General features: G+C 51.7%; 2 protein-coding genes and 1 long non-coding RNA gene across 6 annotated transcripts; 2 read left to right on the plus strand and 1 right to left on the minus strand.

Annotated features, from left to right (window-relative positions):
- Positions 1-2,002: 2,002 nt before the first annotated feature.
- On the minus strand, positions 2,003-18,245 carry LOC140899247 (uncharacterized). Of its 3 annotated transcripts, XR_012155254.1 has the most exons (4): positions 16,971-18,245; positions 9,728-9,940; positions 5,906-6,114; positions 2,003-2,380 (listed from the first exon to the last, which is right to left on the minus strand). It is a non-coding gene; the product is annotated as an uncharacterized lncRNA (long non-coding RNA). The 3 variants fall into 3 exon arrangements; XR_012155252.1 differs by lacking the exon at positions 5,906-6,114; XR_012155253.1 differs by lacking the exons at positions 5,906-6,114; positions 16,971-18,245 and adding an exon at positions 11,448-12,387.
- Positions 11,847-30,756, plus strand: C8G (complement C8 gamma chain). 2 transcript variants are annotated; one of them, XM_073314416.1, is made up of 7 exons: positions 11,847-12,208; positions 14,957-15,096; positions 20,244-20,314; positions 21,445-21,546; positions 22,579-22,680; positions 25,371-25,409; positions 28,596-30,756. In XM_073314416.1, the coding sequence occupies exons 1-7, from the start codon at positions 12,071-12,073 to the stop codon at positions 28,604-28,606; spliced, it is 603 nt and encodes a 200-aa protein (XP_073170517.1). In that variant the 5' UTR covers positions 11,847-12,070; the 3' UTR covers positions 28,607-30,756. The 2 variants fall into 2 exon arrangements, with proteins under 2 accessions (XP_073170517.1, XP_073170516.1); XM_073314415.1 differs by having other exon boundaries at positions 11,850-12,208; positions 27,957-30,756.
- Positions 30,757-42,787: 12,031 nt separating this feature from the next.
- PTGDS (prostaglandin D2 synthase) lies at positions 42,788-52,244 on the plus strand. Its single transcript, XM_073314476.1, has 7 exons — positions 42,788-42,979; positions 43,544-43,683; positions 45,424-45,500; positions 46,603-46,716; positions 47,170-47,271; positions 50,276-50,301; positions 52,065-52,244. Exons 1-6 carry the CDS (start codon positions 42,881-42,883, stop codon positions 50,299-50,301), a joined length of 558 nt encoding a protein of 185 aa, XP_073170577.1. The 5' UTR covers positions 42,788-42,880; the 3' UTR covers positions 52,065-52,244.
- Positions 52,245-69,937: the final 17,693 nt, after the last annotated feature.

Below are 69,937 nucleotides of genomic sequence, written 5' to 3' on the forward strand. Positions count from 1 at the left end.
CAAGGACCAAAATATCCATCTCAGGTGACCTAATTACTATGGTGCTTTGACACCAAGAGACCCAAACCAATACTGGCATACACCACATGCAGAAGCATCCTTGTGCGTAGGCGCCGACTCCATGGGTGCTCCGGGGCTGGGGCACCACGGGGAAAAACTGGAAAAATTGCTCTGCACCCATCGGCAGCCAGGCTCCCTGCCCCGCCTCACTCCCAGCCCAGCTCACCTCCGCCTCCGCCTCCTTCCGTGTGCGCTGTCCCCGCTTCCCCTCCCAGCGCTTGCCACCGTGAAACAGCTGTTTCACAGCGTAACAAGCTGTGGGAGGGAGTGGGGAGGAGCAGGAATGCAGCACGCTCAGAGGAGGAGGCGGGGAAGAGGAGGGGCTGGGGTGGGGATTTTGGGAAGGAGTCCAATAGGGGCAGGGAGGGGGTGGAGTTGGGGCAGGGCAGGGACTTTGGGGAAGGGGTTGGAATGGGGCGGGGTGGGAGGGGGTGGGGCAGAGGTGGAGTCGGGGCTGGGCCGGGGGTGGGGTGCGAGTACCCACCAGTGCCAGGAGAAATTGGTGCCTATGTCCTTGTGTCCATAGGTGCCAATTCCGTGGGTGCTCCCCGCCCCCAGCTCATCTCCACCTCCTCCTCTGAGTGCACTGCATCCCTGCTTCTCCCCCTAGCTCGCAGCACTTCCTGCCACATATCAGCTGTTTTGCGGCAGCAAGCGCTGGGAGGGAGGTGGGAGGAGGGGGAATGCAGCGTGCTCGGGGAAGAGGTGGGGCCGGGGTAGGGATTTGGGGAAGAGGTCCAATAGGGGCAGGGAGGGGACGGAATTAGGGTGAGGACTTTGGGGAAGGGGTTGGAATAGGGGCAGGGCAGGGGCAGGAGCGGGCAGGGCAGGGGTGGAGTCGGGGTGGGGCCAGAGATGGGTGGGGGTTTGAGCATGCACCAGCCCCAGGAAAAGTTGCCGCCTATGGTTGTGTCCACTTCTTCCAGTCTTGGGCTTCTTCAGCACCTCTCCTGGCAATGGTCTTTGCTACTTTGCCATTGGAAAATCCTCCAGCAAGGAGTGTGCTGGGCCTGCTCCTACGCTCTCAGTGTGTTTTGAACCAGAGATTCAGAGAGCAATTTGACAAGTGACTGCTTGTTGGATGCCACGTTTAGAAACTGTTTCCATGGTGTCTCAGGGCGTCCACCAGTCACCTGTGGAGAGTGACTTTTCTTTCTCACACTTCAGTGATATGGCTTGCGATGCCTGACTACCCACAGACTAGTCTCAAAATACTACTCTAGCTATTGAATGGAAGGTATTTTTTCCATCAATGGTCTCTATGTTGACGTCTATATTATCATCTTCCTGGATGAGATTTCCACCAGCATGACATGGTACGATTCCATTTAGAATGGAGCCTTTCTGCTTCAGTTTTTGCAGCACGAGTGATGAACTGCCTTTGCTGATCATAACTGATGCAGAATCCAGGAAGGTGCCTTATGTAAATTGTGAGACCCTAACTCATGGTGTAGCTGTGCAGCAAGACTTATGTGCAGTGGGGTGATGATTTTGGAACTGTTAAATACTGTGAACTCTGCAACTAAGTTCCCTCTAAGCTGCACGGCCACACAGCCATGCAGCTGCCTATTAAGGCCCGCGCAGGGTCTCAGGGCAGCGGCTGGGAGAGATGCCCCTCCCCGCCAGCCCCACTATGGACCTGCCACGGCCAGGGGAGAGGGGCCCCTCCCTCGGCCCAGCCCAGCCCCTCCGGAGCTGCCACAGCCGGGGAGAGGCACCTCTCTACTGGCCCTGAGCTGCTGCGGCGAGAGAGGGCTGGGGGGAGTCCTCTTTTTTCCCACTGCAGCCCTGGGGCAGCCTGCACCCCAAACCCCTCATCCCCAGCCCCATCCCAGAGTCCACCCCCACCCGCCGCATCCTGACCCTCAGCCCCACCCCCACCAGATGAATTTTGTTATGTGCACCAATATGAAGGTGCTGTTTCACACATCACCTCCATATTGGTGCACATAACAAAATTCATTCCACACATGGACGTAAAAAATTAGAGGGAACACTGCTCTGCAGTTAAGAGGCACCTTCTTTGAATATCTTCTGAAGGATGATGCTTATTGCTGGCTGAATTATACCCTTCTTTATCTGTCAACCAAATGACAAATTCTGACTAACTGGCGCACAAAAGTAGCTGATCTCTGTAAACTACAGTCACCTGGCTTTCGATAATATTCTGAGGCTTTCATTTTGGCTATTTCAGTCTGAAGGATTGAAGAGGCATTATACAAAACCACTTGTTCATTTGAAAGCTGTTCATCAGGCTGACTTTCCAGAAGAAAATCCACAAAATATTTGGTTTCAGAGTAGCAGCCATGTTAGTCTGTATCTGTAAAAAGAAAAGGAGGACTTGTGACACCTTAAATACTAACAAATTTATTACAGCATAAGCTTTCGTGAGCTACTTTCCTGCTTCAGATGACTAGCAGTTTGGATAGCATCATGTAACGTTATTATGCTGCATAGAACAACTGTAGATTTGCTTTGTCTGTGCTGTGCATGGAATGAAATTGCAGAACCATAGTGTTTTTCTAATCTTCACTGTAATTTGCGACTGGAATGGCTTGCAGTTTCTACATTGGAGAGAATATGCCTTTATATCTTTGTAGTAGCTTGGACAGGAGAAGAGCCTTCTTGTTGTACATAAGATCATAGAATCATAGAATATCAGGGTTGGAAGGGACCCCAGAAGGTCATCTAGTCCAACCCCCTGCTCGAAGCAGGACCAATTCCCAGTTAAATCATCCCAGCCAGGGCTTTGTCAAGCCTGACCTTAAAAACCTCTAAGGAAGGAGATTCTACCACCTCCCTAGGTAACGCATTCCAGTGTTTCACCACCCTCTTAGGGAAAAAGTTTTTCCTAATATCCAACCTAAACCTCCCCGACTGCAACTTGAGACCATTACTCCTCGTTCTGTCATCTGCTACCATTGAGAACAGTCTAGAGCCATCCTCTTTGGAACCCCCTTTCAGGTAGTTGAAAGCAGCTATCAAATCCCCCCTCATTCTTCTCTTCTGCAGGCTAAACAATCCCAGCTCCCTCAGCCTCTCCTCATAACTCATGTGTTCCAGTCGCCTAATCATTTTTGTTGCCCTTCGCTGGACTCTCTCCAATTTATCCACATCCTTCTTGAAGTGTGGGGCCCAAAACTGGACACAGTACTCCAGATGAAGCCTCACCAATGTCGAATAGAGGGGAATGATCACGTCCCTCGATCTGCTCGCTATGCCCCTACTTATACATCCCAAAATGCCATTGGCCTTCTTGGCAACAAGGGCACACTGCTGACTCATATCCAGCTTCTCGTCCACTGTCACCCCTAGGTCCTTTTCCGCAGAACTGCTGCCTAGCCATTCGGTCCCTAGTCTGTAGCGGTGCATTGGGTTCTTCCGTCCTAAGTGCAGGACCCTGCACTTATCCTTATTGAACCTCATCAGATTTCTTTTGGCCCAATCCTCCAATTTGTCTAGGTCCTTCTGTATCCTATCCCTCCCCTCCAGCGTATCTACCACTCCTCCCAGTTTAGTATCATCCGCAAATTTGCTGAGAGTGCAATCCACACCATCCTCCAGATCATTTATGAAGATATTGAACAAAACCGGCCCCAGGACCGACCCTTGGGGCACTCCACTTGATACCGGCTGCCAACTAGACATGGAGCCATTGATCACTACCCGTTGAGCCCGACAATCTAGCCAGCTTTCTACCCACCTTATAGTGCATTCATCCAGCCCATACTTCCTTAACTTGCTGACAAGAATACTGTGGGAGACCGTGTCAAAAGCTTTGCTAAAGTCAAGAAACAATACATCCACTGCTTTCCCTTCATCCACAGAACCAGTAATCTCATCATAAAAGGCGATTAGATTAGTCAGGCATGACCTTCCCTTGGTGAATCCATGCTGGCTGTTCCTGATCACTTTCCTCTCATGCAAGTGCTTCAGGATTGATTCTTTGAGGACCTGCTCCATGATTTTTCCAGGGACTGAGGTGAGGCTGACTGGCCTGTAGTTCCCAGGATCCTCCTTCTTCCCTTTTTTAAAGATTGGCACTACATTAGCCTTTTTCCAGTCGTCCGGGACTTCCCCGGTTCGCCACGAGTTTTCAAAGATAATGGCCAATGGCTCTGCAATCACAGCCGCCAATTCCTTCAGCACTCTTGGATGCAACTCGTCCGGCCCCATGGACTTGTGCACGTCCAGCTTTTCTAAATAGTCCCTAACCACCTCTATCTCCACAGAGGGCTGGCCATCTCTTCCCCATTTTGTGATGCCCAGCGCAGCAGTCTGGGAGCGATCATTGTCTGTCTCTTCAATCAGGTGATAAAATGCGGTGTCATAAGGTGACTAGGCAGCAGTTCTGCAAAAAAGGACCTAGGGGTTACAGTGGACGAGAAGCTGGATATGAGTCAACAGTATCCAAGAAGGCCAATGGCATTTTGGGATGTATAAGTAGGGGCATTGCCAGCAGATCAAGGGATGTGATCGTTCCCCTCTGTTCGACATTGGTGAGGCCTCATCTGGAGTACTGTGTCCAGTTTTGGGCCCCACACTACAAGAAGGATGTGGAAAAATTGGAGAGAGTCCAGCGGAGGGCAACAAAAATTATTAGGGGACTGGAACACATGATTTACAAGGAGAGGCTGAGGGAACTGGGATTGTTTAGTCTACAGAAGAGAAGAATGAGGGGGGATTTGATAGCTGCTTTCAACTACCTGAAAAAGGGGTTCCAAAGAGGATGGATCTAGACTGTTCTCAGTGGTAGCAGATGACAGAATGAGGAATAATGGTCTCAAGTTGCAGTGGGGGAGGTTTAGGTTGGATATTAGGAAAAACTTTTTCACTAGGAGGGTGGTGAAGCACTGGAATGCGTTACCTAGGGAGGTGGTGGAATCTCCTTCCTTAGAAGTTTTTAAGGTCAGGCTTGTCAAAGCCCTGGCTGGGATGATTTAATTGGGGATTGGTCCTGCTTTGAGCAGGGGGTTGGACTGGATGACCTCCTGAGGTCCCTTCCAACCCTGATATTCTATGATTCTATGACTGTATTGTTGCTGTGCAACTAGCTGGTTTTACTTTAAGATTAGTTTCACTCAAGTAGGAAGAAAGGCAGGTGAGTGATAAAGTGCATCCTTAGCAATCGAGTTTTCCACAGATGTTCAGCGCAACGTGTCATCATCTCTGCTTTGATGTGCTGCCTCCCTGAGATTGGTTGCTTCCTCAAAGGTTTCTATGTCATGAATTACACGTACACAAAATGACCCTTTTTGTTCTGTGAGCACTTTGACTGAAGCCCATGATGAAGCTGTGTGTTGTCATCTGTAACACTGATACTGACCTGTGCATAGTGTCACTGAATTAAAAAGCTAGTTTCTAGAATAGTTCAACAGCTAGTACTGCAGGCATAAGCAATTACAAATTAAAACCTTCTACAAGGCAGAATAGATGCTACATTGTACGTACAAAGGCTTACAAATGGAGAAACGTTTGATTAGGATTTCCTGTACATTTATATCTACCCATTATGCAGCACAAAGTATGGGCATGCAATCTACGGCTGCTGGTGCCCAGCCTGCAATGGGAGATTGATCTGGTCAGTAAATTTCTACTGGAAAAGTCAAAACTGATTATAATCACTTGTGAGATACTTTGACAATTCAGAATATGTAATGTGAAAACATTGCACGGTAGTATAGTGCAAAATGTTGATAGTTGCTGTTTTTGCCACCTTCTAAACAGATTTATCATTTCTGAAAAAAAACCACACCCTTGCCCATGCAAAACAATACAAATCTTTTAATTTATTGTTGTTTGATAGCTTTGACCAAAACCCACCACATTAAGCTGCTGAAATTACCCTAAACAGTAAAAGCTGTAGTCCAAGTCCTGTTGCAGTGTTTCTGGAACTGGGCAAAACGAAGACACTGTCTCGTGTGGCTGTTGTTTCACTTCGCCTACAGGCTTATGCCAGACTTGGCAATGCCACATCGCGCTTCATCTCAACATCCATAAAACAAGCTTTCTGATGATGGCTGATGTGGTTGTGGGTAGCGTGGGTACATTAAACTAAAAAAAAAAATTACCCTTTTTGGAGAATTGCCACACTTTTATAAGGTTAAAAAACCAGACCGTAAACACTTTTTGTGCCAGAGATGATCAGTCAAAGCCCAAGCTCTCTGTATGGACAAGACTTTTGAGAAGCGGGGCTTTGCAGAGGCCAAAGAAAACAGAGCCTAAACAATGGCTTGGGAGCTTGTTTCTCATCAAGCAGGTCTGGCACTAGTGTTCTGCTCTACCCTGCCCTGGGAGATCTGGGGTCAATCTGCAGCCCACCCCAGCTCTCACTCCCTGGACCCACAAGAGCGGGAGATGTCATGTGGCCACTTCCTTCTTGTTAATTTGTAGAACTCACTCCAACAGGATATGCTCAGAGGTGCTGGAACTAGGGGTGTGGGGGTTGCTGCAGCACCCCTCTGGCTCGAAGTGGTTTCCATCATATCATAGACTCATAGAAGTGAAAGGGACCTCAAGAGGTCATATAGTCCCATCCCCTGCACTCATGGCAGGACTAAGTATTACCTAGACCATCCCTGACAGGTGTTTGTCCAACATGCTCTTAAAAATCCCCAACGATGGAGATTCCACAACCTCCCTAGGCAATTTATTTCAGTGCTTAACCACCCTGATAGTTAGGAAGTTTTTCCTAACGTCCAACCTAAACCGTCCTTGCTGCAATTTAATCCAGGGTTTACAGTTTGGTTCAGTGGCTCTCAGCGCTCCTCCCGCCCCCTTAAACATTGTCCCAGCACCTCTGGATATGCTTGAGCAAATAGCTGAATATGTTTTAAAAATCAAGTTTGGCCTGAACTGGAGCCCAGGGAGTTATGCTGAATTTATACAGGTGTATTGAAGAGCAGAATTTGAACTGTAATGTTAACAAAATATAATCTATCAACTTCATGAAAAAACTCGTACAGATGCAGACAGACATCATCTTCCTTTCCAAATGCAAACCGATGGACATCGTACCAAAAGGGCTGAAGGTAAAAAATCCATTACAATCTACATACCACACAGACTATGCTGACAGCTTGTGCCACACACTCTCAAAGAAACTGCGGAACCACCTGATCAACATCCTCTACAGCAAACAGGGAAAGATTAAGAATGAGCTCTCAAAACTGGATACTCTCATAAAAAAAACAACCTTCCACACAAACTTCCTTGTGGCTGGACTTTACAAAAACTAGACAAGCCATTTACAACACACACTTTGCTTCTCTACAAAAGAAAAAGGACACTAAACTATCTAAACTACTACATGCCACAAGGGGCCACAACAGTGGTTCCCTTAACCCACCCAGCAATATTGTTAATCTATCCAACTATACTCTTAGCCCAGCAGAAGAATCTGTCCTATCTCGGGGCCTCTCCTTCTGCCCCTCCACCCCCACGAGTATGATACAGTTCTGTGGTGACCTAGAATCCTATTTTCGACATCTCCGACTCAAGGAATATTTCCAACACACCTCTGAACTACATACTAACCCACAGAGACCTTCCTATCTAGAGTACAAAAAGAAGGATTCTAGGTGGACTCCTCCTGAAGGTCAAAACAGCAGACTGGTCTTCTACATAGAGTGCTTTCGCCGATGTGCACGGGCTGAAATTGTGGAAAAGCAGCATCACTTGCCCCATAACCTCAGCCGTGCAGAACACAATGCCATCCACAGCCTCAGAAACAACTCTGACATCATAATCAAAAAGGCTGCCAAAGGAGGTGCTGTCATCATCATGAATAGGTCGGAATATGAACAAGAGGCTGGTAGGCAGCTCTCCAACACCACTTTCTACAAGCCATTACCCTCTGATCCCACTGAGGGTTACCAAAAGAAACTACACCATTTCCTCAAGAAACTCCCTGAAAAAGCACAAGAACAATAGACATACCCCTGGAACCCTGACCTGGGGTATTCTATCTGCTACCCAAGATCCATAAACCTGGAAATCCTGGATGCCCCATCATCTCAGGCATTGGCACCCTGACAGCAGGATTGTCTGGCTATGTAGACTCCCTCCTCAGGCCCTACGCTACCAGCACTCCTAGCTATCTTCGAGACTCCACTGACTTCCTGAGGAAACTACAATCCATCAGTGATCTACCTGAAAACACCATCCTGGCCACGATGGATGTAGAAGCCCTCTACACCAACATTCCACACAAAGATGGACTACAAGCCGTCAGGAACACTATCCCCGATAATGTCACAGCAAACCTGGTGGCTGAACTTTGTGACTTTGTCCTCACCCATAACTATTTCACATTTGGGGACAATGTATACCTTCAAATCAGCAGCACTGCTATGGGTACCCCCATGGCCCCACAGTGTGCCAACATTTTTATGTCGGACTTAGAACAACGCTTCCTCAGCTCTCGTCCCCTAATGCCCCTACTCTACTTGCGCTACGTTGATGACATCTTCATCATCTGGACCCATGGAAAAGAAGCCCTTGAGGAATTCCACCATGATTTCAACAATTTCCATCCCACCATCAACCTCAGCCTGGACCAGTCCACACAAGCGATCCACTTCCTGGACACTATGGTGCTAATAAGCGATGGTCACATAAACACCACCCTATATCGGAAACCTACTGACCACTATTCCTACCTACATACCTCCAGCTTTCATCCAGACCACACCACACGATCCATCGTCTACATCCAAGCTCTACGATACAACCACATTTTCTCCAACCCCTCAGACAGAGACAAACACCTACAAGATCTCTATCAAGCATTCTTACAACTACAATACCCACCTGCTGAAGTGAAGAAACAGATTGACAGAGCCAGAAGAGTACCCAGAAGACACCTACTACAGGACAGGCCTAACAAAGAAAATAACAGAACACCACTAGCTGTCACCTTCAGCCCCCAACTAAAACCTCCCCAACGCATCATCAAGGATCTACAACCTATCCTGAAGGACGAGCCATTGCTCTCACAGATCCTGGGAGACAGGCCAGTCCTTGCTTACAGACAGCCACACAACCTGAAGCAAATACTCACCAGCAACCACACACCACACAACAAAAACACTGACCCAGGAACCTATCCTTGCAACAAAGCCCGTTGCCAACTGTGTCCACATATCTATTCAGGGGACACCATCACAGGGCCTAATCACATCAGCCACATTATCAGAGGCTCGTTCACCTGCACATCTACCAATGTGACATATGCCATCATGTGCCAGCAATGCCCCTCTGCCATGTATATTGGTCAAACTGGACAGTCTCTACGTAAAAGAATAAATGGACACAAATCAGATGTCAAGAATTATAACATTCATAAACCAGTTGGAGAACACTTCAATCTCTCTGGTCATGCGATTACAGACATGAAAGTTGCGATATTACAACAAAAAAACTTCAAATCCAGACTCCAGTGAGAAACTGTTGAATTGGAATTCATTTGCAAATTGGAGACAATTAACTTAGGCTTGAATAGAGACTGGGAGTGGATGGGTCATTACACAAAGTAAAACTATTTCCCCATATTTATCTCCCCGTTCCTCAGACGTTCTTGTCAACTGCTGGAAATGACCCACCTTGATTATCACTACAAAAGGTTCCCCCCACCCCCCGCTCTCCTGCTGGTAATAGCTCACCTTACCTGATCACTCTGGTTAGTGTGTATGGTTACACCCATTGTTTCATGTTCTGTGTGTATATAAATCTCCCCACTGTATTTTCCACTGAATGCATCCGATGAAGTGAGCTGTAGCTCACGAAAGCTTGTGCCCAGATAAATTTGTTAGTCTCCAAGGTGCCACAACTCCTCCTTTTCTTTTTGCGGATACAGACTTACACGGCTGCTTCTCTGAACCTGTCAAAATATAACAGTGATAGCAGGGGTGGGAGTTATATCTCCACATGGTGCCTTGGCACCAGCAATATTCAGAGCCCAGGGGCCCAGCTCCACCCATATTTGGGGCCAGGTGTCCCCCCCCGCACCTGCTGCCCCTGACCCCCCAGGCCCTGGAGCAGCGCATCCCTGCCTCTGCCCTGCAGTTCCATGCTGCCTCCCTGCAGCAACTGCTGCCGCAGGGTCCTAGTGCCCCGCACTCCGTTGCCAGGGCAGACTGACTCTGAGCCGGCCCTTCCACCTCAGACCCTTCCCTTTTCCGGCGGGACCCTCCACCAGCAAAGGGGGCCCCCCCGCCCGCAGTCACCGCTCCTGCCTCACGCTGGGCAAGGGGCAGCCCCATCCCTCACCCCCAGTGAGGCTACAGGCAGGGGCAACAGCAGGGGAGAAGGCGCACGCAGCTCCCCCCGGCACCCACCACGGGGGAGGCAAGGGAGATTCCTGGGCCTGAGAGGGGCCCTAGGACCACATGCACTGACAGTGGTGGGGGGGAATGTGCTGCTCAGGGGGCGGGAAAGGGGGGCTCCTCCTCCAGAGCTCGCTGCTGCCTTCAGGGAAAGGGCTGGGGAGAGTCGTCCTCTCTGGCCCCTGTCCTAGAGCAGCCTGCCTGAACACCAAACTCATCCCCAGCCGTGCCCCACCCCAGAGCCCACACCCCAGCCAGAGCTTTCACCCCCCCACCGCACCCTCAACCCTCTACCCTAGCCCTAAGCCCCTCCCACACCCCAAACACCTTATCCCCAGTCCCAGACAGAGCCCTCATCCCCCTGCACCCCAACCCTCTGCCCCAGCCCTGAGCCCCCTCCAACATCACAAACCCCTCATCTCCAGCCCCAGACAGAGCCCTCATCCCCCTGCACTCCAACCCTCTGCCCCAGCCCTGAGCCTTTCTAACCCCCAAACCCCCAGCCACAGACAGAGCCCTCACCCCCACACTCCTACTCTCACCCTGAGCCCCTCCCACACCCCAAACTCCTCATTCCTAGCTCCAGAGCCCTCACCCCTATACCCCTACTCTTGTCCAGAGCCCATCCCATACCCCAAACCTCTCATCTGCAGCCACACCCCACAGCTTTCACCTCTGCACTCCCTCCCATCCCCAAACTCCCTCCCAGAACCTGCACCCCCTCCCTCCACACCCACTCCCTCCCAGAGCCTGCACCCCAATCCCCTGCTCCAGCCTAGGGCCTGCACCCCAGACCTCCTCCTCCACCCAAACTCCCTCCCAGAGCCTTGGGCAGGTGGGGGGAGGAGTTTGGGTGGGGGCGGGTTCTGGGCACCACCAAAATTTCTACAAACCTGCCACCCCTGAGTGATAAGTCTCCGGGTTAGCAGTCCTCCTGCTTCCTGGCATAAAGCTGACCAGACATCAGGAAGTAATATAGGAAAATACCAGGAAGGTGGAGCAAAAATAGCTTTACTGAAGTCAAGGCTAGAAGGATCCCAGTCAGCAAAGAAGCCCCATTACCTCCAGTGCTTACAGTTAAGCATGTGCTTAAGTGCTGACTAGGGTTGGATTGAAGCATGTGCTGAAGTGCTTTGCTGAGTGCGGGCCTTAGGCTTGCTGGAAGTCAGCCCGGTTTCTGGCTTTGCTAGGTAAGCCCCTTTCCTCAGGTGGTCTCTCTGTCACTTGTCATTTGTAGGAGGTCAATGCCAGCTCCTCCTGGCCTTCTCGCAGTGCGCAGCAGCACGGCTCTCCCTGCTCGGCTCTCCCTCTGCACGTGAGGTAACTCAGTTCTGGCTCTACCAGAGTATTGCACAGGGAGGTGTATTATGGGATGTTACCTTTGGCTTGCTGGGCTGGGGAGAGCCCTGAGACACGTGACCAAGGGTTGGGAGAGCTGCCTGGATGTTCAGGGACTCCTGGACTGCACGGCTGTTCCCCTGTGCGGGGCATAGTTTGCGGGGGCAGGGGAGCTTTAGTAACACAGTCCCCCGCTATGTAAACAGCCTAGAGATTTGCTTCTGGTCACTTCCAGTAAGAGAAGCAGAGTGGCTTAATAACCAACCAGCTCAGCCCTCTCCTCCCTCAGGGCCCCACCAACCACAGCCGGATTCACCAAGGGGCTTAGATGGTCCTGGGGAGAGAACATGGTGTCTGCCGCACCCATCCTGCTCCTCGTGCTCCTTCTTGCTTCACTTGCTCCTGGGAAGAGACAAAGGAGGCCCCCAGCCCTGGAGAGTCACTTTGAGAAGATCAAGATACAGGAGAACTTTGACCTCCAGCAGGTGAGGGAGGGACTAGGGAGCGCTGGGCATCCCAGGCACTGGCACAGCTCCCCGGAGGGTCCTCTGTCCTAGAGATGCTCACCTGCTCCATAACTTGCCAGGCAGGTGTTTCGGTTTGCCCCTTCTGCTTTGGTGCCCTGCCCCAAGAGACGGGCTTGGGTGATGGCTGCTACCTTGGCCAATATTCAATCAGGATTGAACCGGGGACCTCCAGAGTGAAAAGCACAAGCTGCTCCAGTGCATGGTAAAGATTCTGGGCTGCTTAGGGGGGCTGCAATCTCCTCTGCGGCTGTGATGCACCGAGGGTACCTCAGCAGGGTGTCAGCGAAGGGTCCCAAGGCTCCTCGAGCTGAACGTGCTCAGCGGTCTGCAGTCTCACTCCAGTTCCCCCCCCCCCCCAGCCTCAGCAGAGACGCTAAGTACTCAGGGGGCCATGAGGTGTGTGTGCGTACTGCAGAGGTCTGAGATTGGTTAGGAGGGGAGCTCACTCTGCTGCTGCTTGTGGTACGCCCATCCGCAGAGAACCCCAGCCAGGGGCCCAGTCTCCAGCACTCCTGATCCAGCCTGGTGTTTCTTAGGCGGGCAGCTGGGTGCAGTGCCCCTGAGGACAAACTGAGAAGGGACATGCGGAAAGACAGCGCTTTCCCCTGCCCCAGCTTCTGGCTCTCAACAGCTACCCTGCTGCAGTCCCTGGGGAGCTCCTGTGTGATTGCTAAGGTGCCTAGAAAGCTACAGCTGGGAGATGCTATAGAAACATGGGGCCAGATCCAACCTCTCTCCACAAAGCCACAGGGAAAGGGCTTTGAGCTGGAGAGCTGTGGGTGGAAGAAGGGAATCCAAGTCCCCACAAGCTGCCCTGTGGCCACTGTGATGCCCTTACGCCAGGGACTGGCCCACCAGCCCAAGCAGTAGGCTTCCCAGGCACTGGCCATACTATGTGCCTACTCCTGGGGGCATTCTGGGTCAAAAAATTAAAAATTCTGCACACACACACACACACACGCACACACCAACTCCCCAGGAGTAGAGAGTTAAAGAAAACCCTATGACTACCCAGTTCCTGTTTCTCTGCCCCCTTGTCCACCCCCCAGAGCCCAGCCATGCCCCCCCAGCCAATACACCCAACCCCCTATCCCCCAGAGCCCAGCTGCAGGGCCCCCACGAGCCAGATACCCATGCCTCTCCACCACAAAGTCCAGCCACAGCCCCCCCTTGCTCAGATACCTGCATCCCCTCCCCACCAGAGCCCAGCCACGGACCCCCCTTTGCCCAGACACCCCCACCACCACCCAGAGGGCCACATTGATAACTGGGGCCCCAGCGCCATACTGATCAGGCCTATCTTATCAAGCACACTGGCCTCAAACATAGGTTCCCCAACTTTTTTCTGCTATGCTCCCTTCTCCATGGGAGTCATAGAACAGCCTCCTCAAATCTGGGCAGAAAGGGGTGCAGACAGCTCACACCCAGGGCAGCATCAGGACTTGGCTGGCTCCATCCCTGGAGGAGCCCATGGCAGCACGGTGCAGAGCGGCCTGGGGCTCCTCACCTGCCCTCCCCCCTGCCAAGAGCCTCTCGCTCCCACAGGCTGCGGAGGGTTAAAACACTTGGGGCTGGGGCTGGCTGGGTGTCCGGGCCAGGCCAGGGCAGCAGCAGGGAGAGTGCAGGGAATCCTGTTGCTGGGGCAGGGCTGGGCTGTGCCCCTGCCCCAACTACTGGGGACTTCCAGGCCTGCACGTTCTCCCCACTGCTGCCCTGCCCTACTTGGCTGGCCACGGCCCTGAGCCCCCCGATAACCTTATCACCCCCGGGGGGGGCATGCTCCACAGGGCTAGTGGGCAGGGCACTAGCCTCTGAGACAGCAGACCCAGGTGCTAGTTCCTACTGTGCCCTGTGAGCTTAGGCAGCTCTTGTCCCCGTTTCCCTGAGTGTGAGCTCTTTGAGGCAGGGACTGCCTCTCCCTGGGCGTGTACAGTCCCGTGCACAATGGGGCCTCGTCTCAGGGAGGGTATCAGGTGCTACTGTTATGTATGTGTCATAACATCAGATCTGTGCATTTAATTTCTATTTCGAGAAATAGGATAAATGTAGCTCAAATCTCACAAAGTGTAACTTTTTTGCTCAGAATCTGGTCAGTTCTGTAAGTTAGACAATCAAACAAAAACTGCAGCATTTCAAAGAAGAGACGTAGAAATGATGGTTCAGTGTCCAGCGGCATGTCTATGTGTTTTGATGCCGGAAGTGTCATTTCATGAGCACGCTGGAGGTGCGGGGTCAAAAAACAAAATTTGGGGGGCTGCGAAGTAGCCAGGAACAAAACTATAAATATTGTTTGTAAATGTCACCCAAAAGAATGCTGCATTTTTGCCTAACTGTAACCTGCACCCAATCCATTGCTCCTTGTGTAATTCATTTGGCCGCTGGGGAAGCAGGCACTTGTTAAGCCCATGGGGACAGCACCTGCGTCAAAACGACGGTGCCCTAAAACCGCTCCTTGTGTATGTCTGTGGAGCTGAGCGGGGAGCCTGTATGTCAGGGTCTTGCCCCTGGTGGATAGTCACCAATAAGCTCTTTTGCCACCATCAGCCATGAGAGAGAGGGATTCCACCAGCTCAGATGCTGCAGCTTCTGCCTTTGGCTCCTCAGGGTCCTTGCTTCAAGACCCAACAGCAGCCAGAGTTTTGCCCTTGCTGCGGGAGGGATGGGGCGAAGATGACTGCCTTGTGCCAACCCCCCGTCCTCTTGTAGTTTTCAGGGAAGTGGTTGCTGGTTGGTGTGGCCTCCAAATGTGACTACCTAAGAGAATATAATCACCAGCTGGAAGCAACAACCATGGCGGTGGCTGCCTCTGAAGGGAAGTCGCTGGCTGTCAGTACCTTCCGGAAACTGTAAGTGGCCCAGCGAGGAACGCGTGTTGGGCCGGCAGGCTGAGCTGGATCAGACGCCCTGACCTCCCGTGCTGTGTGCTCTGAGCTCGGCTTGTAGGACCTGCTTGACGACCCCTGGGGCTCAGCTGCAGCCCTTCCTCACCCCAGGCCACCAGGCCTGACGCCCCGTGTGAGAGCCGCGACAGCTCCGTGGTGCTGATGCCGGTCAGTGTGAGATGCCCGGCTACCCCAGGGCCCCCTCTCCAGAGCACTGCAGCTTGTTCTGCTTCTTTAAGCCACTCCCTTAGCACCCCCTAGTGTTCTCAAGTAGGTACTGCAGGTATGCTCACCTGTTCCATTCAATTACTACAAGGCAGGTGGCTACCTCCTTACCTCGCACAAGTGCCAAGGGAAAACTGTGAACTGTGCTTGAAAATACAGCTTGTAATTAAAGCTCTTAATTCCAGTCAGCTTTTCTGAGTCTCCTGTGGGTGGCAGCGGCTCTGCAGCGAAGAAACCTCTATTGTGAAGTCAGCAGTCTGGGGGCCTCATGGCAGAGCCTGCAAACAACTTCTGCCTGGCTCTACCCAGAAGATATTCCAGCCCAGTGTGTAGGGTTTGGCCTGCCCTTGCAGTTCCTCAGCAGGGAGCTCCTCATTCAAGGAAAAGAGGAACAAACTGGAAGGGAGGGCGGTGAGGTTTGGAAGTGTGGCCCTGATTCAGCACAGCAATTAAGCACATACTTGGCTTTAAGCAAAAGGACTCAGCCCCGTTTTACAAAGCACATGCTTGACTTCAGTGGGCTCAAGCACACGTGGCTAAGAACTGGGCTGGTTCGGGGCCCACAGCAACAAAGACCTCCATTAAGGCTGAAGGCAAGACGTGGGGTCACAGCTGAGCTGGTAATGCAGAGAGGGCGTTGCAGCACTGGGCCAACGTGTTATCTGCTGCTGACCCTGCTAAAGCAAGATTTCCCCCCCACTCCACCAGACTGCTTTGGCGTGATTAGAAATGGAGAGGAGAATCTCAGTCACTTCCCAGCCCCTTTGCCTGCAGAGAGAACCTGGAATATGAGGAGAGAGAAAAAACTATCCCTGGTAAGGGAGGAGACGCTGCAGCTTGGGGGCCTAACGATGCTACCCATGTGCACACACACACACATTCACATGAACACACATGTGTGCACAGGCACACACATTGAAAACTCAGGCCCAAAGGAGTCACTGCACTACCCTTCCCCCAAAGCCTCAGCCTACTCCTGTGTGTAGTGTGGTGATGCTGCAGGCAGGCATCTGTCCCCTTGAGGCATACTCCTGAAGTACAGTCCCACTGTGATGGGATCCCTGGGTGCAGCCTGGGACCGTGGGATCGCTGTGCTCCCTGAACTCTCTCCAACCTGGGCTGTCTCTCACACTCCTTGCTGGTGACCAGCAGCAAACCCCTCCAGGTGCTGTTATCACTCAGCACCACTGCATGTGGAGACTCCACACCCAGCTAGATTGCATGAATGCTCCCAGAGCCACTCATGAATCACACAGAGAAAGGCACCAGCCAAATCCCCCAGCTCCCAGCACTGTATCCCAGGAATATACCATCTTGCACTGCTCAAGATGAATAGTGCAAATTTGTTAATTGGTTCCCCACTTCATCAATGGAAAGTGGACATACACCAGCCTTTGCAAAACAGCAGATTTGCCACACACTTCATACAGACTCACTGGTAAAGATAAACAGTTAAACAAATGTATTGACTATAAAAGATAGATTTTAAGTGATACTAAGTGATAGGCAAAAAGTCAGAGTTAGTTACCAAAAGAAATAAAATATAACCAAGCAGCCTAACCTCTCAACCCTATTAGACTGGGCAGCAACTAGTTTAAGAAGTTTTTTCTCACCCCACTGGATATTGCAGTCCTTAATATATAGATTTGTCCCTTAAATCTGGGCCAGTCTCCTCTGTTGCAGTCTTCAGTCTTTCTCGCAGTGCCTTTGTTGCTTGCAGCGTAGGTGGGGGCAGGAGAAAGGCCAAGCCTGGGCCCCGTGTGTTCAGTTTTATACCCTCAGTCCATGTGCTTTTAGAACACAAGCCCAGGCATGTCTGGGGGGCATTGCTGAGTCTCCGGGCAAGGTTGAGCAATATCCCTGGTGTGGCCTCATGCAGGTGAGTCATTGAATTGTAGCTCCCTTGCTGGACAATGGCTGCTGATGGGTTGTTTGACACCCTGCCCAGGCGTTGGTTACTTTCCTTGCTGTTGCCTCTGGAGAGCTAATATCTGCCTGATTCCCCAACTTACAGCATGTTTTAGTGACCACCATACAACACAATCTCATAACTTCATATGCGTTAATGATACACATCTATGGATAGAGAAATGACTCTCAGCAGATCATAACCTTTCCCCTGATACCTTACAAGGCATGCTTTAGATGTAAGATCACGATTATATACAGATGAGGAATAAGGAGGAGGGTTACAGGGTGCTCCCCCAAGGTACAGAATGTCATACCCACCCACAGGCCTTGCAGGCTGACTCTCTTCAGTGCTTTGGCTGGGGGTGCGGAGGGGGATTGCTCATTATTTCCTGGCCACATTCCCTTTCGTAGTGTCCCCAAATGTGCCTTTCTCTGACCTTTCCCTTTTCTTTGCGTGAGCGCACAGGGCACTGCCTCCGGGCACTTTCTGGCTCACCTTCGGTTCAGAGCTGGCAAGTGAGCCAGGGGTCAGGCAGCTACCTGGCTTTGCATTTGGTCACTTCTTTCCCTGGGATGTTTGATGTAATGTGATAAAAACAATTGCTAAAATCCTGGGCCCACTGAGGTCAATGAAAAAACCATTGACTTAAATGGGCCCAGAACTTCACCCAAAAGCCTATGCTCCCTAGTGACCCTGACCTCAGAGGGAGTTTAGCTTGGAACTCACTACCATGTAGCTGTGGATATTAATTTAGAGCCAGCTAGTGTATGACTTGCTGGGCCCTGAAACAGGTCTCTGTGGATGAGGGGAAAGCAGTGGACGTGTTATTCCTTGACTTTAGCAAAGCTTTTGATATGGTCTCCCACAGTATTCTTGCCAGCAAGTTAAAGAAGTATGGGCTGGATGAGTGGACTATAAGGTGGATAGAAAGCTGGCTAGATTGTCGGGCTCAACGGGTAGTGATCAATGGCTCCATGTCTAGTTGGCAGCCAGTATCAAGCGAAGTGCCCCAAGGGTCGGTCCTGGGGCCAGTTTTGTTCAATATCTTCCTTAATGATCTGGAGGATGGTGTGGATTGCACCCTCAGCAAGTTTGCAGATGACACTAAACTGGGAGGAGTAGTAGATATGCTGGATGGTAGGGATAGGATACAGAGGGACCTGGAGAAATTAGAGGATTGGACCAAAAGAATTCTGATGAGGTTCAACAAGGACAAGGGCAGAGTCCTGCGCTTAGGACGGAAGAATCCAATGCACCGCTACAGACTAGGGACCGAATGGCTAGGCAGCAATTCTGCAGAAAAGGACCTAGGGGTTACAGAGGATGGGAAGCTGGATCTGAGTCAACAGTGTGCCCTTGTATCCAAGAAGGCTAGTGGCATTTTGGGCTATATAAATAAGAGCATTGCCAGCAGATCGAGGGATGTGATCATTCCCCTCTATTTGGCATTGGTGAGGCCTCATCTGGAGTACTGTGTCCAGTTTTGGGCCCCACACTACAAGAAGGATGTGGAAAAATTGGAAAGTGTCCAGCGGAGGGCAACAAACATGATTAGGGGACTGGAACACATGACTTGCGAGGAGAGGCTGAGGGAACTGGGATTGTTTAGTCTACAGAAGAGAAGAAATGAGGGGGGATTTGATAGCTGCTTTCAGCTACCTGAAAGGGGGTTCGAAAGAGGATGGATCTAGACTGTTCTCAGTGGTAGCAGATGACAGAACGAGGAGTAATGATCTCAAGTTGCAGTGGGGGAGGTTTAGGTTGGATATTAGGAAAAACTTTTTCACTAGGAGGGTGGTGAAGCACTGGAATGGGTTCCCTAGGGAGGTGGTGGAATCTCCTTCCTTAGAGGTTTTTAAGGTCAGGCTTGACAAAGCCCTGGCTGGGATGATTTAATTGGGGATTGGTCCTGCTTTGAGCAGGGGGTTGGACTAGATGACCTCCTGAGGTCCCTTCCAACCCTGAGATTCTATGATTCTATGACTCTCTTCGCCTAAACTGTCACCAGACACCTAGCCCAGCCCCCTTCCTCACCCCTTAAGGAGTGTCAGAATAATGGCTGCTTCAGCAACCCACATTTCTTGGCACTTTCAGTTCCATTGTTTAAATGAAGGCTGCCCACAGCGTGTGGGTAATGCTGACAGGTAGGTAATACCACCTCACTGCCATCTAGCACTTGTCATCCATGGAGCTCAAAGTACTTTCCAAAGAAGGTCAGTATCATTATCCCCATTGTACAAGTGGGGGAAACTGAGGCACAGAGTGGGGAAATGAGTTGCCCAGAGTCACGCAACAGGCCAGCAGCAGACCCCAGGTCTCCTGAGTCCCAGCCCAGTGCTCTACGCACTTAGAAAGGAGGAACGTAACAATGTTTCATATTAATACTTCATTGCACGGCTGCCTCCATAGCCCATGAGGCCTTTCGCAAGGTGGGGGAGGCTTATCAGCCTCTGTTTACAGATCAGGCACATCCTCACTTTGGGTGAGTTTTAGGTGTCTGATATTAGATACCTGGGTGTCTAAAGCTGGGCACCCAGGGTGGAGGGAACTAACTTCGAGGTCAGTGTGGCCAGATTTCAGAACTCAGGGCCAGAGTTTTCAAGAGCTCAGCCCCCAGCAGTTCCCACTGTGACACAGACACATTTTCCAAAGAGCTCAGCACCCAGATGAAACTCTGGCCCATGTAACTTACCCAAGCTCCCGCAGCGCTGAGTCAATATTAGAACACAAACTGTGCCCCCTGCATTGACCTCTCCCTGTAACTCATTCTGAGCATGTAAAAATAACACCAGCAAATGAGTAATACGTAAACCAGGGCAATAAAGAAAACAGCAGCAAGGTGCAGCCACGAAAGTGGAATGCATCACATCTGAAACCTTTGCTCTTTGATGGGTCCTTGCCAAGCGGTGGCTTTTCTCTGGCTGGGTCGGAGGAATCTAACACACATGCTGTCTTTCTCCCTTGACATGCGCAGAGATGGAGCATGCTGGGAGATTAAGCAGCAATACTGCTCCACCAAGGCCAAGGGGCGATTCCTCCTGAAAGGTGAGTGAGGAGCTGGGGCTGGAGGAGGTTAGTGTGGGGTGTGTTTGGCGTGTTCCTAGGCAGGACTTTGAAACAACAAAGCTAGCGACAAGGCACGAGCTGGTTGAGCTCCCAGATCTGCCCGTTATTAGCATGGCAGGAAATATGGAGGCTGGTGAGCATGGGGCAATTCTGCTTCGCCAAGCTGTTGTTTGACCTTCTATTGATGTTTGCTCCCGTAGGGACTCCAGCTGATGATCAGGGCATAGCTTGTGGGTGGAGAGGCCCGTGTTAATTCTCTGGCCCCCATCAGCATAGTATGTGAACATCTCACAATCTGTAATGGAAGAGACAAGGTGGTAGCTCATATTAGAACCTAAGAATGGCCATACTGGGTCAGACCAGTGGTCCATCTAACCCAGTGTCCTGTCTTTCGACAATGGCCAATGCCAGGTGCTTCAGAAGGAATGAACAGAACAATCATTGAGTCGTCCTGTCGTCCACTCCCAGCTTCTGGCAGTCAGAGGCTTAGGGACAGCCACAACATGGAGTTGTGTCCCTGACCATCTTGGCTAATAGCCACTGATGGCCATATCCTCCATCCACTGATGGGCTTATCCGGACAAGCTTTCGAGCTCCACAGAGCTCTTCTTGTGAAGCTCGCAAGCTTGTCCCTTCCACCACCAGATGCTGGTTCAATAAATCACCTCCCCAACCTTGTCTCTCTCATACACTGGGACCAACACAGCTACAACAACTCTGCAACAGTCCTTCATGTATTTCTCCTCACACACCCCTGGGGGGCAGGGCTGGGCTATTACCCCATTGTACAGATGGGGAACTGAGGCACAGACAGGCTGAGGACCAGGGTTTTAAAGTACTTAGGCCTCTAACTTGTATTGTGCAAGGGCACCCACAAAGCACAGGGTGGAGCGGCGACTCAACGCCACGTGTCCTGAGTCCTAGGCACATGCCATAACCACTGAACCACCCTTTCTTTCTCTGGCCAGCCTTCGTTGTCTAGCTAGTGTCACTGCAGTTAGTACAGAGTCTAGCACAATGGTGCCCTGGTCCCTGATCCCTGCCCGGGGTCTCTACACACTATCATGAGACCAGTCCATAATTTGCTATCCCATGGCTTTGGCTCCTAGGCCGTGGCAGCAATGTGGATGTGGTGGTGGGGGAGACAGACTACAACAGCTACGCCATCCTGTACTACCAGAAGCTCCGGAAGATCTCCATCAAGCTCTATGGTGGGTGTGCAGACTCATGGCCTTGCCATTAGCTTCCCTGGGGAATTGCCTCCCCATGGAGGGGCACTGAGGCACAGTGGGGCAGACAGACTGGGGGGAATGTTTGGACCCAGCGGGCACTAGTGGCCCTCATTGGGTAGGGCCCAGACAAGCTGCCCCAAGTTTTGTTTGCTTACAGGTTAGATTGGGGTGACTTTGCTCAGCGCCCCAGCTTGTGTCATAGGGCATTTCCTCCAGGCTGCTCCCTCCTATTTCAGGGCTATAGCCATGGGGTCCAGAACCAGCACTGTTTGTGCTCCGGCTGCTCCCCACACATAGGGGTGGCACCGTGCCAGAGGGGTAGGGCTCTGCTGTGGGACAATGTGAGGGCAGTGGGGCTTTGGGACTGATTCTATTTCACGTGGCAGCAACGCTTCCTGGAGGCTGCAAATGTCTTGGTTTGAGGCTGGGCTCAATTGTGCGGTAGGAATCACACTTGCTCATGTGAGGGCTGAATTTGGTCTGGTGGCTCCAGACACTGGATGGAAGATCACCAGCCTAGGGCTAGAGCTGGGCTTGAAATGCTTTTCCTGCCCCACAAACATGTTTGAAATGTTGAAAAATGGCCCCATCCAGAACAGAGATAAAAAATCGAAATCTCAAAAATGTTCACAAACTAAACATCAGAAAAAAATGTCAACTGCATCATTCAAAATGTTTCATTTAAATTTTGACTATTTAAAATGTGGGTTTCTTTAGTATAAGTAGTTTACACCTCTAAATGTAGAGTTGCTTTGAAACAGAGAAACTGGAATGTTTTCTTTAGAAAATATCAAAATGAAACATTTCAACAATTTCAAAAAAAAATTTCTGAGTGGAAATGTTTGTCAAAACTGCCCCTTTCACTGGGAAAGTTTCGCTTTCAACAAATTGGCATTTCCGACAAGAAATGTTCCATAGAATGGTTCCTGACCCACTCTCCACAGTCACTGCTGTCCTGGGGCCGAACACAGTGCCTGCCATTGGATTCTCTTTATTTCACCCCTCCCAAAGGACGCAGCGTCCGGGTCAGTGACGCCATCATGGGTAAATTCGAGCAGCGCATCACAGAGATGAACTTGAACGAGGACTTCACCTACTACTTCCCCACTTACGGTGAGTTCTGGTCATCCTGCTCAGTGCAATGGGGGGGTTTCATCTTCCTCTGCAGCCTGGGGCACAGGCAATGTTCCCTCTAATGTTTATATTCATGTGTGGAAAGAATTTTGTTATGTGCACTCATATGGAGGTGATGTGTGGCGGGAGTGGGGCCGAGGGGTTCGGAGTGTGGGAGGGGGCTCAGGGATGGGGCAGAGGATTGCGATGCGGGCGGGGGTGAGGGCTTTGGCTGGGGGTGCAGGCTCTGGGGTGGGGCCAGGGATGAGGGGGTTGCGTTGCGAGATGCCCTGGGACTGTGATGGGGAGAGAGGACTCCCCCCAGCCCTTTCTCGCCACAGCAGCCCGGGGCTGGGGTAGAGTGTCTTTCCCCGCCGCGGCAGATCGAGGGAAGTGATTATTCCCCTCTATTCGGCACTGGTGAGGCCACACCTGGAGTATTGCATCCAGTTTAGGTCCCCCACTACAGAAGGGATGTGGACAAATTGGAAAGAGTCCAGCGGAGGGCAATGAAAATGGTTAGGGGGCTGGTGCACATGACTTACAAGGAGAGGCTGAGGGAACTGGGGTTATTTAGTCTGCAGAAGAGAAGAATGAGGGGGGATTTGATAGCAGCCTTCAACTACCTGAAGGGGGGTTCCAAAGAGGATGGAGCTCGGCTGTTCTCAATGGTGGCAGATGACAAACAAGGAGTCTGAAGTTGCAGTGGGGGAGGTCTAGGTTGGTTATTAGGAAACACTATTTCACTAGGATGGTGGTGAAGCAGTGGAATGGGTTCCCTAGGGAGGTGGTGGAATCTCTATCCTTAGAGGTTTTTACAGTCCGGCTTGACCAAGCCCCTGGCTGGGATGATTTAGTTGGGGTTGGTCCTGCTTTGAGCAGGGGATTGGACTAGATGACCTATCTTCCAACCCTAATCTTCTATGATTTTATGATTGGTGCCTCTCCCTGGCTGAGGCAGCTCTGGGGCTGGACGAGAGTCACCTCTCCCCACTATGCACCTGAACGGCCCTTGATAGCCTGCTGCGCGGCCGCTCAGCTTAGAGGGAACTTAGGGCACGGGTCATCGGCACAAACTTCCCCTCTACCTGGAGGGTGCTCGACCCCGCTTCCACCCAGGCCCCACCCCCACTCCACCCCTTCCTGCCCCTGCTACGACCCCGCTCCACCCCACTACACTCCTTCCCCCAAGGCCCCGCCCCACCTCTTCCCACCCCTGCTCCCCCGCCCTGCCTCTTCCCCACCTCGTTCTTCCCCCTCCCCCGAGCGCCCCCCATCCTTGCTCCTCCCCCTCACTCCTGAAGCCAACCTGCACTGCACACTGTGAAACAGCTCTTCACGGTGGGCAGGAGGTGTTAGGAGGGAGGAGGAGGAGTGATCATCAGGGCCGCCAGCAGGGGAGAGGTGCTGGGGGGGCGGGTGGGAGAGGGGGAGCTTGGCAGCCAGTGGATGCTGAGCACCCGCTAATTTTTCTCCGTGGGTACTCCAGGGCTGGAGCACCCACGGAGTTTGCGCCTATGGCATGAGTGATTTGCTGCTTCAAACTAGAGGTTCTGGGCCTATTACAGGAGTGGGTGGGTGAGGTTCTGTGGCCTGTGATTAGCGGTGGGTCAGACTAGATGATCACAAGGATGATCCCTTCTGGCCTTAGTCTGTTAGTCTATGAAGATGGGCTTGAGGACCCCCTGGTGCTGCAGTCTGCCCGAATGGCTGTCCCCCTGGCCTAACTCCCAGCCGGGGAATAGCTCCCAGTGCATTTGATCCAGGGACAATGGTGTTTGCTCCAATGCTCTTGCAGGGTGTTCTTGGCTAAGGGCACAGCTCCGCCACCATCCCGTCCCACCCCTTTGTCTTGTCTTGCCAAAGCAGCTTAGCTTAGCTTGGCCACCTGCAGCTTGGGAGTCATCAAAGCCCAGAAACACCCTGTAAAGCATTATTTCTGTAGCACCCAAAGGCCCCGGTGAGGGTCATGCTGGACCTGGCCAAACAGAAGGTTGCCAGAGCTCCGAGTCTAAAGCAGGGCAGGCTCTGTGGGGCACTGTGTAGACTCAGATGGGGTGGGGAGCACTGGGGAACTTGTCATCGCTGGTGGGTATCTTTCCAGACAGAAGCAGAAGGAGGTTGTGGCAGGGCAGCTGGTCAGGGAGCTGGGACGCAGATTTTAGGAGGTGCTGGTAAAGCAGAGCCCCCAAGGTCCCATGGCCCTGAGCTACTGTGCCCTTTTAGGATGTGCTCGAGGCCTGCATGGGGCGGCACGATGATTTCTTAGCAGCAGCAGGTGAGCGGGCCCAGAGGCTGCTGCGAGCGGTTGTGAGAGGTGTGGGCTAAGGAGCCCTGGCCCGCTAGTGCAGGGGTGGGCAGGAAACAGCAGGATTTGCTCCAGCCTGGGGATTCCCGGGGAGAGGAGCTGCTGAGTGTGCCTAAGTTGTAAGGGATGTGTGCCCATGAGCCAAGGGACAACTCATTGGCACTTTGCCTTGGGGTCTATATCAGCTGACACCAGGTCTCTTGACATGAAAGCCCAATGCCCCTCACATCCATGGGCCAGGTGTCAATGGGTGTAGCTGGTATCCATTCACTTCAATGCAGCGATGCCAGTTCACATCAGCGCAAGGCGTGGGGCAGTGGACCCGCCCTGTGCTTTGGGGACAGGTGGGGTGCTGGACACTGACATGTGGCCTTTGTTGCAGGGTTCTGTGAGTCCACAGATCAATTTCATCTGCTTGATGGTGAGTTACAACCCCCCAAGGCCCGGCCGGCAGGACAAGTGCCCCCCATGTCCCCCATCAGCCTGCAAGGCCTAGTGGGTGGCATGGGATTGTGCAGCCCCAGCTCAGCAGGGAGAGGGGCCAGGGGGAGGGCAGAGGGAAGGAAGTGGAAAAGTCTCCTTCCCGTCATCTAATGCCAGCCTCAGGCAGCTCTCCCATAGACCACAAACTGGTGTCTGAGTGGACTCCCTGGGGATGGGGTCAGATGGGGGGGCTGACTGGGATGGAGGATGGGGTCAGATGGGGGGCCAGTCTCCTCTGTTGGAGTCTTCAGTCTTCAGAGTGTCCTTGTTGCTTGCAGCATAAGGTGGCAGGGCCGTCCCTACCCATACGCAAACTACACAGCTGCACAGGGCACCAGGAAATTTGGGGGACCAAATTGCCCCAAATTTCCTGGTGCCCTACACAGCTGCGTGCTGCTCCAGTGGCCAGCCTGATCCCCTGGCCGGCTGAGCCTGCCAGGAAAGCTGCCCCCACTCCTGCCGCCCCCCGCCCCGCCTCTTCCCACCCCTGCTCCTCCCCAGCCCGCGGGGGACTGCAGCAGGAGTTGGGTGCGCCCTGCAAACACTGGGTAGCAGGAAGTGGAGTGACCCGGCCCCAACCCGCTCCGCCAGCTCGTGCTGGGGGGCGGTTCCCCCGTGCCCCCAAGCCTGCTCCTGCCCCCCACAGACCTTGGGTGCAGCCCCCCGCCCCGCACGGAGGCCTGGGGATAACCCCCTGCAGAGGCATGGGGCCAGCCCCCTTCCCCCCTGCAGGGGGGCTGTGTAAGGCACCACAATATCTAGGGACGGCCCTGTAAATTGGGGGCAGGAGAAAGACCCAGAAGTGGGCCCCTGTGTTCTGTTTTACATCCTTAGTCCATGTGCTTGGAGAACACAAGTCCAGGCATGTCTGGGGGCGTTGCTGAGTCCCAAGGTGAAGCAACACACACACACACACACACACACACACGTCTTCCCTTGTCATTGACCCTGGAGAGCTAGTATCTGGGCGCTTCCCAAACCACAGCGTGTTTTAGTGACAACCATACAACACAGTTCATATAATTTCATATGCATTGATGATACACGGATTTAGATAGAACAACGGCATTCAGCAGATACCTGATACCTTACACGGCATGCTTTATATGCAAGATCAAAATTATGTATAAATGAGGACTATGGGGGTTACAGGACTCTCCCCCAAGCAGGGCCGGCCTTTGGCATAAGCAGCATATACGGCTGCAGAGGGCATCCGAAAATCTGGGGCCCCATTCCCCTCGCTGGCCGCGGCTGGAATCCTCCCTTCTCCGGCCCCTGTCCTGCGCTGGGCCGGCGGGCTTCTCCCCTGCTCCCTCCCTCGCTCCTCAGCAGCCCGGCCCCGGCCCCGGCCCACCACCGCCCGGAGGAGTCGGCCCTGGACCCTGCCTGCCTGCACCGCTGGGTCTCCAGCCCAGGGCCAGGACAGGAGGGGCGAAACTTCCATGTTAGTCAAGGGAGACTTAAAGTGACAGTGCGCTCACTGTCTCTCACACCTCCCTAACACACACACACTCTGTCTCTCTCACACAGACTGGCTCTCACACCCACATACAAGAGTCACAGTCCCCCAGTACAGATTGTCACACACACACAGTCTCACACTCCCCAACACACTCTCTCTCTCTCTCTCTCTCTCACACACACACACACACACATTATTGTTGTTGTTATTACTGCTTGGTACTTCCTGCCAAAATGCTGTGGTGAGCCAGGTGGCAAGGGGCTGCAGGAGGGCCGTGGGCTCTGGCAAGGTGCAGCCCCCATGTGACAGCGCGAAGCCGGCCTTGAGCCTCTGCCGCAGCATCTGCTGCCTATGAAGCTCCGTGTGTGTCAGCAATGGCGGAGGTGGGGGGTTGGGAGTCCGTGGGCAGGGGTGGTGGCTGTGCCCCCTCGACACACTGGGGTCAGCAGCGCTGGCTGGGGACGGCCTTCAGTGGAGCATAGGGGCACCAGTTTAATAATACTGCATAAGGCCCCATAAATCCTAAGGGCGGCCCTGCCCCCAAGGTATAGAATGTCACGAGGGGCTCCCTGGGGCATGGGGGACAGGGTCAGATGCGTGGGGCTCCTTGGGGTGTGAGGGATGGGATCAGATGGGAGGGCTCCTTGGGGCATGGGTGACAGGGTCAGAAGGGGTGGGGCTCCTTGGGGTGTGGGGAATGGGGTCAGATGGGGAGGCTCTCTGGGGCTTGGGGGACAGGGTCAGAAGAGGTGGGGCTCCTTGGGGTATGGGGGACAGGATCACATGGGACGGGGGCTCCCTGGCAGGGGGGAAATGGGGTCCATTCCAGGGCAGCGGGCTCATACCCCTCTCATTAATGTTTTGGGATAAGGAGGCATTTCTCCAGTCCCCATCATTGGCTCTGAAGGACGTCCCTTATCTCTTCAGAGGAAAGCGGACTGAAGGGCAGTGGAAGGTGCCTGCGGCCCTTGGCAGTGCCCAGGTGGTGCCCCTCCCCTCAGCCCCTCTCTATTTGCTTTCCAGAAACGAAGATTTAGGTGAAGAGGGAAATGCCAGAGACTGCGGGAGCCAACCAGCCATGTCTGCAGGCATACTGAGCGCAGGGGCTTGGCCACGGGAGCTGCCAGTGAATTCTGTGGCCCAGTTATTCAGCCAGGGCTGGGGAGCTCCAGGTGGATGCTGGGCCAAGGAAGTGATGAAGGGGGTGGGATTGGGGTCTCCTCTGTAGTCCTAACCCTAGTGTTTGTTCACTCCCAGCCCTTGCTCCCCCTCACTCCCCAGGCTCATGTCTCTTCCACATGATACTACCACACAAAGGCGGATTTGGGTTTTGTGGGGCCCTGCGCCAGAGCAGTGGGGCCCGCTCCCCATCCCTTCCTCCTGCAGTCCTCCCCAACCCCTTCCGTGCTCCTGCCAAGGAGTGGGGTTGGGGTGCGGCCAGCAAGAGTACCAGGCAGGCAGAGCGGTTCGGGGCACAGGGGCACCCATTTTTCTGGGGACCCCAAATTGGCCAGGGCCCCTGGGCACAGGCCCCGTTGGCCCAGTGGCTAATCCATCATTGCCCCCATGCCCTTCTGCGGGATCCCCTGCCAAGTTGCCCCTCACTGCTACTGCCTCCCTCCTCTTACCTGATTCGGTGCTCGCTCTTGTTGCTGTCCCCAGATGGGCTGTGAGCCCCCATGAGGAAGCCCTGCTCTCTTGACACTGACGCAGTACGGCCCTGCAACCCTTCAGCTTCCACCTCCTGTGCGCTGCCCCTGTCAATTTCTCAGGGCCTGGCTGTGCCCGTTGTGCTGGGCTCAGTGCAGACTGGCATGGAGCAGATGCCCAGCTCACGCTCTTTCTCTGGAATCCACAATAAACGCTGGCCAGGCTGGGAAGGCCCCTGTGCTCCTTGCAGATGGGGAAAGGACACAAGTGTGCCAGGAGGGTTGGGCAGGTGGGATTCTCCACTGCAGGGGCCCCATACAGTTCTAGCTCCTGTGGTGAGAGTTATTCCTGCTGCCCCAGCAGGACATTCCTTGCAGGAGCGTTGTGCCATTCAGTGCCATTCACCCTGTGGGGCAGGAGGCATGAGCAAGTCTGCAGCCCTTCAACAATCCGCTTTGCTGGCGATGTTTCCATTGCCCCTTACCCCATTGGCTCTGTGGGTCCCAGCCCCAGCCCTGTCCCCTTATCACTGCTTCAGTCCCTGAACATGGCTGATCTGCGGCACCCTGCGCTTTCCCAGCAACGTCTTGAACAGCTGATCTGGGGAGGAGCCGGGACTCGGGGACACACGTCCATTCAGTCAGAGTCCCCCACGGGGTTAAATGCTAAGGGGCTGAAGCTGAAAGGAGAAACCCCCTGGCATCAGGGCCCCACTCAACCAACCAGCTGGGCCTCTGTGCGCTGCACAGACCCCTCTACCACTCTGACCCCTGCTGCCACTTAGATCAGAGCATCCGCAGCAACCCCAGGCATGTGACCGGTGCCCTGTACCCACGGCTGCAGTGCTGGCCATGTGCAGCCCCCTCCCCTGCAGGCAGCCCCCTCCACCATGGTGCCAACCAGGTGCAGCCCCTTGCACTGTGGGTGCTGGCCACATGCAGCCCCCTCCCCTGTGTGCAGATCCCACCGTGGTGCTGGCCACATGCAGCCCCCTCCCCTGTGTGCAGATCCCACCGTGGTGCTGGCCACGTGCAGCCCCCTCCCCCTGTGTGCAGATCCCACCGTGGTGCTGGCCACGTGCAGCCCCCTCCCCTGTGTGCAGATCCCACCGTGGTGCTGGCCACGTGCAGCCCCCTCCCCTGAAGTGTCACAGTCCCCTGCGCCATGGCTCCAGACATGTGCAGCCCTTCCGCCACTGTACTGGATCCACAGAGGTGCCAGTCCCTCGGGGCATCTCCTGCAGACACGCAGCGAATTGTTCCGTGCCATCTCCACAGCCGCACCAGCTGCTTTGGGCAGTACCAGCCATGCGCCACATCCTCCGCAGAGACACCAGCCGCCTGCAGGGCAAGCCGAGAAGACCCAGCATTGCACGTGGAGGCACCAGCCCCATTCAGCATGACGGGGCCACTCACATCCTGCCCCCCTGCACCCAACTTGGCGCCATCCCTGTGTCCCTTGTCGCCAGCCCGAAGTTACAGCTCACCCAGTGCTGGATTCCAGTCCCAGATGCTCACCCACGTACTTGCCACTGTGCCCTTCCGGCCCAGGCCTTTCTCCTCCTCCCCAAAGAGACAGTGGGATCCCTTGACCGGGCTAGTTTGACCCGAAGTCCCAGAATTCCAGTGAAGGTATCCCACAGTCCACTACGAGAAGAATCCCAGAGTAATAGCGCCCATCAGTGGGACAACGCACCCTGCGACACCTGCCCAGAACGCTGTGCGCTGATGCAGGGAGAGATGGGTCAAGGCTGGCTGCACGGACCCACTCCTTTTGGATTAGTTATTCTGCAAAAGTCCATATGATCATCTACAAAACACTCCCCACGTGGACAAGCCACAGCTCAGTGAGCCCAGGGGCATGCACTGAACAGAACTCAAATCTCCCACCCATTGGTCCCGTTTACTGTGTGGCAGGACCTAGCTATGACACGACAGCACTGCAACCTGGTTACACATGCTCCAGTCCTGCAGGGCAGGTGCAAGCAAACCATCTTGGAACTGTGTTCCCCAGTTGTGCTGTTGTTATCTACTGAGTGATACTAGCTCCCCTATGTGCCAGGGGCTTCCCAAACACCTCGGGCTGGCCACGCGCCGAGGAGGGGGATGGGGGAGAGTGAGAGGACAGACCAGTATGCGCAAAAAGAAAAGAAAAGGAGGACTTGTGGCACCTTAGAGACTAACAAATGTATTTGTTAAAATTTGTTAAAATAAATATGTTAGTCTCTAAGGTGCCACGAGTCCTCCTTTTCTTTTTGCGAATACAGACTAACACGGCTGCTACTCTGACACCAGTATGCGTCACTCCCCACAGAGCTGGCTCTGTAAGAGGGATTGAAAGGTGGACAGGGATAGAGACCTTGGGGTTGAGGAATATACCTGCTTAGCAAGGCTGAGCCAAGTTTGATGTGTGCCGTGTCGGGAGCTCATCCCGTGCAGCCTGGGCTGGGATGTTTCCAGGCCATGCAGAGTGGTGACTGGCAGGAATGTTCAGGAGGGAGAGAAGCCCCTGCATGAGCCCCGTGCTTTTGCTGAGTGGACACCGGGATTGACAGGACCCTGCTGGGAGGGTGGGCTTGTAGTTTGCAGAGAGGCCCAGGGGAGCAGTACTGTTTTCGCCCACGCCCAACCACTGGGGTTTTGCAATCTTTTGTCTGAAATTCCTAACACATGTTGTTTATCGGGGGAGCTTACGTAAGGCAACCCCACTGACCCTTCCACTGTGTTCTCTGCTCATTGTTCCTGCTTCCCATGTGTCAGGCAGTCACATTCAGCTGGCAGCTGGCAGCTGGCAGTAACTCCTGGGCATCTCACTGCTCCAGCCCTGGTAGAGCAAAATGCCTGGGACCCGTGTCCTGCTGGGCACCACTGTCCCGCAGCAGCAGAAGGATCACTGCCAGCAGAGGCACCTATGTCTTGTCGACACCCTTTGGAGAGTCAAGATGCTAGCCCTGGTGTCCTGGCCCACACCCCACAAATCTTCCCCCTGCAGTTTCAGACAATTACAGCTTGCTTTGTTTTCTGTCCACATGTGCATCATGTTGCTGTGCCCTCCTCCCCAGAGGTGGCTGTCATTCAGTGATTCTAATATGGGTACTTTGGACTCCTTCGTGATGAAAGGTGCTGTAGACATGAATGTCAATCTCATCATTGAATCCCCCCTCACATGAAGCCAGGCCCTTGTTCACAGGTGACCTACCTAGTTCACTCACCTAGGGTATGTCTACACTACGAAATTAGGTCGAATTTATAGAAATCGGTTTTGTAGATAGCGTTTTTATACAGTCGATTGTGTGTGTCCCCACACAAATGCTCTAAGTGCATGTAGTCAGTGGAATGTGTCCACAGTACCGCGGCAACCGTCGACTTCCGGAGCATTGCACTGTGGGTAGCTTTCCCGCAGTCTCCGCTGCCCATTTGAATTCTGGGTAGAAATCCCAGTGCCTGATGGGGCTAAAACATTGTCGCGGGTGGTTCTGGGTACATATCGTCAGGCCCCCGTTCCCTCCCTCCCTCCCTCCGGGAAAGCAAGGGCAGACAATCGTTTTGCACCTTTTTTCTTGAGTTACCTGTGCAGACGCCATACCACGGCAAGCATGGAACCTGCTCAGATCACTTTGGCAATTAGGAGCACATTAAACACCACATGCCTTATCCAGCAGTATATGCAGCACCAGAACCTGGCAAAGCGATACCAGGCGAGGAGGCGACGTCAGTGCGGTGACGTGAGTGATGAGGACATGGACACAGACTTCTCTCCAAGCACGGGCCCTGGCAATGTGGACATCATGGTGCTAATGGGGCAGGTTCATGCGGTGGAATGCTGATTCTGGGCCTGGGAAACAAGCACAGACTGGTGGGACCGCATAGTGTTGCAGGTCTGGGATGATTCCCAGTGGTTGCGAAACTTTCGCGTGTATAAGGGCACTTTCATGGAACTTTGTGACTTGCTTTCCCCTGCCCTGAGGCACAAGAATACCAAGATGAGAGCAGCCCTCACAGTTGAGAAACAAGTGGCAATAGCCCTGTGGAAGCTTGCAACGCCATACAGCTACCGGTCAGTCGGGAATCAAATTGGAGTGGGCAAATCTACTGTGGGGGCTGCTGTGATGCAAGTAGCCAACGCAATCAAAGATCTGCTGATATCAAGGGTAGTGACCCTGGGAAATGTGCAGGTCATAGTGGATGGCTTTGCTGCAATGGGATTCCCTAACTGTGGTGCGGCCGTAGACGGAACCCATATCCCTATCTTGGCACCGGAGCACCAAGCCGCCGAGTACATAAACCGCAAGGGGGACTTTTCGATAGTGCTGCAAGCTCTGGTGGGTCACAAGGGACGTTTCACCAACATCAACGTGGGATGGCCGGGAAAGGTACATGACGCTCGCATCTTCAGGAACTCTGGTCTGTTTCAAAAGCTGCAAGAAGGGACTTTATTCCCAGACCAGAAAATAACTGTTGGGGATGTTGAAATGCCTAGAGTTATCCTTGGGGACCCAGCTACCCCTTAATGCCATGGCTCATGAAGCCATACACAGGCAGCCTGGACAGTAGTCAGGAGCTGTTCAGCTACAGGCTGAGCAAGTGCAGAATGGTGGTAGAATGTGCATTTGGACATTTAAAGGCGTGCTGGCGCAGTTTACTGACTCACTTAGACCTCAGCGAAACCAATATTCCCACTGTTATTACTGCTTGCTGTGTGCTCCACAATATCTGTGAGAGTAAGGGGAAGATGTTAATGGCGGGGTGGGAGGTTGAGGCAAATCGCCTGGCTGCTGGTTACACACAGCCAGACACCAGGGCAGTTAGAAGAGCACAGGAGGGTGCGGTGCGCATCAGAGAAACTTTGAAAACCAGTTTCATAACTGGCCAGGCTACGGTGTGAAAGTTCTGTTTGTTTCTCCCTGATGAAATCCCCCGCCCCTTGGTTCACTCTATTTCCCTGTAAGCTAACCACCCTCCCCTCCTCCCTTCGTTCACCACTTGCAGAGGCAATAAAGACAGGTTTCAGAGTAACAGCCGTGTTAGTCTGCATTCACAAAAAGAAAAGGAGGACTTGTGGCACCTTAGAGACTAACCAATTTATTTGAGCATAAGCTTTCGTGAGCTACAGCTCACTTCATCGCATGCATACTGTGGAAAGTGTAGAAGATCTTTTTATATACATGCTTTGTGTGTATATAAAAAGATCTTCTACACTTTCCACAGTATGCATCCCATGAAGTGAGCTGTAGCTCACGAAAGCTTATGCTCAAATAAATTGGTTAGTCTCTAAGGTGCCACAAGTACTCCTTTTCTTTTAGAGGCAATAAAGTCATTGTTGCTTCACATTCATGCATTCTTTATTCATTCATCACACAAATAGGGGGATAACTACCAAGGTAGCCCAGGAGGGGTGGTGGAGGAGGGAAGGACCAGGCTACACAGCACTTTAAAAGTTTAAAACTTTAAAACCTATTGAATGCCAGCCTTCTGTTGCTTGGGCAATCCTCTGGGGTGGAGTGGCTGGGTGGCCGGAGGCCCCCCCACTGCGTTCTTGGGCGTCTGGGTGAGGAGGCTATGGAACTTGGGGAGGAGGGCGGTTGGTTACACAGGGGCTGTAGCGGCAGTCTGTGCTCCTGCTGCCTTTCCTGCAGCTCAACCATACACTGGAGCATATTGGTTTGATCCTCCAGCAGCCTCAGCATTGAATCCTGCCTCCTCTCATGACGCTGCCACCACCTTTCAGCTTCAGCCCTCTCTTCAGCCCGCAACTTACTCTCTTCAGCCCGCCACCTCTCCTCCCAGTCATATTGTGCTTTCCTGCATTGTCTGCATTGTCTGACATTGTCTGCCTCCACACATTCGTCTGTGCTTTGTCAGTGTGGGAGGATAGCATGAGCTCAGAGAACATTTCATCACGAGTGCGTTTTTTTCGCCTTCTAATCTTCACTAGCCTCTGGGAAGCAGAAGATCCTGTGATCCTTGAAACACAGGCAGCTGGTGGAGAAAAAAAAAAGAGACAGTGGTATTTAAAAAGACACATTTTCTAGAACAATGGCTACACTCTTTCATGGTAAACCTTGCTGTTAACATTACATACACAGCACATGTGCTTTCATTCCAAGGTCGCGTTTTGCCTCCCCCCTCCCCGTGGCTAGACCCTCCCCCCTCCCCGTGGCTAACAGCGGGGAACATTTCTGTTCAGCCATAGGCAAACAGCCCAGCAGGAACGGGCACCTCTGAATGTCCCCTTAAGAAAAGCACCCTATTTCAACCAGGTGACCATGAATGATATCACTCTCCTGAGGATAACACAGAGAGATAAAGAACAGATGTTGTTTGAACGCCAGCAAACATACACTGCAATGCTTTGTTCTACAATGATTCCCGAGTATGTGCTACTGGCCTGGTGTGGTAAAGTGTCCTACCATGGTGGACGGAATAAGGCTGCCCTCCCCAGAAACCTTTTGCAAAGGCTTTAGGAGTACATCCAGGAGAGCCGCAAATGCCAGGGCAAATTAATCATTACACATGCTTGCTTTTAAACCATGTATAGTATTTTAAAAGGTACACTCACCAGAGGTCCCTTCTCCGTCTGCCAGGTCCAGGAGGCAGCCTTGGTTGGGTTCGGGGGGTACTGGCTCCAGGTCCAGGGTGAGAAACAGTTCCTGGCTGTCGGGAAAACCGGTTTCTCCACTTGCTTGCTGTGAGCTATCTACAACTTCATCATCATCTTCCTCGTCCCCAAAACCTGCTTCTGTGTTGCCTCCATCTCCACTGAAGGAGTCAAACAACACGGCTGGGGTAGTGGTGGCTGAACCCCCTAAAATGGCATGCAGCTCATCATAGAAGCGGCATGTTTGGGGCTCTGACCCAGAGCGGCCGTTTGCCTCTCTGGTTTTCTGGTAGGCTTGCCTCAGCTCCTTAAGTTTCACGTGGCATTGCTTCGGGTCCCTGTTATGGCCTCTGTCCTTCATGCCCTGGGAGATTTTGACAAATGTTTTGGCATTTCGAAAACTGGAACAGAGTTCTGATAGCACGGATTCCTCTCCCCATACAGCGATCAGATCCCGTACCTCCCGTTCGGTCCATGCTGGAGCTCTTTTGCGATTCTGGGACTCCATCATGGTCACCTCTGCTGATGAGCTCTGGCCAGCGTGGGAAGCTGCAGGTGACCATGCAAACAGGAAATTGAAATTCAAAAGTTTGCGGGTCTTTTCCTGTCTACCTGGCCAGTGCATCTGAGTTGAGAGTGCTGTCCAGAGCGGTCACAATGGAGCACTCTGGGATAGCTCCTGGAGGCCAATACCGTCTAATTGCGTCCATAGTACCCCAAATTCAACCCGGCAAGGCCGATTTAAGCGCTAATCCCCTTGTCGGGGGTGGAGTACAGAAATCAATTTTAAGAGCCCTTTAAGTCGAAAAAAAAGGGCTTCATCGTGTGGACGGGTGCAGGGTTAAATCGATTTAACGCTGCTAAATTCGACCTGAACTGCTAGTGTGGACCAGGGCCTAGACTCTGGATAGTCAACATCTGATGCCAAACCAACAAGCCTTCAACAATTGGATTCAAAACCACTGAGAGCTCTGAGGGGCTCAGCCTACTGGGGACCCACACGCTGTAAGTGACAGCCATCTGGGGAGCTCAGCCTAGAACCCCAGTACTTCTGCCCCTCACCCACAGACCCCTGCTGCTTAAGCTAATAGAAATCCTCTTTTATTAGCAGTGCTAATTTCAGGTCCCTTAGCCTATCTGTCTCAGCCCAGCCAGTGAAAAGCAACAGCACATCTGATTCATGTGCACATGAAGCCAATACATGGTGCTGCAGTGGAACAGAGATTTCAGTCCGATTGCTGCTTTCACACTTTCTGAAATCAATGACATTTCATGGGGGTAAATGACACCAGACGCTAGCCTGCAAGCGCAAGGTCAGGAGTAGGTGTGTCAGTTTCCAGACACCATCTGTGCTTAGAGTCAACACAGCTGGGATCCTGTCCTGGGTCTGCCCCAGATCTCTTGGGTGACCTGGGGCAAGTCCTATCCCCACTCTGTACCGCCAGTCCCCACCAATGAGCTGGGGATAACAATCCCACCCTTTGTCTTGTCTAGTTAGTCGGTGAATGCTTCAGGGCAGGGCCTGTCTCTCACTCTGTTCCCATACAGCCCCAACTGCAGTGGGGCCTCTGACACAGCGGCAATGGGTGCAACGTGGCTAATCCTCCCCCCTCGTGGGGCTTTGAGAGTGAAGTCAGGAACGTGTGTGCTGCCAGACTCTATTCCCGTGGCCAGGATGGAGGCCATGGGAATAGATGTGGCTGGCTTGTGATGCCTGTCTCTATGGACAGGTTTTTCCAGTCCAGTGGGATACTGGGTGGGGAAAGGCTGCGACCCCAGCCCCACTCTGCCTCCACCTCCACAGGACTCCTCTGCCCTGCCTGGCTTTGGTGTTGTTTTAATAAAGGATAAAGCCCCCTCTTTCTGCAGGAGAAACCGGCCGCAGCTGGACATGGGGAATGTGTGCAGGGAGCCTGGGGCAGAAAAAGCAGCTGTTACGAAAGCAGGCACCTTACATAAAATTCCCTTGGCAGGGAAGGACCTGTGGGGAGAGGCTGGGCTTGGGAGCTGGGAGCATGTTGATGAGGAAGCCCCAGCCAGGGCAGGGCAGGACTCTAGCAGGGTCTCTTTGTCTATAGCATTTGCACAGCCCCCGTTCCTGGTGTGCTGATGCACTAGTATTCAGGAAAGTCCCTGTGTTAAGAACATGTTGCACGTTTACAGCCCTTCCCCTGCAAGGATCTCAAAGTGCTTCACAAATACAAATGCATTACCCCCACACTTCCCTGGCAGAACCTGTGTGCTACAGATGGGGAAACTGAGGCACAGGTCTTGCTGAAGGTCAGAAAGTCAGCTAGCAGCAAAACTGGGATTAGAATCCAGGAGCCCTGACTTCCAGCACTGTGCATTAGCCTCAGGGCTCTCTGTCTTCTCTTTATGAAGAGGGCTGCTCCATAGCACCTCTTATCCTGGCAAAAGGGGTTTTATTATACTCATGTGCAAAGGTGGAAGCTGGCCACAGAGAGGTGGCTTGACTAACTGAGGGGCACCTAGCCAACCCAGGAACAGAAGCCAGGCCTCAGGACTGCCAGGCTGAGGCCCGACTCACTGGAGCACATTGCCCCTCCTTTGGGGCGCATCATCTCTCTCCAGTTTACCAATGAGGTGAGCAAACCCAGACACCCTCACTCCTCCAGGGAGCAGGCCTGTGGGTGCGAGTGTCTCTTTGGGAGGCTTCCACTCACTGCCCTGATCTTCATGGGCTTTTGTCCCTTTCCCTCCAGGCCTCATGTCGTGCTGTCTTCACTCAGCGCTCCTCCTGCCTCAGCTCCCTGCATGGAGAGAGCTCCTGCTCCAGTGACACTGTACCAAACCCAGCTAGTGCCCAGAGCAGGACTGGATTGGGAATGGGAGGAGGAGGAATAGAGAGGCCAGGCAGGGCTTTGCCTAGGGTTTTCAGATTTTACAGATAAAATAATCCCAATGTAGGAGTGATTAGCATGTGGCTGGTTTACAGGGTGACCTCCAGAGATAAGGTCAGGCAATGGGCTGCGAGCTACAGTGCTGCCCTTGAGATCGAAATCTTTGACTGCTGTAGCATTCCTTAAACACAGGGACAGCAGAAACTCCTGGATGTATACAGCTCTGTGGATACAAGCCAAGACCACGTCCCTTCTCTAGCTGCTGCACAATGGGCTGATGGTAGCTCATTGCTTGAATTAGTGTTTTCGTTTCTACTGATACAATTTAGTGAAGACATGGAATTTCACCAAAGCCCAGAACCTTTCCCTCTGCCATGCAAGCTCTGGCTTACTGGCCAGAGCCTTTGTAAAGAGCAGGGCAACTCAGCTGACGAACAGGACAAAAGAGTTTATAGATGTGGAGACACTGACAACCTTGGGATTACCGATGAAGTGAGCTGTAGCTCACGAAAGCTCATGCTCAAATAAATTGGTTAGTCTCTAAGGTGCCACAAGTACTCCTTTTCTTTTTGTGAATACAGACTAACACGGCTGTTACTCTGAAACCTTGGGATTGTTAGTATTCAGTGCAGACAACTGAGAATTGTCCTCTCTCAAATCCTTTAACTAGCAAAGGCACCTGGTCTGTTGGAGGTCACTGGACAGGAGGCCAGAGCTAGGGGGCATAGAATCATAGAATCTCAGGGTTGGAAGGGACCTCAGGAAGTCATCTAATCCAATCCCCTGCTCAAAGCAGGACCGATCCCCAATTAAATCATCCCAGCCAGGGCTTTGTCAAGCCTGACCTTAAAAATTTCTAAGGAAGGAGATTCCACCACCTCCCTAGGTAACGCATTCCAGTGTTTCACCACCCTCCTAGTGAAAAAGTTTTTCCTAATATCCAACCTAAATCTCCCCCACTGCAACTTGAGACCATTACTCCTTGTTCTGTCATCTGCTACCCCTGAGAACAGTCTAGATCCATCCTCTTTGGAACCCCCTTTCAGGTAGTTGAAAGCAGCTATCAAATCCCCCCTCATTCTTCTCTTCCGCAGACTAAACGTCCCCAGTTCCCTCAGCCTCTCCTCATAAGTCATGTGTTCCAGCCCCCTAATCATTTTTGTTGCCCTCCGCTGGACTCTTTCCAGTTTTTCCACATCCATCTTGTAGTGTGGGGCCCAAAACTGGACATACATACATGGACATACATTCATAGTTACAACGTCCCATGCAGGAGACGCTATTTGACAGAGATTGGTGACTAGCTGGGGTGCAGTTCCACCAAAATCATGAGTCAGGCCCCCAAAACCATGAGAGTGGCTTAAAAATCATGAGATTTTAAAACCAGTCACCATTGGGCTCTTTATTCTTCTGCTTCCTGAGCCTTTTGGCAGTGGCGGGGTGGGGGGGTCACATGTTCAAGCTTTTCTCCACAATCACAAGAGCAAGAAACTGCCATGTAGGTCTTTTTAACTGAAAGCTGAGATTCAAACCTAGTCCCACAACTCCAGAAGCTGGGGCTTTAAGAAACCCCCAAATATCACAAGAGCTCAGACTGGGCTGACCGAGCCAAGCAGGATTGCTGCTTTTAGCAAACATGGGAGCCTTCTGTAGAAATGAACACAGGAACAGAATGCTAGTCAGTTTAGGTTGAAATTCAACCCAGTGCACAATGCTACATGCTCCATGCAAGCCCTATGTGAAGGCAATGAGGAGGTAGGGGCAGGCTTGTTTTGGGCGCTCTGTACCAGGGGAATCGTGTCCTTTGTGCTTTGGATTTGTTGCCACTAGTCACAAGGGGAGGGCATGCTTTGCCAGTCATGCTTTTCTCTCGTTCAGGGGGGCCAGTTTGTTCAGCGGGGCCAGAGCATCGCCCTGCAGCACACAGCAAGGTTAGGAGGACAGAAAAAAAATGTCTCCAACACACTGAACCATGCTGTAGGGCTTGAGGTAAAAATAGACACTTCAGAAGGTAGCAGCAAAGGCCTTTGGCCAATGAAGCATATAGGGAAAGGCACAGAAAAGTGAGCTAAGGAACATAAAAAACGTAGGTGTAAAGGCACCTCCCAGGCCAGATTCATGGAAAGCAAAATACCCTGGGGCTCCATGTCTGGGAGAGGAAATGGCTTGTGTCTGTTGTCGGAGGCATAAGAAACTTTCTGCATTAGGTGGATTTGTGGGAGTGGGGATAAGACTGTAGGGCTCTGGCTTCACTGAAGTTAATGCGAGTTTGGCCAGGATTTCACCTCTAGAATTTATTCTGCTATTCCTGCAAAAGACATGGAAGAAGTAAACTCTTTGTCCCCAAGAACTCTGGTGAGATATACCATACAAAATCTGCCCTCATCAGCCCACAAAACAGCTGGGCAAGGCTATGCAAGCCTCTGAGGGTCTGTGCACTGCCATGGCTGGCCTGTGCAGGCAGAGTAAGGCTGAGTCTGCTGTTTCACTGTGATGCAGCCGTTTGGGCTCCTGCTGGAGCTCAGGCTCTAGAATCCTGTGAGGTGGGAGGGTCCCAGAGCTCAGGCAGGACCTACCCTACAAATGAAACAGCCCCACACCCCAAGTCAGCTGGCCCAGCAGCCCTGGGTTTTTAATTGCAGTGCAGACACTCCCTTTTGGAAGTATCTCAGAAATGCATACAGAAGCCAGGCTTATTACTGCATTTGCACTGGGGGCCCCTAAGAGCTCTGTGGATGAGCACAAGTTGGTGCATGTTAGCGTTACGGGCAGGATGGAGAGCTGGTACTCACTTTGCTGATCGTTGGTTTGGGATCTAGGGCAGCCCATGGAATCATCCAGGAAATAAGAACAGCTTTAGGAGCAGTTGGGATCAAGGCTGAAGAGCTCAAGTCAAACCTGGCTGGGCCAGATTTCAATGGAGCTGCAATGAGCATGGGTTGTGAAGGCCATGCTTAGATACAACCCTCCTCACATTACTGCTGTGCATCACATCAGTGGCAGCCACGAACTTGCTCTTCTGGATTGTGGGAAGGATCCTTGCCAGCATAAACACCAACCACCCATTTATTTCAAGAGCCACTTCCAAGTGTTGCTAATTGATCCCGCAAGGCTCTGAGCACCTGAGCCACCCCAATGACTTCAAGGGGCTGGGCATATGCTGTACCGCTTTGCTGGGCCAGCAAGCCCTAGCAGGCTATTCCTGACTGGGGTCCAGATACAGAACGCATCTACGGACATGGTCACAGGGAGCACTCAACAGAGAGAGCAGGTAGCATAGACCTGGTCCTTGTGGATCACGGGAAGGGAATGCCAGGCCTAGCTTTCTGCCATGAACTTTGTGCTGTATGTTGCTCTGGGGCTGCCAAGAGTTTGTTTTCTCTGCATGCAGAGAAATGCAGTGGAGTCTGTCTGACTGCCAGGGCAGCTGGATGCTGGGAGGCTGTGGAATGCAAACCGAAAAGTGATTTTTGCAACAAGAAAGTTTTCTCAGGTATCAGAGAAGGACAATGGAGGGAATGACCAAGGGGTGTGTGCCAGCTATGAGGTGTATTAGTGGCAGGAAAATTTAATTAGGCTATGTCTACACTACACAGCTTTTCGCGACATGGCTTTGTCACTGCAATCGTGCAGTGTAGCCGCTGTTTGTTGGCTCTCCTGCCGACAACAAACTCCCCCCCCTCCCAACGAGCGGCCTTTGTGTTGCTGGTAGGAGAGCGCTCCCGCTGACAGTGTGCTATTCACAGCGGCACCTGTCATGGCAAAACTTTTGTCTTTCGGGGGCGGGGGTTAACACCTCTGAAAGACAAAAGTTTTGTCATTCAATTGCCAGTGTAGACACAGCTTTAGTTGCAAACCTGTGGCTGGTAGACAGGAGACTGTCACACGGCATTTAGAAGACTTTTGTGGGGCTTGGATTCTGACATAAGTTGAACCATATGATCCAGCTTTAAAGAGCCCCTGGACCTGAGACATGCAGCACATCAGGGAGAGGCACACAATCTGCGCTCTCTCTCTACTAGGTGCTTTGTTTTATTCCTGTCTTGCTTTTCTTCATGTGCCAGTATATTTATGCTTGTATCTGTAATTTTCACTCCATGCATCTGATGAAGTGGGTTTTTACCCACAAAAGATTATGCCCAAATAAATCTGTTAGTCTTTAAGGTGCCACCGGACTCCTCATTGTTTTTGTGGAGACAGACACACGGCTACCCCTCTGATACTTGTCTTGCTTTTGTTGTTTTCCTGAATCTATGGCCAAACCATTCAAAGGGTGAGTACACCAGTTGCTCTGTGCATGTGGGGAAAGGTGGCAAACCCTTTGCCTTGGTCAGGCTGGAACCATCTGCTCCCCTAGTCCCACTCTCCCTTAGGAATAGATTTGGCAGTGGTGTTCTTGCTCATCTGTTCGTTGCAGTTTACATCTTTTCATTCTCCGCCAGCTGAAGCCAAACTCTCTGCTGTTCCTGGGGAGCTGGGAGGGTTGCAAAACTGGGTAGGAGCCACTGTTTCTGCTGTGAGAGTTTTTGGCATTGGAAAGCAAACAGCTAAAGTCAACAGCAGGGAGCAGTTTGTGGGTACCCAGCCCCCAGCCTGCCCTTTGCATTTCAGAGTCTGCTGCTCACTGGCTCACTCCCTCTTGCATAACCCAGCTCAGCAGGGGAGAGATGAGGGCTGGCATTTGCTAGTGCTATGTTTTCCCACCCTGGGGATGTCAGCTGCCTCCCAATAAATAGGGGGCTGCACTGGGGCTCCTGCTCACACACAGCCTGCCTCTCTCCCTCCGCTCTGCACAGAGCTCAGCTCCAAAGGGCCACAGGGAAGGGAAGAGACAGAAGCATGCAGGCCATGCTGCTCAGCCTCCTGGGGCTGGCCCTGTTTGGTGCTCTCCATGGGCAGGAGGAAGTCACTGTGCAACCTGACTTTCAGCAGGAGAAGGTAACCTGGCCCATCTGTGTGTGCCCATGCCCAGAGGATTGGCTCCCTTCCTTCTCTTTTCAGAGGCAGGGATGGATCTGGATCCTGATTCCAACCAGTTCCGAGAGCAGGGCAATTCAGAGCAGAGGGTGGTTCAGGCCCTTATGAAGGCGGCTGGTGCCCAGCTGAGAATTGGGGTCCCACGCTGGATTTGGGTGCTGAACTCCCCTCCCCCCAGTTGAGAGTGTTTGGATCTGGGGTTCTGATTCAGCCCAGTGTAGGAGAGCTGGAACATTTGGATCCAGGTTCAGATGCTGAACCTCCAGTGTGTGGGGCTGTGCAGCGCAGAGCGGCTTGGTCATCTCTAGAGTGGAGGGTGGCACTTGTCCGGGCACAGAGGGGGCTGGCAGGGTCAGGGCAGGCTGAGCAGAGCCAGGTGGGCAGGTTATTCCCAATAATCAGCCAGTAGGAAGGTTTTTATACCTTCCTCTGAAGCAGGTCTGGCCCAAGGCAGGACCCTGGGCTTGCTGCAGCCAGGTCTGGCCCGCCCTGGCAGTGCCCGTGGTGACTGGGGTCTGTGTGCAGTTCACAGGGAAGTGGTATAGCATTGGCCTGGCCTCCAACTCCAGGTGGTTCAAGGAGAAGAAGCAGGTGCTGAAGACGTGCACCACGGTCATCACGCCCGCAGCAGATGGGAACCTGAATGTCACCTCCACCTACCCCAAGTAAGGCTGCCGGTGCCACTGGGGCCCTGCCCTGCCTGAGGGGGAAGGGCGCCATTTCCACCTCACAAAGGCTCGTCCCACCCCCTTCCCAGGGCCCAGCTGGCGCTGGGGGGTCCTTCACCCAAGGGATGCTCTTGTCCCCTCCCCCCCACACCAGTCCCAGGGAGACCCCAGGTGGGCTTGGGGTCCTGTCCCCATCTTGACATGGACAGGGGGTGTCTGGTGCCCCTTGCCTGCAGGTCTGGGCAGTGGGGGGCCACTTGGGCCGGGTACAAGCAGCCTTCTCCTCCCTGTTACACCCTGGAGCAAGGGCAGGGCTCAGTCCCAGGGCCGGGGCTCAGGGAGTGCAGCGATGGTTCCCTCCTAGCACCTCTGGGGTGCAAACTGCCCTATGCGAGGGAAGCCCGGCCTCCCTGAGCTGACCAGACTCTTGCGGGGAGATCTGGCTGCCTGTGGCTCAGCCCCTCCTGGAGCCTCCAGGGTGTCAGTCACAGCCTGGCCCTGTCCAAGCAGCAGGCCCCAGCCAGGAGCCCTTGGAGAGTGCTGTGACCTCCTTCCGGGGGGAGTGGAGGAGGGCTGCCAGGCACAGCATCCTGTCCCTGCCATGGGAGGGAGGGGCTGGGTTTCCCTGGAATACTCCACCTCTGACACTCCGTATTGCCCCAGCCCCAGGATTCCGACTGGGTCTCCACCCCACTGCTCCTCTCAGTTATGATTCCCAGCTTAGCCCAGCAGGCTCTGTTTCTACTACCGCCCACATGGATTGTTGTGGGTCAGAGAGAAAGCTCTCCTGTGGGGGTCCAAAGAATGCTTTGCCCTCCCAACCGAGGCTCTCAAAGCACTCTGGAGCCATTAATTAGCTCCCATAACCATTAAGTCAGTCAGGGTCTCCCTGTTTCACAGATGGGGAAACTGAGGCACAGAGAGGGGACGGGACAAGGTCAAACAGTGAGTCATTGTCAGAGCTGGGAATAGATTTTAGGAGGCCTGATTCCTTGATTCCCTGTCCCTACCGTGTGATGTGGATGCCAGGTGGTGGGATGGCTGACTGGCTCTCTAGATGGGGCTGTAGGAGCTGGTAATGGGGGGGCAATAAGGGCTGACGTGACTCTGCCGGTTTGGGGGGTGACACGGAGGCTCGCTCCAGATCACGCTCCACCAGCGTACAGAGTCCTGGTCTCCAGCAGCAAGGCCAGGTGCCCGGAGTCCTTGCCAAGCAGGCTCAGCACATGGTGACAAAGCAGAGCTGATCTTAGTGAAGCTGCTGTCTGAGCAGATTTCCAGGGCCAGTGCTGGAGGATCCCGACTTGGGCTCTTGTGCCCCCTGGAGGGGGTTTTCGGTTCTCTCTGCAGTCTGTGCAAGGCAGCAGCATGGCGGTCGCACCTCTCAGCTTGCTGCACACCCGAGGGTGGGGTCTGGCTGGCAGGGCCGGCTCTAGGCACCAGCAAAGCAAGCACAGGCTTGGGGCGGCGCAATTCCAGGGGCGGCGTCCGGCCCCCCTGTTTTTTTTGGTTTTTTGTTTTTGCCTGGGCAGTTGTGCTCTTGGAGCTTGGGGCGGCCCTGCTGGCTGGTGGAGTTTGGGGGAATTTCAGCTCTCCCCGCAGTGGCCGTATGGCGCCAGGCATTGCTCACCAGCTGGACGCTGGATCTCCCTCCGCTGCTGGGGGCAATGGGAAAATCGGAGTCTTCCCTCAGCCTGCTAACGTGCTTGCTTCCTGCCTTCCCCACACACTGCCCAGGTCTGATCGGTGCGAGAAGAGGACCAGCCTTTTCATCAAGACGGACCAGCCAGGCCGATTCAGCTACACCAGCCCACGTGAGTGCATGTGTTTGCTGCTCTAACTCCATTGCAGCATCCCGCCCCGCCCTGGCACGCCGCGCCCTGGGCAGTGCCCGCAGCTGAGAGCAGGACAGTCTGCCCCTTTGTTGGCCAGGAGTCACTAGATAAATAAGCTCACAGCTTTCTCCTGCGAGCCCCCTTCCAGCTCCAGCCCAGCCCAAAATGGGAGCAGATTTAGCACAAGGATTTAGAGCTGTTAGCACTTAACTGTGCAAGAAACGAGATTGAGGAGCTCAGCCTGGGAATGGCTCCTGTGCTAGGCATCCAACTGCCATTGGAAAAGGGTGTGTGCAATGGGCCAAGGCAGAGGGCACCAGAACGAGTGCCATCAGGGCTGGGTTCCTGTCCCCGCTGACCCCCACTCTGCCATGGCCTGACTCAGGGGTGTGAGAACTGTGAAGTCAGTGGGAGCGGGAGGTGCAGGGCACCTTGGCTAATCACAGCCCTGAGTTTCAGTCATGTCTGCAGTTTTTGACATGGATCTGTCGAGGAACCGTGCTGGTCTCTACGAGTCACCACTGCAGAGCCCCCCGTCCTGTGTCTGAGTATCGGGGAGAGTGACAGGACCATTTGGATTGGCTGAGCGGGGGGCACCTCACTCTCCTCCTAGGAGGACAAAATTGTGTCTCTAGAACCAAACGCTGCCTGGGGAGTTCAAAGTCACGCCGCATGGGGGAGCCATTGTGAAGAGCACGCTGCCCTGCCCCGGCCAGCGCGCCCTCACATAGAGCACAACCCCGTGCTCTTCAAAATGGCGTCCCCAGTCCAATATTGGTACCAGATAGGGGACAAACGACCCACAGAGAGGGTTGTGGGGCTCAGAATCAGGGGCGCAGCCCTCCTACCAGCTGGCGTGAATTGGCTCCGCTCGACTGGAGTCAATGCCTGTTTACACCAGCCGAAGGGCGGCAGGCCGGGGGGGAGCCCCGCTCGTTAGCTGGGGGTGTCGGGCCCGGGGGGGAGGAGCCCCGCTCGTAAGCTGGGGACAGCAGGCCTGCGGGAGAGCCCTGCTCCATATATATACTGGTATCTGTGCTTGCTCATCTCTGCCCTGCGCCTCTGTCCATGCCCCCTGCAGGCTGGGGCAGCCAGCATGACATCCGTGTGGTGGAGACCAACTACGATGAGTACGCCCTGCTGTACACCAAGAAGTTCAAGGGCACCGACACCTTCACCATGGTGACTCTGTACGGTACGTGGCACCTGGATCCAAGGCCCAGGGGTGGCACCTCTGTCCTGCACATTGGGGAACTCTGCCGGCAGAGACTCAGGGCTCCCCTTCAGCCCCCATCTGAGAGACACCCTCCTTCCACTCTACATGGCTCTGTTTTGAATTTCTGCAGGATATGCCCTGAAGAAGTGGGGGCTCATCCCCCAGGAAGGAGTTGGGTGGCGACGTGGGGCCCTGCAGAACCTGAGGCTCTGCCCCAGAGCCCAGTGGCAGGGCAGTGGTTGTTGTGCCCCGAGCTGAGGCAAGGCTGGTTGTGATGCATAGAAAGGGGATTTGCTGGTGAGGCTGCCGGACACAGGCCCTGTGTTGTGGGTCAGTGGTGCCTAGTGCTAACACACAGGCTGTCATGGACGGGGCTGATTGTAGCAAGAGGGGCTCACTCTCACCCGGAGTGTCTTGATTCCCTGGCTGCAGGCAGAACTACGGAGCTGAACCCTGAACTACAGGAGAAGTTCACCCAGTTCTCCTTGGCGCAGGGGCTCCCAGAGGACACTATTCTCCTCCTGCCAAAAACTGGTAAGAACAAACCATAGGTAAAAAGACAAGAGATAAGATTGGGAGAAATGCCCTGTGGAGCTCAGGAGCTGAGGGTGCACTTGGCAAGCCTGTCTGTAATGCAAACTGCTTGTGTGCTGTGTTCCCAGCCGTGTAGCCTAGCCAATGTTCCCTCTAATTTTTTACATCCATGTGCGGAGTACGTGTGCACCAATATGGAGGTGATATGTGACGGGGTGGGGCTGAGGGGTTTGGCGTGTGGGAGGGGGCTCAGGGCTGGGGCAGAGGGTTAGGGTGAGGGGCCAGGGATGAGGGGTTCTGGGTGCAGGAGGGGGCTCAGGGCTGGGGCAGAGGGTTAGGGTGTGTGTCGGGGGGGTGAGGGCTCTGGCTGTAGTTGCGGGCTCTGGGGTGGGGCTGGGGATGAGGGATGAGGGTTGCAGGCTTCCCCGGGGCTGCAGCATGGAGAGAGGACTCCCCCCAGCCCTCTCTTGCTGCAGCAGCCCGGGGCCGAGGGAGAGGCACCTTTCCCCACCTGCGTGGCCCTTGGTAGCCTGCAGGGTGGCCACACAGTTTAGAGGGAACTTAGGCTCTAGCCCAGCCTTATCCTATGTAGGTGCCTCAATCTGGCCATCTGTGTCCAAAGAGAGGCTCCTAAATTTGGCCCCCACAGACTTGATTGGAAATGGAGGGCGCTCAGTGCCCCCTGAAACTCACTGGCACTGTACACAGTCCCTTAATCATCCAATAACTCCAGCCGTGCTGGACGGTGCCTCCATTGCTCTGAACCAGAGGGGAAACTGCTGAGCCACTTGGCAGCATGGGCCAAGCACCATCATGTGAAGGAGCGTGTGACTCTTACACATATGGCCAGGCAAATGGGGGATCCAGAGGACAGGAAATGCTCCCAGCTTGTCTGAGCAATCTAAAGCTCAGGGCTCCTGTGCCCAAGGCTAGGATTTAATGTGAGGTGATGTCCGCAGCAGCTAGCTGGTGCTAGGGAGCTAGGTCCACAAGCTCTACCGAAGAGATGATCCTCACTTTGGACTAGCTGCTGCACTCATGGACACTGGTGCAAATCCCTTTGAGTCAATGGTTTTGCGTCCAAGGGGACTGCAGCATTCATCTCTTTGCAAACCCTCAGCTAAATGATGACTCTTCTGTCTGGAGTTTAACCTGCCTGGAATGGGAAGGATGCCGGCCCGTGAATGCCAGCCCCTCAGGCACCCAGGCTGTGCTAGTGGAATCAGGCGCAGAAAGCAGCAAGGGCCTAGCCTCACTGCTGGCAGGTCTGGCAGCCCCCAGACCTGGTTCCATGGGAGCTCAGCTCACTGCACACATTGGAGGGCAGAGGAGATGGCTGAGGAAGGGATTTGCCCAGAGCACCCAGCACCTGCACTCGCCCCACCACAGCAGACAAAAAAATCTTGCTAACTCTTGCTTGCAGGAATGACCATTACCTGTGTCACCCTGGTGCAGTCAAGGGGGCAACTAGTGAGCGGATGGCACTGTTGGGCTGAGGTTTCAGGGGGAGGCCACCCAATTTACCCTTCCGTTGCAGGCCTGGTATTTGTATGGCACATGGGTTCCTGGCACACGCCCAACAAGCGGAGCTGAGTTGAGGTCACCTCCCATCCTCCATTCCAGGGTCTCAGACCTGCAGCTCAAGCTGGGGCTATGGGATATATCCATGACAAGAAGAAGCCAATGGAGACCTCTGGATGGAAATTAAGTCACTGTTCAGGGTTGTTCAGGCTCAGTCCTGCAAGGGATAGAGGGGGCATGAGAACTGCCCTCGGGTGAGGGAAGGCTATGAGTCTGGAGTGGGAGGGAATGGCAGGGGGACCACTAGCTGCATTGGGGTGGAGCTCAGCACAAGGACAGTCATGTGGGCTCCGCAGGCTGTGGAAGAGCCTGGCCAGGGAACACTGGGGAACAGCCTGTGTGGAACAGTCCTGCCTTAAGGCCCATCAGCTCACTAGGTCTTTTCCTAGTGACCTTTCTATGGCGCTGCCCAGGGCGAAGGTCATCAGCCACTCTACCGAGCTGTGAGGTTCAGCCCTAGCTACAGCAGCCCAGCCGTCTCCTGACGGCAGGGGGATGTGCAATAGTGGTGACGTCTAGTCACCAAATATGTTTAAAGTAGGCAAACACATTGGAAAGGAGGCAGGCCAGGTCCTACTCCCTGGACAGAGAGCCCAGCAATGTCTGGGACTAATGGGACTGGCTCGGGACAAGCAGTGTGGGCAAACTGCAAAGCTTCCTGGAGTAGCAAAGCACTGCAGTGCCCTGCCCCCTGCTAGTCCCTCTGCCATTGCCCCTCCGTCCTGACCCCCTGCTCTTCCAGCCCTGCCCCATGCACAGCTCAGCCTATGCCCCTCCGTCCTGACCCCCTGCTCTTCCAGCCCTGCTCCATGCACAGCTCAGCCGATGCCCCTCCGTCCTGACCCCCTGCTCTTCCAGCCCTGTCCCATGTACAGCTTTGCCGATTCCCCTCAACCACAACCTGCAGCTCTCTGCTATTCTAATCCTGCACTGAGCAGGGACATTTAATTGTGCCTCAAATTGTGCTTGTGTCTTTTTAATGGGAACAGAAGAGGCTCCCCCCAACACACCTTTAAAGAAATGTCAGCTGCCTGCTGCACGTGCCAGGGTCTATGACAGCTGGTCTTTGACAGCAGTGCTCCCTCACAGGAAGTGCTGTTGGATTGGCTTTCTCTGTTCTCACAGCCCTTCCGTGGGGGAAGGCACTCTGCTTTCTGCCCCACAACTGACCTGAGGTATGTGGGAAGCTGGGTAGGCCCACACCAGCTCCCAAGGTTGGTGGGGCTGGATCTGCTATAACCAGCAGCAAATAAGCAAGAAGGAACTGCACACCTTACTGGGCTTTCCTGCACCTGGCTAACAGCCTAGGGAAGCACTAAGCAGAGGCTCTCCTGCGGAGTTCTCCCGGGGATTCTGAACCTGTGGGTCTCTCCAAAGGCGGGTGCCCATGTCAGCTGATCTCTGTTTGTACTTCTCTCCCCAGACAAATGCATGACGGATGCTGCGTAGGTGAGTAGGATCACTTCTCCAGAGGGTTGTGGCTTCTCTTCCACTGCTCCAGTCTGGAGAGCACAACAGAGGTGTTTATACAGAGTGTGACTTTAGAGAGGCTCTCTGAGCAAATGCCATTCCCAGCCTGCTTGAGACATGGCCCACAGGCTCTGCTCCTCTGAACAGCAAAATGAACATAAAGTTCATCTCAACCTGCTCCCCAGCCTGGGCTGCTCCTCCAGTTCCTCCCTCAAGATTGTTCAGCCCTCACCCTAGATCCTCTCTCTAGAGAACCACACCCACCTCCCTTATTCTGGGTGGGGTAATGAATCACCCACCTCAGCGTTAGTAGAGTTAACCCTTTCCCAGCCAGAGCAGCACCTACTTCCAGGCTGGGATGTGTCAAACACTGCCAGCCATTACACTTTCATGGAGTCTCATGCAGGGATCTCACAGTGACTTACAAGGAGTTTTTTTGTCCAGGCCCAAATTGGAGCTCACCAAAAATATGGCTGACCCCTCATTAAAGGGAGTGTGGGGTCCCTGGTGGCAGAGACAGGACTGGGCTGTAATGAACAATAAGGGATTCAGGGTTACTGGATGCTGACAGACCCCATGGGTCTTTCTGGCCCTGTGTCACCACCCAGGGTCTCCCTAAGTCCTGGCCTAGGCTAAGCCGCTATGGGAGAGGCTGCTGGCTATGCTACAAGCCCTGGGGTAAGCATTGGGAAGGTCATTGTGTAGAACTGATCAATGAAATTGTTTTTAATTGTTCACTTTATTAATATAACTTCATAAGTAAAGTTTTATGAATGAAAGTACATTCATTCATAAAATCAGGTACCCCAATAACTGGCTAATTGAGTTTCACTTTCAATCCAATTGCTGCTTAAAGCACTGAAACTTGCACTGTTTCAACATGGTAATGTCTGCTCACTGGTTGTCATTCATTGTACTTGTCTATATTGTAACTTCTGCTCACTGTTTGCCATTCCTTACACTTGTCCATGTTGTAACCCAAACTCCATTTTAAATTCTCCCAAACTCCATTTTAAAATGCTCACTCCATTTTTGCAAAACCCTGCTGTAATCTGATTAGTGTAGTTTAGATGTGGGAATGAGGTATGGATGGATGATGGAATCAACCTCCAGCCCCAGCCTGTCCTGATGAAATAAAGTGTAAACACCAATGGCTGAAGATGCAGACAACAGCCCTGACAAAGCAAGAAGAGTCCACCCTCAAAAGAAAAGAACAATCGTACAATTGAAGGAACATCAAAGCCAGGTCCTAGGCTGAAAGTCATGTCTGCAGTTGACGGGTGATCAATCACACTGAACCCAGAAGCAGCGTGACACAGCAAGACCTGTAGACTCTGGATTCAAACTAAAGCCTACAAACAAGATGGATGAGATGGAAGACTTTGAAGGGTAACATTCTGCTGCCAACATGGAAGGGCATCGGTGCGCGCCCAACAGAGACCCAGCCCTTCCTTGTGCCCGGCTTTCCTGGCCAGTTAGCCGCCACTAGCTATGAACCCAAGCCACAAACTCAAGCTACTTTCAGGACTGGTAACTATCTAGCAGCTGCAGAACATTTGATTTGTGTGTGTCTGTGTGTGTGTGTGTATACATAGGTATTAGGTATTAGTTATTGGTCTTAAATCAAATTGTGTTATTATAATAAATGTGATATCAAGTCTTGTCCCCTGAAACAATCCTGTGTAATTTTATCTGCATAACAATTCATGTCTAAGCAGCATTTCCTTTCTCCTCCCTTCCAGGTGGAGATTGCGAGGCACCATTCCAGGTTTCCTTCAGAGAGAAAGTGACATTCTGACCTGCCGGCACAGATCCTCCCCGCATAGATGTAGCGGTCTCTGCTCTGTAGCCTCGTGTGCCGCTGGGCTAGTGCTTCTGTGTATAACAGCCCCTCCTGAGTAAAACTGAGATGTAAAACACCAGCCTGTCGCTTCTCACGTGTTTCCTCAGAAAGGCTTTGGGCACATGGGCCATTGGGAGGGGGAGGTAACTGTCTGACTCAAGACCTGGCAATCTCGAGAAGTCAGATGATCCAGGGAGATTTCCACCCTATCGATTTGAAATCTCCCCAGAACAGCTCAGTGGAGTCTGGGATCATGGCATCCAAATCCCAGCCCTGACTCAGCCTCACACCCCAGCCCCAAGGGTCAGTCAAGCCCAAGTCTAATGAGGAGTAAGATGTGAGCAGTGCTCAAAGCTGGGGCTAAGAGTACAGGCTGAGCCAGTCTTGTCTGGGCAAACCCTCAGCCCTGCTCTGTGTAAATACGGGTCTGATGATTGTGACACCTCTTGGGAATACTGATTCCCTCAAGCCAACCACATTATTCCTCATCTCCCCCTGCTGTGGGTTCTGGTCTCTCCCCGAAGGGGGGGGGCAGCACTGCAGATTCAGACCAGCTCCACCCACCCACCCCCAGCCCTGTTCTTAACCTTGCTCCTGTGCGAAATGGGTTCCTAGCTGTCAAGGTTCCTTCCCCACTCTGAACTCCAGGGTACAGATGTGGGGACCTGCATGAAAGACCCCCAAAGCTTATTCTTACCAGCTTTGGTTAAAAACTTCCCCAAGGTACAAACTTTGTCTTGTCCTTGAACCCTATGCTGCCACCACCAAGTGTGTTAAACAAAGAACAGGGAAAGAGCCCACTTGGAGACATCTTCCCCCAGTCCTTACACCCCCTTTGTTGGGGAAGGATTGATAAAAATCCTCACCAATTTGTACAGGTGAACACAGACCCAAACCCTTGGATCTTAAGAGCAATGAAAAAATCAATCAGGTTCTTAAAAGAAGAATTTTAATTAAAGAAAAGGTAAGAGAATCATCTCTGTAAAATCAGGATGGTAAATACCTTACAGGGTAATCAGATTCAAAACATAGAGAATCCCTCTAGGCAAAACCTTAAGTTACAAAAAGACACAAAAACAGGAATATACATTCCATTCAGCACAGCTTATTTACCTGCCAGTTAAACAAAAGGAAATCTAACACATTTCTAGCTAGATTACTTACTAACTTTACAGAAGTTCTGAGTCTGCATTCCTGATCTGTTCCCAGCAAAAGCATCACACAGACAGCCAGACCTTTTGTTTCCCCCCACTCCAGATTTGAAAGTATCTTGTCTCCTCATTGGTCATTTTGGTCAGGTGCCAGCGAGGCTATCTTAGCTTCTTAACCCTTTACAGGTGAAAGGGTTTTTCCTCTGGCCAGGAGGGATTTTATAGCACTATACAGAAAGGTGGTTACACTACCCTTTATTTTTAGGACACGCCCCCCTGCAAATCACAGATAGGGTGAAACGCTGGCTGTGATTTCTTCCTGGAGCTCTAGGAGAAAACAGAGTTAATAAGACACATGCACCTCTAGATATACTACCAAGTGTATAAAGACTAACAATATTTTTCACATCTCAAGGACGATTTTAACCAGATGATTCTGGGAAACTTTCATGGAAGAGTGCATCAGCCACTTTGTTAGAAGCTCCTGAGATATATTGTATGTCGAAATCAAAATCTTGGAGAGCTAAAGTCCACCAAATAAGTTTTTTGTTAGTTCCCTTAGTGGTATGAAGCCATTGTAGTGAAGCATGGTCGGTTTGCAGGTGGAAACGCCGTCCCCAAACGTAAGGACGTAGCTTTTCCAGAGCGTAGACAATGGCGTAACATTCTTTTTCACTGATTGACCAGTGGCTTTCCCTCTCAGACAGCTTCTTGCTGAGAAACACTACAGGATGGAACTCTTGATTCGTTCCTTCCTGCATTAAAACTGCTCCCACACCACGCTTGGACACATCTGTGGTTACTAGGAACAGATTGTCAAAGTCTGGGACCCTTAGCACAGGTTCAGACATGAGTATCGCTTTAAGCTGGTTAAAGGCCTTCTGACACTCTTCAGTCCACTGAATGGCATTTGGATGTTTCTTTTTGGTTAGGTCTGTCAGCGGGGCGGCGATTTGGCTGTATTGCGGTACAAATTGCCTGTAATATCCAGCCAAGCCGAAGAAGGATTGGACCTGTTTCTTTGACTTTGGGACAGGCCACTTTTGGATAGCATCCACTTTGGCCTGTAGGGGGTTGATAGTTCCTTGACCCACCTGGTGTCCAAGGTAAGTCACTCTGTTCAGGCCTTCTTAGCCTTAACAATTAGTCCTGCCTCCCTTATGTGCTCAAAGGCTTTTTGTAGATGTTCCAGGTGTTTTGCCCAGGAATCCGAAAATATGGCCACATCATCAAGGTAGGTGACTGCATAATCTCCTAATCCCGCTAGGAGACCATCTACAAGTGTTTGGAAGGTGGCGGGTGCATTTCGCAGCCCGAAAGGGAGCATATTAAATTCATACAGCCCGACATGTGTGGTGAAGGCTGACCTTTCCTTGGCGGATTCATCTAGCAGTACCTGCCAGTACCCCTTGGTTAAGTCCAAGGTAGAGATGAACTGGGCCCATCCCAGTTTCTCTAATAGTTCATCTGGGCATGGCATTGGATAGTTGTCTGGGTGAGTCACAGCAGGTAGTTCATGCAAAAAGGTATCTCCCCATCAGGTTTGGGAACTAGAACCACTGGAGATGCCCATGCACTGCCAGAGGGGTGGATTACCCCCATCTGTAGCATATACCGGATCTCCCTTTCTAAAGCAGTTTTAGCTTGAGGAAACACCCGATAAGGTTGGACTCTAACTGGGCGAGCATTACCTGTGTCAATGGAGTGGTACGCCCTGAGAACGTCAGCGCGTAGCTAGTGCACAGCTCCTTGATCTGCTGTCACTGCATACGCCCAAGGGTCATGGAGAGGTTCACCTCTTTCACACCACCAGCACTTTTCCCTTCATAGTAGACACCTTCAGGCCATTCAGTGTCATCTCCTCCCTGGGCTGTAAACTGACAAACCTTTAATTCTCTCAAATAAAAGCGCTGTAGAGAATTAATATGGTACACCTTAGGCTTTCAGTTGGAGGTGGGGAATGCTAGGAGATTATTAACAACTCCCAGGCGCTCTTGGACCATGAATGGCCCTTCCCATGAGGCTTTCATTTTATGGGCCTGGAGTGCCTTTAAGACCATGACCTGGTCCCCTACTTTGAAGGAACGCTCTCTGGCATGTTTATCATACCAGGCTTTTTGCTCTTTTTGAGAATCCTGTAGGTTTTCTTTAGCAAGGGCTAAAGAGGTTCAGAGGGTGTTTTGTAGGTTGGTTACAAAGTCCAGAATGTTAGTTCCTGGAGAAGGTGTAAACCCCTCCCATTGCTGCTTCACCAACTGTAATGGCCACTTAACCTCGCGGCCATATACAAGTTCAAATGGTGAAAACCCTAAACTGGGATGTGGTACAGCTCTGTAGGCAAAGAGCAACTGCTGCAACACTAGGTCCCAATCATTGGAGTGCTCATTTATGAATTTACGTATCATGACCCCCAAAGTTCCATTAAACTTCTCCACCAGGCCATTTGTTTGATGATGGTAAGGGGTGGCAACCAAGTGATTCACCCCATGAGCTTCCCAAAGGCATGCCATAGTTCCTGCCAGGAAATTAGTTCCTGCATCTGTGAGGATGTCGGAGAGCCAACCTACCCTGGCAAAAATGTCTGTTACTGCCTGACACACACTTTTAGCCCCTGGTGTTGCTTAGAGCTACTGCTTCCGGCCACCGGGTGGCAAAATCCATGAAAGTCAGTATCTACTGTTTTCATCTGGGTGTCTTTTTCAGAAAAGGACCCAAAATATCCACAGCTACTCGCTGAAATGGAGCCTCAATGATGGGGAGTGGCTGGAGAAGGGCTTTGACCTGGTCTTGGGGTTTTCCCACTCTTTGGCGTACCTCACAAGACCGGACATAGGTAGAAACATCCTTGCCCATTCCCTCCCAGTGGAATGACCTCCCCAAACGGTCTTTGGTCTTGTTCACCCCAGCATGGCCACTAGGATGATCATGGGCCAAGCTCAAGTGCTTTACCCGGTACTTAGTTGGAACTACCAACTGTCTCTGAGGATGCCAGTTTTCCTGGTGTCCACCAGAAAGAGTTTCCTTGTATAAAAGTCCTCTTTCTACAACAAACCTGGATCAATTAGAAGAGCTGAGAGGCGGTGGGTTGCTCCATGCCACTGTCCAAGCTCTCTGGAGGCTTTCATCTGCTTCCTGTTCAGTCTGGAACTGTTCCCTTGATGCTGGAGACATCAGTTCCTCATTGGATTGTGGACCTAGGCTTGGTCCCTCTGGAAGTGATGTAGGGGATGGGGCTGTTTCCGTTGACTGTGAACCGCTCTCCGCTGCTGCACTATGTTGGGGTTCAGGCTCCGGCTGAGCCTCTTGTGTAGGGTTATCTGCTGCTGCCAGTGCAGGTTTGGTGGGGCCCACTGGTGTTGGGGTTGCAAGTACTGGATTCAGTGCTGGCAATGGGTCTGGTGCTGGTTGTTCCGCCGGTTCCGGTTCTGAGACTAGCTCTGTCTGGGTCTCTGGGACTGGATCCACTACTGCTGTTGCAGACGTTGGCATGGGGTCCAGTTCCATCACCTCTGACCGGGTCCTGGTAGAAGTTTCTGGAACAGAGCTAGGTGTGGCAGCTTGCTTAGCCTGGCTGTGGGTGACCATTCCCACCCTCTTGGCTAGCTTCACATGATTGGCCAAGTCTTCCCCCAACAGCATGGGGATGGGACTGCAAAAGACTGCAAAAGTCCACGTTCCTGACCAGCCCTTGTACTGGACCAGCAACTTGGCTGTAGGCAAGTCAAAAGAGTTTGACTTGAAGGGTTGAATCATCACTTGGATCTCTGGGTTGATTAAATCGGGGTCCAGTAAGGAAGCATGGATAGCCCACACTTGTGCTCTGGTGACCCTCCATGCGGTGACCTTCTTTCCACCCACACTCACAGTTTCCCTCCGCTCCGAGGGTATCTGGGAGGTGTCTGGGCCTGAGGACCTCTGGTGTGATTCCAGTGCAATGAACTGTAATCTGTTGGGGTACTTGGGGCAGTTGGCCTTTACATGCCCCAGCTCGTTACATTTAAAACATCGTCCAGCTGACGGGTCACTGGGGCAAGGTGGGTTGCTGGAGAATGGTGTGGTGGGATGATAACGTGTCTGGAGTGCTCCTTGGTGTGTAGTTGGGGTCTTGGGCTGCCCCAGGTAGTACGGTGTGATCTGAGGTTGTCCCTTCTGGTATCCACTCCTACTGTGACCAGGGTTGTTTCTCTCTCCTCCCTCCACCCGTTTTGTTCTGGTTTGCCCCACCTCTCTGGCGGTCTGGGACTGCTCGTACTGATCAGCATAAGAAGCAAGACTTTCTGCTGAGTCCATTTTCTTACCCCATAAACACTGTTTAATATCCTCCTTAGACATATTCAGCAATTGCTCCTGAGTCATCAAATCACACATTCCTTCAAAGCTAGTTACACCCCTTCCTCTGACCCATTTATCTAACAGATCCTTCATCTGGTTTATATAAGCCACGTTACTTAGTCCAGGTCCTCTCTTAAGGGCTCTAAATTTTACCCTGTAAGTTTCAGGTGTAACTTGAAATTGCTTTAAAACCAAATCCTTGAATTTATTATAGTTAGAAGCCTCATCAATAGGCATCTTATTGAATATGTCCAGAGCCCTTGCTGTCAATTTTGCGACTAGCATGGTCATCTTGTTAGCTTCAGGAATTTTATGGCGTATGCACAGTCTCTCAAAGGTGAGAAAATATTCAGCAATATCACTGGATTCATCATACTGTGGACATAGTCACTCCCATTTGTGGATTGTTGGGTAAGAATTGTTAGGGTTATCCGGTATATTCTGCTGAGCCTTTGCCTTCTCCATCTCCAGTGCATGCTTTCTCTCTTTTTCCTTCTCCTCCATTTCTTTTTCCTTTGCCTCCATAGCTCTCCTGTGGGCAGCCTCTTGGGCTTTTTCTGCCTCTTTCACTGCCTCCAGTCTGGTTAACTCCAGTTTGTGTTGTGCCTTGGTTTGTGTCATCCTAGCCTCTCTGTTTTTAACTAACTTTACACTCAAGAGTTAGAAAGAAAACCATAAAACAAAACCAAAAAAACCTGGCTTGTAAAATTTTGCTGTGCTGTAATGTGATACCTATGTTCTCTGATAGCTATTCTCAGCCTATAGAAAAATCCTTAAAAAACAAAAAACAAACAAAAAAACCCCCTAACACCTCTCTCTCCAGGCAAATAGACAGAAAACCCTCTAGCTGCTCTTAGCTTAAAAAAAACACCTTTTCAGGTCTGTGAAAAACTTGTGAATTTCCCTGCAGGAGGTTAACTACCCTGCCTTTAGGTAGGGAAAACTCCAGCTCAGAAAAGAAGAATCCCTTTGTTATGCTTGCTGCTCTGTCCCCCAGGCAGAAACACAGAATTTACAGCTGCAATCCTCTTTTACAAAACCTTTTAAAATCCTGCTGTGCTTCTGGTTCAAAATGATCTCAAAAAAATCTCAAAATGGTCCCAGCACTCTGCCACTATGTCAAGGTTCCTTCCCCACTCTGAACTCTAGGGTACAGATGTGGGGACCTGCATGAAAGACCCCCAAAGCTTATTCTTACCAGCTTAGGTTAAAAACTTGCCCAAGGTGCAAACTTTGTCTTGTCCTTGAACCCTATGCTGCCACCACCAAGCGTGTTAAACAAAGAACAGGGAAAGAGCCCACTTGGAGACGTCTTCCCCCAAAATATCCCCCCCCAAACCCTACACCCCCTTTCCTGGGGAAGGCTTGATAAAAATCCTCAGCAATTTGCATAGGTGAACACAGACCCAAACCCTTGGATCTTAAGAACAATGAAAAATCAATCAGGTTCTTAAAAGAAGAATTTTAATTAAAGAAAAGGTAAGAGAATCATCTCTGAAAAATCAGGATGGTAAACACCTTACAGGGTAATCAGATTCAAAACATAGAGAATCCCTCTAGGCAAAACCTTAAGTTACAAAAAGACAAAAAAACAGGAATATACATTCCACACAGCACAGCTTATTTACCAGCCAGTTAAACAAAAGGAAATCTAACGCATTTCTAGCTAGATTACTTACTAACTTTACAGAAGTTCTGAGTCTGCATTCCTGATCTGTTCCCGGCAAAAGCATCACACAGACAGCCAGACCTTTTGTTTCCCCCCACTCCAGATTTGAAAGTATCTTGTCTCCTCATTGGTCATTTTGGTCAGGGGCCAGCGAGGTTATCTTAGCTTCTTAACCCTTTACAGGTGAAAGGGTTTTTCCTCTGGCCAGGAGGGATTTTATAGCACTGTATACAGAAAGGTGGTTACACTACCCTTTATTTTTAGGACACTAGCCCAGAGCCATATCCCCCTCATCAGAACTTGGGGGCGCTGAGCCACACGCTGTGCTGAGCTGGCTAGAATCATAGAATCATAGAATATCAGGATTGGAAGGGACCTCAGGAGGTCATCTAGTCCAACCCTCTGCTCAAAGCAGGACCAATCTTCAATTAAATCATCCCAGCCAGGGCTTTGTCAAGCCTGACCTTAAAAACTTCTAAGGAAGGAGATTCTACCACCTCCCTAGGTAACGCATTCCAGTGTTTCACCACCCTCCTAGTGAAAAAGTTTTTCCTAATATCCAACCTAAACCTCCCCCACTGCAACTTGAGACCATTACTCCTTGTCCTGTCCTCTTCTACCACTGAGAATAGTCTAGAACCATCCTCTCTGGAACCACCTCTCAGGTAGTTGAAAGTAGCTATCAAATCCCCCCTCATTCTTCTCTTCTGCAGACTAAACAATCCCAGTTCCCTCAGCCTCTCCTCATAAGTCATGTGTTCCAGACCCCTAATCATTTTTGTTGCCCTTCGCTGGACTCTTTCCAATTTATCCACATCCTTCTTGTAGGGTGGGGCCCAAAACTGGACACAGTACTCCAGATGAGGCCTCACCAATGTCGAATAGAGGGGAACAATCACGTCCCTCGATCTGCTCGCTATGCCCCTACTTATACATCCCAAAATTCCATTGGCCTTCTTGGCAACAAGGGCACACTGCTGACTCATATCCAGCTTCTCGTCCACTGTCACCCCTAGGTCCTTTTCCGCAGAACTGCTGCCTAGCCATTCGGTCCCTAGTCTGTAGCTGTGCATTGGGTTCTTCAAACCTCATCAGATTTCTTTTGGCCCAATCCTCCAATATGTCTAGGTCCCTCTGTATCCTATCCCTGCCCTCCAGCGTATCTACCACTCCTCCCAGTTTAGTATCATCTGCAAATTTGCTGAGAGTCCAATCCACACCATCCTCCAGATCATTTATGAAGATATTGAACAAAACCGGTCCCAGGACCGACCCCTGGGGCACTCCACTTGACACCGGCTGCCAACTAGACATGGAGCCATTGATCACTACCCGTTGAGCCCGACAATCTAGCCAACTTTCTAACCACCTTATAGTGCATTCATCCAGCCCATACTTCTTTAACTTGCTGACAAGAATACTGTGGGAGACCGTGTCAAAAGCTTTGCTAAAGTCAAGAAACAATACATCCACTGCTTTCCCTTCATCCACAGAACCAGTAATCTCATCATAGAAGGCGATTAGATTAGTCAGGCATGACCTTCCCTTGGTGAATCCATGCTGGCTGTTCCTGATCACTTTCCTCTCCTCTAAGTGCTTCAGGATTGATTCTTTGAGGACCTGCTCCATGATTTTTCCGGGGACTGAGGTGAGGCTGACTGGCCTGTAGTTCCCAGGATCCTCCTTCTTCCCTTTTTTAAAGATTGGCACTACATTAGCCTTTTTCCAGTCATCCGGGACTTCCCCCGTTCGCCACGAGTTTTCAAAGATAATGGCCAATGGCTCTGCAATCACATCCGCCAACTCCTTTAGCACTCTCGGATGCAACTCGTCCGGCCCCATGGACTTGTGCACGTCCAGCTTTTCTAAATAGTCCCTAACCACCTCTTTCTCCACAGAGGGCTGGCCATCTATTCCCCATGTTGTGATGCCCAGCGCAGCAGTCTGGGAGCTGACCTTGTTAGTGAAGACAGAGGCAAAAAAAGCATTGAGTACATTAGCTTTTTCCACATCCTCTGTCACTAGGTTGCCTCCCTCATTCATTAAGGGGCCCACACTTTCCTTGGCTTTCTTCTTGTTGCCAGCATACCTACTACTGACAGGCAGAAGCTGCAAAGCCCCTGCTTTGATCAGTGAGGTCTACAGAAGCCTCCAGCTGTGCCTGGCTGGGGAAGAGTTTGGCTGTCTGTGTTCCTATTGCTTCCATCCCTTCCTGTGGGATGACTGGTCAGCAGTCTGGCTGGGTCTCAGGCCAGTCCTAGAGAGGAGGTGTCCATCTCACAGGTGGTTCCACCTGGTGACCAATGTCCTGCTTACCCAGACCCATGAACTTTGCCCATTGCCAGCCAAAGGAACTGGACAGCAATGCAAGGAGTTAACGATCATCTTTTCTCCACATGATATGCTTAGGTTCCACATTGCATGCTGATCAACAGCCCGTGTTCCTTATCCCTGTGCAGAGACCAGACCCTGCAGCTTTTAAATCCTCTTCCTTCCTCCCTTCAGGGAGAAAGACGGATGGTCCAGTGGTTGGGGTGTTGGCCTGCAAGCTATAAGCCTGAGTTTGAATCTTTCTCCACCAGACTCCCTGCTCTAAGTGCCTAGCCAGGAAGGGTCTTGAGGGACACCTCTCTTTAGAGGTGGGGTCTGGCGGTTGCCAGACTTCACCCCCCAGGAACAGGCTTGTATTGGCCCTGCTGTGCAAAGGGTGAGTGGGACTAGGTCTCCCTTCTCTCAGGGACTAACTCAATACGTAGCTCATTCCCTGGGTGGGGAATAAACTGGCTTTGCACTTACACAGCATGTTTCCATCCAAGGGGCTCAAAGCACCTTACCAAGTAAGGTAGGTGTCATTATCCTCATTTCATTAGATGGGAAACTGAGGCACGGAGAGGAAAAATGACTCCCCCATGCCATCTATAGCAGAGCTGGGAATAGAATCCAGGCCTTCTGATGCCTAGTCCTATGCCCGAGTCAGCAAGCCACCATTTATGAAACACCATTCATCCAAAGCTGCCCTGCGTTTGGCAGAGGGACTGAAAGCTGGTTAGCTGGCTGTTGGCCAAATAGCCCGGAACCACAGCCACTGCTGGGGTAGCAGGCAGCAGCCCTGACACAGTGTGCCCAGCTGAGCCAGAACATTAACAATGTACCCTTCCCTTGACGCTACAGGGGGAGTTGGGTAAGTGAAACAGTCCCTTCACTTGATTTCCTACACCAGCCAGAAGTGCGGCAGCACAGTGGCCTCTCCCTCTGCACTGGTTCGGTATGGACTTGGAGAGAAGAATACCACCTTCTGAGGCGCCAGCATCACTTCTGATTGCAGCCTCCGTTGCCTTTGCCTGTCTCCCACTCACGTGCCGCCTGGGCCTGGCTTAGCTATTGAGGTCCCAGCCTTGGGGGTGTGGCTGTGGGTCACAGAACATCGTACATGCCACAGAATGAATAGATGAGCTGGATTTAACTCGCTGGAGATCTGGGTCTGGGGCTGAGGCTGAGAGGCATTCAGAGAGCTGGCCTGAGATCGCGGTTTAGATACAAGTTGGAATTAGTTTCCAGTCTAATCTAACCCTGCTCTCTGAGGAATGGAGAGAGTTCTGGGTTTCGCAGCCCCCCATCCCCAAGTCTGTCCCATAGGCATAAGATGGCAGCAGCTAATATGTTGTAACTCACCGGCGGGCATTCACAGGTCCCCTGGGAGCCTGTCCCAGCTCCTGCTATGGCCAGTTGGCTTCTTAGCTCAAGTTGTAGGTGCTCAAGAAGTGCCCAGTTCAATCCTTGGCGTGGCAGCCAAGATGGCAAACACCAGCACAGGATCTGCCTCAGAAGCCCGGTTTACATGGCGGCACTGACCTGTTGCTAACCCTACATCCCCGACATGGCACTGAAAATGGTTTGAGTGCAAGTGTATCCTGCACAGCCCCCTTCTATCGCCCAGCCAGCACAATCCAGTTCTCTAGTAGACAGCACTTTGGAGGGACGCCAGCCCTCCCTGAGGGAACTCCATCAGAGACAGGGCAGCTGAGACAAAGCTGACTATGTGGCCCCGCATGTGACAGGGAGACAGACGGTCAGATCATCTCTAGCCCTGGCCTGGCCTCAGAGTCTCCTGTGTTCATAATGGATGCTGAGTCCCACTGGTGAATGCAGGGCGCTGGACACGTCCACACTCTGTGGGCCCATCACCATGGTATCGGGGTGCCTCACAATCTCCTCCCCAAACCCTTGTGAGGAAAGCACGGCCCTGCCTCCCTGTGGGAGCCTTTCGTCAGCAATCCCAGCACTGCTGTGGAAACACAGATGTGGGGTTTCCAGCTACTCTCAGCATGGCCACGCTTTTGTTTCTTTAATGGAATGAGCTGGTGAGCCTGGCATCCCACTGGCTTTTCTAAAGACTGTGGGTGGGACCCTCACCCCTCTGCCAGCCCTTACGCCAGGTCAAAGGGCCAGCGCAGCCTCAAGGGGCCCCGAGAGCCCCACTTTGTGTGTGGGGAAGGAGTCCCATGGTGCAGGCGCTGTGGAAGACAGGCTGAGGCTGAGGGCTCCCTTGCATGCCTTGGTGTAGGGGGCATGCCAGGGGAGCTGGGCTGGAGGCTGTGGATATTCCAGGCAGCGCTGTAGCCCATTGGGGTGGCTACCTAATGTTCTTGTGTTTCCCTGCAACCCCATCTGGTGATGAAATGGTTCTTTGGCTGGCAAAGAGAGAATAAAAAGAACAGGAGGACTTGTGGCACCTTAGAGACTAACAAATTTATTAGAGCCTAAGCTTTCGTGAGAGACTGGCACGGTCTCCTAAGGTGCCTAGATTGCTACAGGTGGGACTGCTGCCCAGAGTGGTTTAAAGCTCAGCCAAGAGTTCCTTGTGGGTGGGGGTAGGGGACAGGATTTTGTTTGTGACAGTGGAAGAGAATGGGCCAAATTCAGCTTCAGCGTAGGTTGGCTCAGCACCATTGCAGTCACTGGCAGTGGCAAGCATTGAAAGGAGGCTGAAACTGGCCTGATCTACCATCAAAGGATAAAAACAGCAAAATTAGGACAATGTCACAGAGTGTTGGGAAAGGAGGATCTGGCAGCACTGCCAGGCCCAGATGGGCGTGCCTCCTAGGACAGCTCTGGGCTTTAGATGCTTAAACCAAGACTCAACCTTTGCAGCCACTTAATAAGCGTGGCCCCAGTCAGCGCGAGCTCTTTCAACTGTGGTGCTGTATTGCTGGATCAGAGCTCGGGTTAGTGGGCGAGAGGACAGCTGGGAGACCTCAGGAAAGGCACTTAGCCATTTGCAGCTCCTAAGTTGCTGGCATGCAGGGAATCAGAAGACAGGTATGAAAGCTTCTCATTGAAATGGCAGCTTCCCCTCTAGCTGTGAAATGTATTTTCTCCCCTCCTACCCCCTGAAATGAAGGGTGACCCCTCCCACTCCATAAAATAGAAACTCCTCTTTGGCCTGCGAGATAGTGCCCCCCAACCCTCCGTTCTCTGCAGAGGGCTCTGTCAACGTGGCTCACGAGTGAGAACCAATCTGAGGGCAGGCTGCTGACAAGCAGGGCACAAACCCCAAATTGGTTGCGAGTTCTATACTTAGTTTTTTCACCAACCATTTCTTAAGTGTAAACTCCTCAGGCAATATAACAGCCTTAGCATTGGCCTTCTTGGCAACAAGGGCACACTGTTGACTCATATCCAGCTTCTCGTCCACTGTAACCCCTAGGTCCTTTTCTGAAGAACTGCTGCTGAGCCATTCAGTCCCTAGTCTGTAGCGGTACATGGGATTCTTCCGTCCTAAGTGCAGGACTCTGCACTTGTCCTTGTTGAACCTCCTCAGATTTCTTTTGGCACAATCCTCTAATTTGTCTAGGGCCCTCTGTATCCTATCCCTACCCTCCAGCATATCTACCACTCCTCCCAGTTTAGTGTCATCTGCAAACTTGCTGAGGGTGCAATCCACACCATCCTCCAGATCATTAATGACAGCTGCAGCAGCACAGGAGCTAGCAAACAGAGCTGTAAACAGGGGAGTTTGAGTGGGAGTTCTGTTGGAGGAGAAGGTATTTGTGTTTGTTTGGCTTTGTATTGGTAGTATTTGTATGTGTAGAGGCTTGTAGGGGCTTTGTGCTGGGAGAGAAGTTGAGCCCTGATTAGGGGGCGGGGCTTCACTGACTAGGGGTCCTATAAAGGTAGCAGCCAGTCAGGCAGCAGCACAGACAGCTGCAGTGGCACAGGAGCTAGCAAACAGAGCTGTAAACAGGGGAGTTTGTCTTGTGGTGCGTGTGTGGGGTTTGGTTTTGCTGTGGGTGGTGGTGTTTTGGTGTGGTTTGTGTTTCCCAGATTAACAGGATTTAGGTGGGAAGGCTATGACAGATTCAGAGGTGGCAGTGGGAGTGACCCATGTAGCAGATGACACAATGAAGATGACTGGATGTGGAAGCTGTGGTATGTACGTGATCCTGGAGGGGGCACCTGGTAAGAGTTTTGTCTGCATGAAATGCCGTCTGATAGAGCTGATGGAGGAAAAGATCAGAGGTTTGGAGATGCAGGTGGAAAGTCTGGTAGAGTTTAGGAAGGGGTTTGAGCAGATGATGGAGCAAAGACATGAGGTATCTGAAGGGAAAAGCTCAGACTTGCAGATGGAAGCAGGACTAGGGAATTCTGAGGGGAGACTGGGTGAGGAAAGTGGTCAGTGGAAGCATGTGACTAAAAGAACTAGGCAGAGGAAAAGACGGGCTAGTGAAGGAGAACTAGAGCTTCAGAATAGGTTTGCAGAGTTGGAAAATGAAGAAGGGGCTCAGCAGGTAGTCACTGAAGGTGACAGGGCAAGGAAGAAGAGAAGAGCGGTTAGTCCTATAGGAAAAGGGGAAGAGTTAATGGAGATTACACCAAATATGAGCCCCAGGAGGATACAGGATGGGTTAAAAAGGATTACAAGGGAGAATGGGAATGGAAAAAACTTGCAGCCAGAGGGAACAGGGGATAGACTGGAGAATAGCACCGTCACTAGGAAAAGGCAGGTCTATGTGATTGGGGACTCTTTATTGAGAAGAATAGATAGGCCTGTAACCAGAGCTGATCCAGAAAATAGGAGGGTGTGCTGTCTTCCAGGTGCTAAGATACGGGATGTAGACCTGAGGTTAAAAAGGATTCTAAAGGGAGCGGGAAAGAATCCCCTAATTATCCTTCATGTGGGAACAAATGATACGGCTAGATTCTCACTGGAAAGTATTAAGGGAGACTATGTTAGGCTGGGGAGGACGCTTAAGGAAATTGAGGCTCAGGTGATCTTTAGTGGGATTCTGCCTGTTCCTAGAGAAGGGCAACAAAGGTGTGACAAGATTATGACTATCAATAGATGGCTTAGGCAGTGGTGCTATAAGGAGGGCTTTGGGATGTATGGCCATTGGGAGGCATTCATGGATAGAGGACAGTTCTCTCGGGATGGACTTCATCTGAGTAGGGAAGGAAATAGACTTCTAGGATGGAGGCTGGCACAACTGATTAAGAGAGCTTTAAACTAGGAATTTGGGGGAGATGGTTGGGAGATGTCCAGGTAATCTCCACGCCAGAATTTAGCATAGAGTGGAAAGAAAATGAAGTAAGAGTGGATACAGCTGTAGGTAGGAGGAAGGGCAGTGTAGATACAAGTCTAATAGGTTATACTGGTAGTAAAATAACCGTGCCTAATAGGGTACAGAATGTGAGTGAGGCCAAACAGCAAAAATTAAGATGTTTGTACACTAATGCAAGGAGCCTAGGTAACAAAATGGAGGAACTAGAGTTACTGGTGCAGGAAGTGAAACCAGATATTATAGGTATAACAGAGACCTGGTGGAATAGTCGTCATGACTGGGCTACAGGTATTGAAGGGTATGTGCTGTTTAGGAAAGACCGAAATAAAGGTAAAGGTGGTGGAGTAGCACTGTATATCAATGATGAGATAGAATGTAAAGAAATAAGAAGCGATGAAATGGATATGACTGAGTCTGTCTGGGCAACAATTAAATTGGGGAAGAAAGCTATTAGAGCCTCCCCTGGGATAGTGCTTGGGGTGTGCTATAGACCGCCGGGATCTAATTTGGATATGGATAGAGCCCTTTTTAATGTTTTTAATAAAGTAAATACTAATGGAAACTGTGTGATCATGGGAGACTTTAACTTCCCAGATATAGACTGGAGGATGAGTGCTAGTAATAATAATAGGGCTCAGATTTTCCTAGATGCGATAGCTGATGGATTCCTTCAACAAGTAGTTGCTGAACCGACTAGAGGGGATGCCATTTTAGATTTGGTCTTGGCGAGTAATGAGGATCTCATAGAGGAAATGGTTGTAGGGGATAATCTTGGCTCAAGTGATCATGAGCTAATTCAGTTCAAACTGAATGGAAGGATTAACAAAAATAAATCTGCAACTAGGGTTTTTGATTTCAAAAGGGCTGACTTTCAAAAATTAAGGAAATTAGTTAGGGAAGTGGATTGGACTGAAGAATTTATGGGTTTAAAGGTAGAGGAGGCCTGGGATTATTTTAAATTAAAGCTGCAGAAGCTATCGGAAGCCTGCATCCCAAGAAAGGGGAAAAAATTCATAGGCAGGAGTTGTAGACCAAGCTGGATGAGCAAGCATCTTAGAGAGGTAATTAAGAAAAAGCAGAAAGCATATAGGGAGTGGAAGAAGGGAGGGATCAGTAAGGAAAGCTACCTTATTGAGGTCAGAATATGTAGGGATAAAGTGAGACAGGCTAAAAGTCAAGTAGAGTTGGACCTTGCAAAGGGAATTAAAACCAATAGTAAAAGGTTCTATAGTCATATAAATAGGAAGAAAACAAAGAAAGAAGAAGTGGGACCGCTAAAAACTGAGGATGGAGTGGAGGTCAAGGATAATCTAGGCATGGCCCAATATCTAAACAAATACTTTGCCTCAGTCTTTAATAAGACTAAAGAGGATCTTAGGGATAATGGTAGCATGATAAATGGGAATGAGGATATGGAGGTAGACATCACCATATCTGAGGTAGAAGCGAAACTCAAACAGCTTAATGGGGCTAAATCGGGGGGCCCAGATAATCTTCATCCAAGAATATTAAAAGAATTGGCACAAGAAATTGCAAGCCCATTAGCAAGAATTTTTAATGAATCTGTAAATTCAGGGGTTGTACCATATGATTGGAGAATTGCTAACATAGTTCCTATTTTTAAGAAAGGGAAAAAAAGTGATCCAAGTAATTATAGGCCTGTTAGTTTGACATCTGTAGTATGCAAGGTCTTGGAAAAAATTTTGAAGGAGAAGGTAGTTAAGGACATTGAAGTCAATGGTAAATGGGACAAAATACAACATGGTTTTACAAAAGGTAGATCGTGCCAAACCAACTTGATTTCCTTCTTTGAGAGAGTAACAGATTTTTTAGATAAAGGAAACGCAGTGGATCTAATTTATTTAGATTTTAGTAAGGCGTTTGATACTGTGCCACATGGGGAATTATTAGTTAAATTGGATAAGATGGGCATCAATAGGAAAATTGAAAGGTGGATAGGGAATTGGTTAAAGGGGAGACTACAACGGGTCCTACTGAAAGGTGAACTGTCAAGTTGGAGGGAGGTTACCAGTGGAGTTCCTCAAGGATCAGTTTTGGGACCAATCTTATTTAATCTTTTTATTACTGACCTGGGCACAAAAAGTGGGAGTGTGCTAATAAAGTTTGCAGATGATACAAAGCTGGGAGGTATTGCTAATTTAGAGAAGGACAGGGATACCCTACAGGAGGATCTGGATGACCTTGTAAACTGGAGTAATAGGAATAGGATGAAATTTAATAGTGAGAAGTGTAAGGTCATGCATTTAGGGATTAATAACAAGAATTTTAGTTATAAGCTAGGGACGCATCAACTAGAAGTAACGGAGGAGGAAAAGGACCTTGGAGTATTGGTTGATCATAGGTTGACTATGAGCTGCCAATGTGATATGGCTGTGAAAAAAGCTAATGTCGTCTTGGGATGCATCAGGAGAGGTATTTCCAGTAGGGATAAGGAGGTTTTAGTACCGTTATATAAGGCACTGGTGAGACCTCACCTGGAATACTGTGTGCAGTTCTGGTCTCCCATGTTTAAGAAGGATGAATTCAAACTGGAACAGGTACAGAGAAGGGCTACTAGGATGATCCGAGGAATGGAAAACTTGTCTTATGAAAGGAGACTCGGGGAGCTTGGCTTGTTTAGCCTAACTAAAAGAAGGTTGAGGGGAGATATGATTGCTCTCTATAAATATATCAGAGGGATAAATACCAGAGAGGGAGAGGAATTATTTAAACTCAGTACCAATGTGGACACAAGAACAAATGGATATAAACTGGCCACTAGGAAATTTAGATTAGAAATTAGACGAAGGTTTCTAACCATCAGAGGAGTGAAGTTTTGGAATAGCCTTCCGAGGGAAGTGGTGGGGGCAAAAGATCTATCTTGCTTTAAGATTAAACTCGATAAGTTTATGGAGGAGATGGTATGATGGGATAACATGGTTTTGGTAATTAAATATTCATGGTAAATAGGCCCAATGGCCTGTGATGGGTTTTTAGATGGGGTAAGATCCAAGTTACCCGGGAAAGAATTTTCTGTAGTATCTGGCTGATGAATCTTGCC

The sequence above is a fragment of the Lepidochelys kempii genome, chromosome 16 (genome assembly GCF_965140265.1).
Source record: "Lepidochelys kempii isolate rLepKem1 chromosome 16, rLepKem1.hap2, whole genome shotgun sequence".
Lineage (NCBI taxonomy): Eukaryota > Metazoa > Chordata > Testudines > Cheloniidae > Lepidochelys > Lepidochelys kempii.

What these genes read in the sequence shown, in the direction of transcription:
- C8G (XM_073314415.1), top strand. Translation starts at nt 12,071, where the DNA reads ATGGTGTCTGCCGCACCCATCCTGCTCCTCGTGCTCCTTCTTGCTTCA. An exon ending in GGGGCGATTCCTCCTGAAAG is followed by an intron (nt 20,315 to 21,444) that starts GTGAGTGAGGAG and finishes TTTGGCTCCTAG; the next exon opens with GCCGTGGCAGCAATGTGGAT. An exon ending in CTACTACTTCCCCACTTACG is followed by an intron (nt 22,681 to 25,370) that starts GTGAGTTCTGGT and finishes CCTTTGTTGCAG; the next exon opens with GGTTCTGTGAGTCCACAGAT.
- PTGDS (XM_073314476.1), top strand. Translation starts at nt 42,881, where the DNA reads ATGCAGGCCATGCTGCTCAGCCTCCTGGGGCTGGCCCTGTTTGGTGCT. An exon ending in GTCACCTCCACCTACCCCAA is followed by an intron (nt 43,684 to 45,423) that starts GTAAGGCTGCCG and finishes CACACTGCCCAG; the next exon opens with GTCTGATCGGTGCGAGAAGA. An exon ending in ATTCAGCTACACCAGCCCAC is followed by an intron (nt 45,501 to 46,602) that starts GTGAGTGCATGT and finishes TGCCCCCTGCAG; the next exon opens with GCTGGGGCAGCCAGCATGAC.